The 72,089-nt window shown below is 30.6% G+C and overlaps 4 protein-coding genes and 1 long non-coding RNA gene across 5 annotated transcripts; 2 read left to right on the top strand and 3 right to left on the bottom strand.

Annotated features, from left to right (window-relative positions):
* Positions 1-29,788: 29,788 nt before the first annotated feature.
* On the top strand, positions 29,789-31,345 carry LOC131651672 (NAC transcription factor 29-like). The gene is made up of 3 exons (XM_058921342.1): positions 29,789-30,098; positions 30,340-30,620; positions 30,828-31,345. Exons 1-3 carry the CDS (start codon positions 29,930-29,932, stop codon positions 31,194-31,196), a joined length of 819 nt encoding a protein of 272 aa, XP_058777325.1. The 5' UTR covers positions 29,789-29,929; the 3' UTR covers positions 31,197-31,345.
* A 3,816-nt stretch (positions 31,346-35,161) lies between these two features.
* Positions 35,162-37,569, bottom strand: LOC131646491 (2-hydroxy-palmitic acid dioxygenase mpo1-like). The gene is made up of 4 exons (XM_058916518.1): positions 36,994-37,569; positions 35,775-35,837; positions 35,629-35,700; positions 35,162-35,431 (listed from the first exon to the last, which is right to left on the bottom strand). The coding sequence occupies exons 1-4, from the start codon at positions 37,348-37,350 to the stop codon at positions 35,315-35,317; spliced, it is 609 nt and encodes a 202-aa protein (XP_058772501.1). The 5' UTR covers positions 37,351-37,569; the 3' UTR covers positions 35,162-35,314.
* A 5,129-nt stretch (positions 37,570-42,698) lies between these two features.
* On the bottom strand, positions 42,699-44,068 carry LOC131646490 (uncharacterized). The gene is made up of 5 exons (XR_009297501.1): positions 43,690-44,068; positions 43,543-43,588; positions 43,334-43,448; positions 43,157-43,224; positions 42,699-42,929 (listed from the first exon to the last, which is right to left on the bottom strand). It is a non-coding gene; the product is annotated as an uncharacterized LOC131646490 (long non-coding RNA).
* A 21,205-nt stretch (positions 44,069-65,273) lies between these two features.
* On the top strand, positions 65,274-66,219 carry LOC131646488 (photosynthetic NDH subunit of lumenal location 2, chloroplastic-like). Its single transcript, XM_058916515.1, has 2 exons — positions 65,274-65,855; positions 65,981-66,219. Exons 1-2 carry the CDS (start codon positions 65,343-65,345, stop codon positions 66,077-66,079), a joined length of 612 nt encoding a protein of 203 aa, XP_058772498.1. The 5' UTR covers positions 65,274-65,342; the 3' UTR covers positions 66,080-66,219.
* Positions 66,220-66,372: 153 nt separating this feature from the next.
* On the bottom strand, positions 66,373-67,713 carry LOC131646489 (casparian strip membrane protein 1). Its single transcript, XM_058916516.1, has 3 exons — positions 67,308-67,713; positions 66,688-66,811; positions 66,373-66,596 (listed from the first exon to the last, which is right to left on the bottom strand). Exons 1-3 carry the CDS (start codon positions 67,526-67,528, stop codon positions 66,381-66,383), a joined length of 561 nt encoding a protein of 186 aa, XP_058772499.1. The 5' UTR covers positions 67,529-67,713; the 3' UTR covers positions 66,373-66,380.
* Between the last annotated feature and the right edge of the window lie 4,376 nt (positions 67,714-72,089).

The raw sequence follows: 72,089 nt of genomic DNA, 5'->3' as shown, positions 1-72,089 counted from the left end.
GATTCGCATCTTCCGTTTATTAATGTTTTAAAGAGTTGAAAAAGAAGAAAGAATGCAATAGGGAACTAGATCTAACATTCTAATCTATGTTATTCTAATCTACAAATGGCCCTAAGGTCGAGGATACCTATCCTATCTCAATTCCTCTTAACAAAGAAGGAAGAGTCTAAGGGAACATGGCAAGTAGCAAGAGATAAGCAACATCAAAGCAAGAAATGAGAGGCTAAGCATGGAAATGAGAGAGGGAAGCCCCAAGTCAGTAGCAAAACAAGGGATTGAGTGTCCCAAATCAAATACAAAAGCATCACGGTATCATACAAAAATATCCACAAGAAGTTACCAAAGTATCGCATGCGTCGTTACTTACCAATTAGCGGACAAACATCAATTAATCAAAACAAAAACAAGTGAACACATGAGCTAAGCTTGAAGTCAGTAGCAAACTCATTCATTTAGTTCTAATATCCTATGTTAATCTATATTAGTCAATTAGCATGAAGCAATACAAAACTCTAACCAAAACTAGACAACACTAGGTTAATACTAGCTAAACGGTTTCAAATTGTGAATGAAGTTAGAAACATGCAATCAAATGGTACAAGTCAGTAGCAAATAGCCTTTACTAGATGCCTAAACAATCACAAAATCATGCCAGGGAGTTTCACACAAAATTACGGGTCATTTGTACAAGTTACGCTGCGATCGTCAACCAAAAACAAGTTATTCACATGTGATAAAGAAAAATCGAGTAGAATGGGAAAACATGATCTAAAATTTCAATTCCAGGTCTTAAGACCTCTAAACATCACTAGTTATATGTACAAAAAGAACCCAAGGCTATTGCATAAATGCAAATCAATTTGAGAGCACAAACGTCACAATTGTCTATTAGAAACGCATATTAATCGAGTTAAACAAAGCTAACCAAATACCAATCAAAACAAAGAATTAGGAGTTCATTTTTTATACACAACATCATGGGTTAGTCTACAGCAATCATACAAAAATTAGTGATTAAATTCTGATCCTAAGGTGTTAAACGATATTAGTTTGTAAAATCTATCAAAACCAAAAGAAACACGAACATACCAAAGCAAATGATTTATTAAAAATAGTAAAACAATTTCTAAAAATATACCAAAAATTCTACAATTATTTAAACACATGAAATTATCTAAAACATATTTTTGCACATTTTTTACTGGAGTTAAAATTGATTAACCGAACAAAAGTCAGAAGAGAAACAAATTGCAAAAGGAGAAAAATCTAACAACACAGGGGGGTGCAGAAGCAAAATGAAATGCATTGGATTCACTAGGGCACGTTTTGGGCCTTGACAGGGGGTGGGGGTAGCATGGGCGCCAGGCCCAGGTTCATTGTGTTACATGTATGTTAGTAATTAGGGGGTGCGGTCCAGAAACGTGTAAAGCCCAAGGTGTGATTATGATCCAGTACAGATTTTTGATTTCCTAATCAGAATCTCTAATCTCTAATCTCAATTAAACCAGAAATTATGCTAATCAACTATCAATTAGCCTAATTAATTACATTAAAAATAATGAACATCATTGAAATATTCAAAAGAGGATTAGGGTTTAGTTCGTGTGACCTTTCAACTTTCGCGTTCCCATTTCCCTCTCCTCACTCATGCGAACAACGCCGTCGGCGGCCGGAGGTCTCTCCCTCAACCTCTCCGATCTCCGATTTCCTCTCCTCATTGAATGAACTCGACGGCGCGGCGGCGCTCCTTCTTCTCCGATCATGTTCGTCGCTGTGAACAACCGGTGGACAACAGCATCTCATCATCCTCTCATCTCATCTCTCACTATGAACTCAGTTAACTCGACATCGTCTCTCCGATCCAATTGATTTGTTTTGTTCTTGAATCGATTGCTGAATACACTCAATCCTTCTCTTCTTTTTACTTTTTCTTCTTCCTGATCTTCTTGCGTTTTGCGAATGAGATGCTGTTGTATGTGACTACATGAAGGTTTGCGATGGTGAGCGATGATGAAGATTGATTGGAGAGAGTTGAGAGGATTCAAAGTTGAGAAGATTGAAGAAGTTTGTTGATGCTGTGAAGGTCGCGTGATAGAAATGTCGGTGATTGAAGATCGAAAGAGAGAGTTCTTTGAAGATGATTGTGTTGTTACTTACAGTGATGAAGGTGTTGGAATCGGTTCAGAGGGAAGATTGAAGAGGTTCTCCATTGATGGATAGAGAGAGATTGAAAGTTTAGGTTGTGAAGAAAATTATCGTGGTTCCATGATGATGCGATGATGTAGACGATGAAGGAGATGAAGTTGTTGCAGGTTTCGTTACATCTTTTCTGTTGGATCTTCTTTTTCTGTTATGTGAATGATTGAAAAGAAGAGAGAATTTTCAGGTTTGAGGTGAATATAGAGATTGAAGAAGGTTGATGAAAGTGTGATGGAGATTGAGAAGTTGAAGATGGTGAAGGGGATCGGGAAGAGTTGAAGTGAAGAGGAGCAGAAAAATCGTGGTGAGGTTCTCAATTGGTGAGTTCTCTTCTCCTCTTTTTGTTAACTGTTAGTAGAAGTTTTTTGTTACCAACTGGTTAGTAGTCTCTGTTAGGAGTGTGAGGTAGTTAGTTTGAAATTCGGTTATGAGTTTGTTGCTGAGCTGGCTTGAGACTGTTAGGAGCAGCTAAGTAGTTATATTTCTGTTTTTTCTGTTATTGGCAAATGGTAGTTATAAGCTGGTAATTGAAGTTAGTTAGGATTTGAGTTTTGTTAGTTATGAGTGAAGCTGATTTCTGTTTTTGGTGGTTATGGTAGTTAGTCATAAGGGCAGTTGGTGAGGTTTAGAATGTTAGCTGGCTTTTACGTATGCTTTGGTTATTGTTTTTTACTTGGCTTTGATGTGCGTTGCTGTTCGATGGGTATGGACAGTTTTGTTAACTGGATGCAGGGTTTAAGCTTTGGACTTGGCTGGATGGTGAATTGAATGGTAAATTGTATTGATTGTTTGAATGCAGGTTATACTGTTTGTAGGAATGCGATGCCGAATTGACGTATTCACATTGTCATAATGAGCTGAACTGGAATTGGTTTGGATATTTTGTACAGGTTATGACATGATGCAGGTTGAGATATGATGTGAAGTGGTCTTCCTGCAAGTTCTGGTGAAGCAGATTGGTGGCGAACGAAACCGCGCTCAAGGCGTGTGAATCGACACCGCATAACTTGTTCTTTTTCCTTTTGATTAAACTGAGCTTTCTGAATTTCATGCGACTTGTAGATGGTGACTGTTAGTTTTTTCTTTTTGCTCGGTTAATCAAATGTTTGAATGTGAGTATGGTATTATGTGGTTTATTATGCAGGCTATTGGACAAGTATGACAAGCATGGAACAAAGCAACATCAAGACATGGTGAACATACTGATCATGCTTGCAAATGAATGGGATCCTTTTTTTCTTTGTTTTGACTTTTGTAATGAGTTTTTGATGTAATGCAAGGACTCAAATGTATGAATAATTGGTCTTTTTGTAATGAACATGATTTGGATAATGAGGGAAGTTTGTGTTCGGATTGTAACAACTTCACTTATTTGAATCATGAATTGTTTGAACGGTGTAATGTAATATACTTGAATTGGTAATGAACTTGTGATGGATCTGGTTGAATGGGAGTAATGAAAATGGCTCTTTTTTTTTGTAATGAATATTGGATAGAAATTTGGAAGGGCTTTGTAAAATGGATTGGACTTTGGAAATGTAATTTGACCTTTGAACCTTAGAATAGTGGAGTGTTGACTTTTGATTTGAATGTTGACCTTGTCAAATAAACCTTGACTTTTCCTTGTACTTGTAACGGATTTGAATACATGCCTTCACTCTTGTACTTTAAGTAGTATATGATTCTTGCACCTTCTCTCATACTCATTTGAATTTTAAATTCAAAACATATACTTAGATTTCCATCTTTGCAAACATAGTGAAGCAATCCAAGTGGAATAGTAACCAAAGATATGGATCAACATGACTTTAGTCAAAAGGTCAACTTTGCTTGATGTAGTCAACAACCTTGCAAATAATCTCCACATGTCTTTTTTCTCAATAAATCAATGACATCTTTAATTGACTTGCAAGACCTTCTTAAGCATGTTGAGACCACCAAATGCCTAGGGAAATAAACCCTAGGTCAAAACATTCCATGTGAATAGAATTCCTCTCATCAAGTGCCTTTCGAGATCTGAACTAATCATAGTCTCGATCATGTGCAAGACGCCATCCTTGAGGAGATAAATAACCTTGCAAAGACCTAATTGAAACCTCAACTTGCTTTATGACCTTTGATCCCATGCTTTTATATGCTTTATTTAATGAATGAATGCAAGGCCGTGCAGATGCCCTAATGAGGGTATGCATATGAAACAGGAAGCTTAAGCCAGTTAAAAGTAAAGGGGTAGGACAAATTTGGGGTATGACACTTGGTTATCAGAATTCCATTCTAAATTATATATTAATCCTTTGTCTCTATCTCGAATGATTCCCTTCATAATGGTGATGCCTCGTGCAACTTCTGTTGATGATGTATCAGATGGAGGATTTGTATCTGGAGCATCTCTATCTTGTGAGTTTTCTTGATTACTAGCCATTTGACCTGTATCAAACAAACTAAAGCACATTAGTACACTATTAATAAGTTAACAATCTATACAAGTCAAATGGAAGTCAAAGTAACCATGTACAAGTAAATCGGAATCGAAATCGGTGAAATCGGAATAAGTGTCAAAAAAAGAAAGTTGTCGGAATTGAACGAAATTTACATGGCTATGGTAAAACGTCATCACGGACTCAAAAATGAAGTCGGTTTTCCGAAATTCAGACCCTAAGCCCGAATTTTGATTATGGATAGAAGCAAAACCGATAAAAAACAGTCCCGAAATGCAAAGATAAGTGCATGAGCAGCTCCGGAATCGTCAAAATAGTATAGTTACATGTAAAGAAGTCGACAAACGGATACATGGTTCAAAATTTATGTACAAAACGAAAATATGCACCAAAATCGGATGACAAGTATTGTAACAATCGGAATACAAATTGAAAAAAACTATACAAATTGAATATATAACAATCGTTACAAATTGAATAAAGCACATTAGTACTTGTGTCAAAAAAAGAAAGTTGCCGGAATTGAATATATATACTATTACCTTTTTCACTAACGTCTCTTTCTTTTCTTGGTAGGAATATGTTCTACGCGTCTCTTAACAACGCGGACGGTAGGATTGATCCAAATACCCTCATTATGATCATTTCTAATACAAGATTCATTCTCATTTTGATCGTTTCTTGTACAAGATTCAATGCCAACACCAATGTCACCTTGATCTCCAATGTTTTCATCACTTATTTTGTTAGATAAAAGCACTATAGACCATTTCGTACTTGTTGGATCATTGGCATAGAACACTTGTTTAGCTTGAGAGGCTAGAATGAAAGGCTCATCTTTGTACCCCACCCTATTGAGATCCACTTGCAAAAATCCTGACTTATCCATTCGTATGCCATTATTATTTTCAACCCACTTGCAACCAAATACAGGAATCTGAAACTTCGCGTAATCAAACACCAAAATGCGCTCGATAACCCCAAAATATGACAAATTTGCAAATTTCGGATTTAAGTCATTCGCACTTGATATGTGCATTGCTTCAGCTACCAAGGTAACACCACTATTTTGCATAGTACTTTTATCATCTTGTTCTTTGGTATAAAATGTGTATCCATTAATTGCGTATGCGCTATAAGAAAACACAACTATACTTGGACCATATGCTAAACATCTCAATCTTTCTGTTACTGAAGCAGGATCTAACGATACTTTGAATAAATATGTTCCTTAAACCACGGTATGAAACTTCGATTGTGCTCTCGTACTATCCAATTCTCATTTCTATTCGGATATAAACCTCGGAGAACAACCTTGTGCATTTCAACATACGACTCAACCTCAATCTCATTGTGCAGAACATACAAATGCACTTGATCCCGTTCGACCATTGATATTATCACAACTTCATTTCCAATTAGCCTTTTTCCTTCTTTTTTTTCGACAATATGAGATTTGGGGAGTCCAATTGATTGAACATTTGACAGATATTCAGTACAAAACTCAACCGCTTCTTCAACAACGTATCGTTCGGCAATACAACCCTCCGGTCGACTTCTGTTTTTCACGTACCCTTTTAATATTTTCATATAACGTTCAGCAGGGTACATCCATCTCATATAAGCTAGTCTGTACAATTGTGTCTCTTTCACAAGATGAACGACTAGATGAACCATTATGTCAAAAAACGAGGGAGGAAAATACATTTCAAGATCACATAAAGTAACAACTATCTCTTTTTGCAATGTTGGTAAGATCGCGGGATCGATCATCTTACTGCAAATTGACCTGAAGAAAAAACAATTTAATTATTGCGTTTCTTACCTTTTCTGGCAGAATAGAACGTATACCTATTGGTAGAAAATGTTCCATTATAACATGACAATCATGTGTCTTTAAACTCTTTAACTTGAGGTCTTTCATAGACACAAGTCTTCTAATATCTGATGAGTAGCCTTCTGGAACTTTAACTTCACTGAGGAACTTACACAATGTTTTCTTCTCCTTTCTAGATAGAGTGTAAACAACAGGTGGCAGATATGTTCGTCTTCCTTTCGTCACGGGTCCCAATTCAGTTCTCATTCCCATGTTTACCATGTCATTCCTTATGTTAAGGCCATCCTTAGACTTTCCTTGTATATTGAGTAACGTACCTATAACACTGTCAAATACATTTTTTTCAATATGCATAACATCGAGGAAATGTCTTACGTACAGCGACTTCCAATATGGAAGTTCAAAAAAATTGACCTCTTCTTCCACCCACCCTTGACAAGTAAATGTGCAAAAGGCTTGCCAAACTGAGTGCTCACATCTTTCACCTTTTAAAAAATTTGATCACCTGTCAAAAAAGGCGGGGCTGTACGTTGTTTGGCCTTTCCATTGAATGCTTTTCTCCACCCACGGTAGTGATGATTAGAATTTAAGAATCTACGATGACCGAGAAAGACATTCTTCTGACAAACATCCAATCGTGTCGTATCAATTTCATCTTCACAAACAGGACACGCCTTTTGACCTTTATTGTTGTACCCTGATAGATTTCCGTATGCTGGAAAATCATTAATTGTTCCAAACAACATCACCCTCAAGTTGAAACTTTCTTTCCTATACCCATCATAAACCTCCACACCGTTCTCCCACAAAAACTTTAAATCTTCGATTAAGGGTTCCAAGTATACGTCTATGTCATTCCCTGGTTGTTTAGGCCCATAAATTAACATAAATAACATCATGTACTTACGCTTCATACATAGCCACGGAGGTAGGTTATAAATCATAAGAATCATAGGCCAGGTGCTATGCGAGATACTTTGAATACCATGCGGGTTCATTCCATCAGTAGACAATGACAAGCGAAGGTTTCTTGCTTCTTTTCCAAATTCAGGATAATCATAATCAACTTTCATCCACTGTGGTGAGTCTGCCGGATGTCGCAACTTTCCATCAATAATTCTTTCATCTGCATGCCAAGTCAAGTGTCTTGAATCAATTTTACTACGATACATGCGTCTAAATCTCAGAATTATAGGAAAATACCATAAGACTTTTGTCGGAGACAACTTTTTCTTATATCGTGGGGCACCGCATTTAGGACACTCATTCAACGCTGCATACTCGTTTTGAAACAACGCAATCGTTTGGACAGGCATGTATCTTATCATAGCTCATGCCAATAGAGGACAACATCTTTTTGGCCTCATACGTTCGATTGGGAAGAACATTATCCTCTGGTAGCATATCTTTCATAAGGGCTAATAACTCTGTGAAACTTTTATCCGACCATCCATTGTCCGCCTTTAAGTTGTACAACTTTAAGACTTGATCATAATCGTATGTGTCTGTGCAATCGTCGTTTGAAGCATACATCGTATTACACCTTGATTCAACATTCTCGTTACTTTTCTCACCATGCAAATTCCAACATGTATAACTTCTATCAATTCCAAACCGTAGTAAATGCGATGCCAACTGATCCCCGTCAACCTGACCCCCATAACAGCAACCCAAGCAAGGACACGTCATTCGAATCGGGTCTTCAGCATGCGCAACCGCAAACTTAAGGAATTCCCATACCCCTTTCTCGTACTCTTTTAACAATCGGTTTGAATTCATCCATGTCTTATCCATGTCTTAATTAAGTTAAACCAAAACAACTAATTATTAAGGCACAAAACGGTATAATGCGTTTCTGTCAAAACGCAAAGTATACACGGAATGAATCCGAAGCAATAAAATGCAACATATTACTTTGGCGAGAAAGAACAATTAGTTACCTATATAGAAGTAAGCAACTTCTAGACCCTCACAATGTAAGATTCTTGAAAACGATCAAACTTTCACTCTTCACAAGTAACCCCTATCTAGCAAAGATATTCCTGAAAAATGTAAAATAAAAAAGTTAATTAAAGAGTATAAAATGACATGGATAGACAAGCATACAGAATGAATCCGGAGCAATAAAACACAAAATATATATTCACGCAATTTCAGACAAATTCATCACAATACCAGTATAAATTAAATGCATAAACCAAACTCAATTATCAAACAAAATTATCCTCTAAGTTGGACACATTAATTAAAACTATACTTTGATCAGGAATAAATTCTATTCTTATCCTTAAATATATTTTTAGAAGATTAAAAAAAGTTATTTTTTTCTTTCTCTCTTTCTAATGTGTACTTTTTAAATGTTTTTGAATTCTGAAAAAAGTTGCTCCCTGATACAGTAATACTCATTACCCTCTAGTTTTGAGTTAATAACTTTGTTTAGTATCTGCTACCTTAAAAATATGGAACTTAAATCTCATTTGTTGTGCATGATTGATTAGCACAAATCATAAAGGGAGTATTTGGTTTAAATTCCCTTTCCCCAAACAGAGCTTTAATCAATTGGGAACATCATTGTTCATTGATCTTAACTAAACAAAATCATTCATTAAACACGTTGAATCTGCACTCACTATCATTTACTTGACCTTTCATGTGAATGCTCCCCCTGCTACCCAAGATTAGACTTATCTAGTGAATGTTAAAGCAAAGCAAAGCAAAGCAAAGATACAATGAGACGCTTTCATCTATGACAACATGAATCCATTCCATTTTTCTATTTCAACTATGGCAATTCGTGCAAATGGTAGAAATATGGAAACACAAGTTTTATCGATTGAAACCTATCTGAATTCTGGAAGATTACTAATACTATATCTTAATCTCAGAACCACTGGAGTAATGGCAACAACACTGAACTAGTTCAAATTATTTCAAATGAAAACTAGAAGGCGTGGCCATTGAAAAAAAGACAACAGAACCACAACAACAGTAATAACAACTAGAATCCTTAAGAACTAGACAAATAATAAAAAATAAAGCTATGTATGGATATTTTAAAACAAACAGAATGGAAAGGAGCGATGGAAACAAATTCACATAGTCTTAGAAACATACATCTAATGGTGGCTGAGATGGTGAGTCTTCTTCTCCGACGGCTGAGTTGGTATGGTGGCTCACGGTTTTCTCGCACGACGGTGGCAACGAAGAAAGTGAGTTTTCTGATTTGGAATGGTGGCTCACGGTCTTGGTCTTCTTCTCCGACGGATTTCTGAGTTCTATGGGCGCAGCGATGGCAAGAGAGAAAGAGGGAATTAGGGATTTGTGAGGGGAAAACGCGTTCTGTCTAATTTTGTTTTTAAAAATTTTAATTTTAAAACAGCTATGACAGCGCTTTTGAGAAATGCCTTCGTACCCATGCCTTTACCAGCGTTTTTTAGGGTAAAAGCGCTTTCGTAGCCTTACACCTATAGCAGCGCTTTTAAAAGCGCTTTCATAACCCCCTATAAGAGCGCTTTTGAAAAGCGCTTTCGTACCCATGCCTTTACCAGCGCTTTTTGAAAGCGCTTTCGTAACCCCCCCTATAAGAGCGCTTTTTTTTGCGTGTTTTTTAATTTTGTTTTTAGCGAAACCTATAGCAGCGCTCTTTCCTAAAAACGCTTTCGTAGGGGTGCTGCTAAAAGACAAATTTGGCATAGTGGATGTTGTTTATATATATATTTTTTAATTTTAAAAAAACATTGTTCTCTGTATAAATATATTGAACAGTGCATACGATAAAGGTATTAGTGTAATATATGGATGTCAAGATAGCATTGTTGTTTAAAAGACTTGTAACATTGCTTCCTTTTGTCAGGAAGCTGTCAAGTTGACTATGGAGAATATTGGGAGATTCAATATACAATATAGTAAGGGAAACCAAAACAAATTCCATAAATTGAAGATGTTCCATTTATTATTGACACGAACATCACTTTCATGATATTCTTATTTTTCTTAAAACTTGATAGAAATATGGCTAGACATATTTCTATGACAAGTTCTATTGATCTTAGTTTGAAGTAGCAACTGTGAATCTATGTGTTTGCGGGTATAGATCCAAAATGATAAAACTTATGGATAAAAAAGATGCAGGCCAACTAGTAGCTGCTTAGTTTTGATGATGACAACACTTAAACTCAAGCTGAAGGTAGAGAAAAGCACAAGAAAGGGGGGTTTGAATTGGGTTTTCTAAAAACTTTTTCTTTTGGAAACACTATTCACCATAATCAATAAGATAGATAACAAATGAATAGAGATTGACACATTCGGTTTATACAAGTTCACCTTAGAAAAGGTTAATCTTGTCCATCCGCCCAGGTGATTTCGCCTTAGAAAAGGACTTAATCCACTAATCTTGAAAGATTACATACAACTTCTAAGAGTCTAGAAAGACATCTTATCTCTCTCAAGTATATAGACTAACAACCTAGTTACTTGAGGAAAACAAATCTCAACAGATTTACATATGAATTTTCTTACAAGATAATGCTTCTTAACAAGAAGATTGAAACAACAACTTTGAGAGCAAATGATAGCACAATCTAACGAGCAACATCTCTTGTGTTTTTCAGGATTCTTAGAAATTGGATTTCTCACTATGGAGTGATTAGTACAATATCTCTAAGATATTTATTTCCCTTTTTCTCTTTGAAGTTTGTTTTTGCTGAGTTTGAAAATATAGCTTGACTAACGTTGTGATTCGACAGCTTCTTCAAATGAGAGTGTCTCATATATAGCCCCATAAAAAATGTGACAGTTGTGAAGGACAAGTTGAAAATTTCCTTGCAGCTTGATGTAACGGCTCCAAAAAGTCTTAGGGGACAAAGAGCACATCAAAGCCGAATCCGTATAATACGTCTTGCGGTAGTGGAAAAGGTGACGTACTGTTGTACCATATTACTTCTAGTGCAAGTTTTTTATCGTTCTTCATTTGAGATGTACATCTGTTGTGAAGTAGAGAAAGAATAAAAGTGATCAGGTGATGTAGAAGTTCCAAGAGAGTTAAGTCTTTAGAGTCAAAATGAAGTCTTAAAAGTTGTAGGAGAACCTTATCTGAACGACACATCTTGATTTGTGATCTAGAAGAGTAGCTTAGCTTAAGAAACATTTGTAAATCCTTTATCTGATGAGCTATTCAACATTCTTTATAAGTGCTGATGTCACTTCAGAATTGAGATGAATAGTTCTTCTAATGTCTGTTGAAGCTATTTCTAATGATCTTTTGGACAACAATCCTTAATCAATCATAATATTAAACCTGCACACTTAAGAAATTTTTAGAGTACAAAATTGTTACATAGAAAATATATGTGATGTTATCATCAAAACTTAAAGATTGAATGTAGAACTAATTCTTGTTCTAACACAAGCAACTACTGAAGATAGTTTAAGTGATCAAAGATGCATAAGATGATGATCAAGCTATCCTCATGAATAAAGTTAGACGTATGTTTAAAATTAAAAGTGTAGTTCAATGACTTTCTTGTGAAGACCCAAGATTCAAGGATAACTAGTGGTTTGACCCATCAACTCTCAGATGATGGTTATCAACATGGAGATATCTCAAACCTCATCAAGAAGACTTATGGTTGTGGTGTAATGGTTAAAGTCAAATATAATGATGCCAATACTTGAAGCTTTAGAGTATGAAAGAGAGGAATTGTGAAAGCTTTCATGATGTCCATTTGAGTGATCAATGTCTTGTAAAGACACAAGGACATTATGAAAATACTATGGCTAAATCATGTACACGCTAAAATCTTTGAGAAACCTTTCATTTTTTAATTAAAATCACCAAAAGAAAATATTTCTGGGGCATATCCAGTTGATTAGAGAATCGTTCAATTGATTAAGAGACTTTTTACAACTATCTAATCGATTAGATATCTGGCCTAATTGATTAAATGATGAATAATTGAATCTATAATTAATTATGACAGTCTCTTAATGAGAAGTTATAAATTTATATAAGAACCTCTCATTTTGGGCCACAACAATCAATTATTTACATTACCTAATCAATTACATCCCTAATTTGGCCCACAGATTGTTTCCAAATTTATACTATATTTTCATATAAATAGAGAGCTTATCTATCACTTTTAAACATCCAGAAAATATGAAAAACTTCACTTTTCATTTTACTCATCACCTATCTAAATCTCTCATATTTTCACACATATTTGAGCCATAATGCTTTGAGAGTGTTCTTGAGTTTAGTGAGAAATATTATTTTGGGCGAGGGAAAAATTGTAAATTTAACAAGAGTTTAGTGAATAAATAATCCATTCTTAGGAAGTTGTTATTTTGGTTACGAGTAAACCATTGAAAAAACTCTTATTTGTTTTGGGGAGATATGTACAAGTCTCCATTAGGTTCATGAGCTCCACCATTGAAAAAGCTCTCTTTTGGTTTGTGAAGATCAACCAATAAAAATCTCCACATTGTTTATTTAGCTCAACCTACTAAAAACTCTATCGGGTCGAGATCAACCTAGTGTAAAATCTCTTTTGGTTTCTGAGTTTATCCTGGTGTAAAAACTCAATAGGTCCAAGATCATCCTGGTGAAAATCTCGATTCGTTTATGGTTAGCTTGTATAAAATTCCAATTCAGTTTGGAGGATAGCCAACTCAAAATTTCATCTTGGTTTGAGATCAGCTTGTGCCAAATATCTGTTTAGTGTGAAGACTAACCATTTCAAGCCTTGTTCGTTGGGGACAAAATTAGGTCTTTTTAGCTGAACTTGTATAATTCTTGGTGATATTTCTTTTCCTTTATGTTCTTGAATTTCCTAAGGAGTGTGGTAGTTATTCAATCATCAATTATCGTAAATGACTCTTTCTTTATTTCTACTACCCTATGAAGCACATACATCTCTAGAAGTAGGCTTTTCGTGGTGTCTGACACATGTCGATATCCGACACTTGTATGACACTCATACGAAACGTGTCGAAAAAGTTAAATAAGTGTGAGAAATGTCAAACAAGTGTCCTCAAATATATGATTTTTTGCTTCGACACTCTTTAAATCTCTTTAAATTGGCGTCCAACACTCTTACGACACTCATACGACACGTGTCAGGAAATTTAGAGAATTGTTAAAAAAGAAAATTGTTTTTCTTTGCTTCAATGTACCTTATATATTTTTATACATTTTTTCAGAAAAATCTCACACACATAAAATAGTTAAACTTATGTTGAAGCCATGTTATCATTGAAATTTAAAGACAATCATTTTAATTAAGATATTTTTAACTATTTTAATAATAAACGGATCAATCAAGTTTAGATACTTTTTATATATAGAGGTCTATATTTTTTGACAATATCGATATTAAAATGTCTGTGTGTCGTGTCTCGGCGTCCGTATTGGAGTTTGTGGTTCATAGCTATTACCTTTTGATTATCAAATTGAATAAATTCATGATGTTTTAAATATTTGGAATAAACCTTCATTTGGAATAGATATATTTATAGTGGACGTAAACTGATGGTAGAATATTTAATTCTTTTGAATTATATGTTTAAAGGCCTTTGATTCATGACATATAGTATAATTGATGTAGGATGAAATTCATAGAACCGTGATTCAAATTGTTGCAAGTATAGAATTGTGTTAAGAGTCCGAGTGGAGCTGCGTACATATTTATTACTATAGAAAGATATAAGGGTTGTGAAAGCTGAAACTAAGGTTTTGTATGATGGATTCAAAGCTAAGTGAGGTTAGAGTATTACGACATGATGTTTTATAGTCCACATGCTAGTAACATAATTTTTCTCAAAATATTGACTACTAAAACATTTAAAATTTATTATACATATTTAATTTTAATGGATGGAGCAAATCTACTTTAATATATAAAAATCAATTACCACCAAATTCCCTTAATTACCCTAATCACAATCAATTAAACATGGTTTTACATACCCCTGAGAGTAATTACACCCCTAAACCTATTAAATTACAACAGCCTAATTATTTTAAATATTTTATTGGAATAATGCAGCTGCCTGAGAGTAATTACACCCCTAAACCTATTAAATTTTAAATATTTTATTGGAATAATGCAGCTGCCAATATAATTATTTCATTGAAATATGAAAAAAAACTTACAACACGCTTTACTCTGCAGAATGCATTTGAACATTGAGTTTTTCAAAACCCTTAACCCTTTCAATTTCCTCCATACATCTATAAAGTTGTACATTACCAGCAACATTTATTTTCTCTCTCATTTCCTCCACCTTCCTCATACTCTCTCTTTCTCCTCCGAAAAAAAATCCCAAATCTCTCATTTTTCCTCCATCATCATTCAACACTGCACCATCCTTCATTCTTTTTAATTTTATTTTTGAAACACTGTTTCTCTCTACAGTTTTCCTTCATCTTCATCCCTTTCATCTTTGTTGCTTTCATTTTCTTGATGCTTTAATTTATTCGTCTATGTTGCTTTTAACCAGATAATAAGTCGATAATTTTCCTCCGTTAGGGACATTAACGACACAAAGGAAATGGAGACTGTATCCGCAAGAGAAGAAGAAATCTGGGTATTGGGATATGGTCGGGAAAAGGATTCTGATTTGTTTGCTTTTGCTAATCCCTTTATTGTTTGGTTGTTTGTGTGATGCTTGATCATTCTGATTTTAGTTTACCTTCGAATTTGTGATTGCTAGGACTTTGTTACGCTGCTTGGATGATAGATCGAGAGAAAAAGAAGAGAGCTAAAAGGGTTTCAGTTTTCTCAATTTTTCTGCCATGTTGTTTGGACTATAGATCAAAGACAAAGATGAGAGAACGATGGAAGCGTTGATGAGAGAGAAGCATAGGCGGAGAGAGAAGACTATTATTTTCCTCTTTTAATGTTTTTTTTTGGAAAATTAAATGAAAGAATAGTGTGGTATTGAAAATTGTTAATTGTTAATTGGAGATTTTTTTTTGCCTTTCTGAAAAGGAATTCAAATTCAAATTTTGGTGTCTTTCTATTTTATTTATTTATTGATTTAATTTAATTCTGATTTATGTTTTTGCATGACTTTAAAATAAATGAGATTAAATGAAAAATTAATGAAAATTATTATGAACCAAATATAATAATATATATTTATTATCATTTCTTTTCATAAATGTTTAATTACTATTTTTTTTTTAATATTTGAAAACGGTAATAAGATCACATTTTTTGGGCAGCACGTGTTTAAAATAGGTTAATTTCTCCTATAAATAAATTAAAACAATTTTTTTTTAAATTTTATTTTATAAAATATATTGTTAAAATTTTAACCTTTTTGCTATAGCTTATAAATTAATATAAAAAACGTATGAATATAAAGATATTTTAAATAAATTTTTATATAAAACATTTTTTAAATATATCTTACGAAATATTTATGTTATTTTATCATATAATAAATCAAAATTAATCTTTTTATTTTAATTATTTTATTTTATCTTAAAGAATCATAAATCAAATTTGACTCTTCAGTTCATAAATTTCCATAGCAAATAAAAATACAAACGACATAAAAATATTATAAATGCATTAAATTTAGTTTCTTTTATTTTTATCATAATAAAAAATTAATAAAATTGTTTATTTTATGTCTACTGTAACCTTTGGATGAGAGAATTTTTGGAGAAATAACTATTGATACCTATATAGTTTGAAGAATTTTTATGTCTATTGTAACCCTTGGATGGGAGAATTTTTGGAGAAATAACAATTGATACCAATATAGTTTGAAGAATTTTTATTGAATGCTTTGTTATAATCTTATGTGACATATTCTAAAAGTGAGTTAAGATCCAAACGTTATCAAATATATAAAAGATCATTTGCACCTTGAAGAGGTTTTGATTTTGAGCTATTAAACTTTCAAACATGTATCTAAATTTTTTATACAATTAATAACCTTTTATAGGGAGATAAAAATAATAATAAAAAAAATAATAACTTTTTTATTACCATTATTATTACATTTTATGTGCCTAATTAATTCAATTAAACCACTATTTTTACAAATTATATTTTTAAAAGGTTAAGAAATTAAACGAATATAGTACTAATTTTATTGAAGATTTGTTGACAATTTTATTAGGAATCTACTTTAATATATAAAAACCAGTTTGAGAGATTTTTTCATACCCCTAAACATAATTACACACTTAAACTTATTCAATTGCCTTTAGCCCTAATTAATTATAATGTTTTTATTGGAATGAGTAGTCCATTTAACACGCTGCCTTTTAGTCATTCCATACTAATTATTAACCATTTTAAATACAATTTGTAGAAAATTTTAATAATATTAATTTGAAGAAAATGTCATTGGGAATATGTAGTTTTACGTGATAATAATTAGTTTTTTTTAACATTTGCAATTATTAATATTTTTTAAGAAATAATTGATCTACTATTATAATAACTACTATCATAATAAGAAAATCGATGTCTACCAAAAATAATTTCATGTCCAAGTTTAAACAAATATTTTAATCCGATTTTCATGCCTTCAATTGTCTTTTTTTCATCATCAACTCATATTAGCATGCCTTATGTCTTTAATATTTGACAATATCTAAAAACAATCATTATTTTTTTGCATGCTACAAATTTTCCAATCAATTCCAATATCTAAAAGTAATCATTACGGTTAATTAATCATAAAAAAGGTGGAATTCATATAACTCTCTACCTTCCATACAATATCAACAAATATATAGTACCTTGACATAATTCAAATTCAAATAGAGGAATCAGTATAAAATAATTGTAAATAAACATACAAAAAAGATTTTGTATAAAATAAAAAATTAAAAATTAAATGTATATAACACCTTTCAATACGCATTATTGTATCTTCCCCATTGAAAATAGTTGACATTAATTCTAATTTATATTCATTCCTTTAATATCTATAAAAAAAATATTTGACATTAATTCTAATTTATATTCATTTCATTAAATATATCAAATATAAAGAAAGAGTTGGTATATAAATCTTTTTTGCCAATGATTTTACATACCCCTGAAAGTAATTACACAACTAACCATAATTAATTCCAACAACTCATTTTGTCAAAAAAAAAAAATTCCAACAACTCATTTAATTGAAATCTTTTTTATTGGAATATGAAAATTTTGCACTACGTTCTATGTCACTCATCGAACATTCATTTTTTCCCACCCTAATCATTATTAATTCTAAATAATTGCATTTAGTAGATTTTATTTAATTATTTAAAAAGTTATTTAATTTTCATTGGCTCATGGTTTTCTCCATACAATCTTTCTCTTTCACGCTTTTGAATTTGATAAGCTAATATTAATTACAAATCATATTTTACTATATAATCTTTTTATCAACTGTCATTTACACCAATCACCTCTTTTACCGTAAAAGTATTCCAAGCATGTTTCATATCAATTTTCCACCCATGCTTTCTCTTCCAATGAGAATATTTTAACTTTTAAGGTGTTACTTTACATATATTTTTTTAAGTAAAAAATATAATAACTATAATAAAATATATTAATTAAGTAAATCATTTGAAATTACAATTTTATTATCGAAAAAATTATGTTTTTATTTTTAATGGTTTTTAGAGGTTTGCATAATAACTACATTACTTCTATTTTTAATGATTTTTTATTTCCAAAGCATTTTATACTAAAGGGAACTCTACTCAACTTTTTGTGTTGGATAAATAAAGAACTCACCTTTAAAATATATTTGTATTAAATTATGTAATAAAGGATAATAATGATTATTAACATCATTTTGAAATATTTGTATTTAAAAAATAACATCATAGTTATTCTTATCTTTATATAATAATAATAATAATAATAGTAATAATAATAATAATAATAACAATATACAACAACAATAATAAAAATACTTTCTATAAAAAAATAAAATAATAATATTATTATTATTAATAATAATAATAATAATAATAACTTATTAGTATTGTAAATGGTGAATATTTATAAAATTTATTTTATATATTTATTACATATTAAATATTATAAAAAATTCTTAATTTGGAGAAATTTGCATGTATTAAATTGATAAAAAAGATGGATAACACAATTTTCTTATGAAAAACTCAAATTTGTTATTATTTTTATTTAATTTATTTTATTATGTATTCAATATTTATAAAAAAGATGGATAAATTCAAACTATATTTTTGCATATATAAATTCATAATATATAAATTTTATATTCATATGAGTTTTATACTCATATGATATCTTTTACAATTTACTTATCACATTGCATTTTATAAAAACTTTTTCTTTTAAATTTTTCAACAATGATTATTTGTTTAAGATTTTTTAGAGATTCCTTATAAAATTTAACTGTGTTTAAATTTATTTTCTATTAGATGATAAAATTATATATTATCAATAGAATTAATAAATTTACAATACAGAAAATATAAAAATTATAGGCATGCCTGACGGGCATAACCTATTATTTTGACGGGCCGACAAAATATTTACTTAAATTGAACAAATATAGAGATCATATATTAATGAATTCTGAATGACTATAGCATATAACTTCTAAATTACTACACAAATTTAACAAACATAATCAAGTTGTGTTATCCATCTTTTTTTGGTGTATATTTTTTTATTTTACATTAAATCTAATCAAATTATTAAACCAATATATTTTTTTGTGGTATAATATATTTTATTTTATAATATTGATAGAAATTGTAAAATTAAAATTATAAACAATTATAAAAATTATTGGCATGCCCGACGGGCCAAACCTTTTTTTCCACCATATATTTGGTTTAATAGCAATTAAACAATCTATCTATATCCTAACAACTACTACAACTTAATAAATTAAATTAATATTTATATGACAATTAATATTGATTTTTTCTGTTAATTCGTATAAATTAAAATACATTTTTTAACCATAACTATATTATATTTATTTAATATTTATACCGATTTTACGTGACCCGTGCGGGCGCACGGGTCCTTTGCTAGTCACTTATAAATAGATAAACAAACAAGTCTAAGATCATATCATAATGTCCATATATTGTATAGTTCTTTGTGAGCCAAAAAAAGAGAATTTACCATAGCTATATCTTATTCATTTCTTTTAAAATGATCATCTTTTTTGGTAACGCAATAATATTTATTAGTACCATAAGCAAACATTAGAGTTGATAATATGTTTATGCCATGCCAGTGTGGTTAATGGATTTTAGTTTTTGTATGGATCTAGAATCATTGTCAATTGCTTAAGTTGTGTTTTTAACATTCTCTATAATCTTCAAAGATAAAAAAAGATCGATCACCATATATATATGGTTTAGTTTTTCTGGTTAATGTAATCATCCTGAATTAATTGAGCTTTGCATGATGAGAGTTGTTTTAGTGGAGAAGAGTATAAAATAGAGATATGCATAAGTTAAAATTGAGATATGCATAAGTTAAAACACATGTAAAATAGAGATATGCATAAGTTAAAATTGAGATATACATATACCATTACACACATGTACTATAAATGTATTTGAATATTCACAAACTGCATGAGCATATATGTTTTTCTTATGAATAAATTAAGTATTTTATCAATTATTTTTTTAATTGTTTTATTAAAAAAATAACTTTTGTGGCGATTGAAAAGGTCACTATCTTCAATAAAAACCTTCATTTTTACCTATGTTTAAAATGGTGGTTAAAATGACTTTTTCATACACATTATTTTCCTAGCGGCATCCAAATTTACAAGGTTTATAAACCATCGTTTTTGTTAGTTGTGGCGGCTTAAATTGCCACAACCCTCCTAATTTAACACTCGTAATTAACGCATGCTTTTTTTGATATTAGAAATTGAAAACATTTTAGCTTTTACTCAACTAATTCCTAACTTATTTTAAATGGATAAGGGCATGAAGACACACTCACCCCCAAGATAACTCAAGGATTTCCAAACTTTATCTTCCCAATGATATAATGGATAAGTTTCCCTTGCAAAATCGCACTACACTCCCTAGTGAGTATACTTGTATCTTCACCAATCATATTATTCTTTGACAAGATATACTTCATGAATTTGACATAAATAGACGGTTGAAGTATACCTTAAAACCTTTGTTTATGAAGTAAAAAGAAAACATGTTTTGAGATTGTTAAAAATCAGGAAGCTAAAAAGTATAAGAATGTCGGATTTGGTCGGTTCGCGGATATCAGTTTTAGTCGGATCGGTTTGCATACCTATTCATTGATGTTAGAATATTAGATATATTTTTTATATTAATTTAATAAATAATCTAAATTAATATAAAAGATATTTTTTTGAAGATATTTATAATATTTTATTCTAACAAATAATTGGTTTTGTTTTGAGCTTTGTTATGGATCTGTTGGGTTTCCACAATTAGAAATATATATTTCTTTTGTTATTTACAGTGTGACATTTTAGAGCTTTAGAGAAAAAGGGAGAAATGAGGGTTTAGGAAATTCTAAGGAAAACCTCATAAAGACAAGAGTTTTTGGGAAATCTTTGGAGTTATATAAGGGGATTGAAAAAGACTTCTAAAATCTTGGGTTTGAGTGATTCATATAAGTTGAAGAGGTTAGGAAACACTTGGGTGGAAATTAGGAATTTGTTCTTGGGAGTCTTCAGAGCTAGTTCTTGGGAACTCTGAAGGCGAATGTTATTTTCTTGTAACACATTTGTAATCTCTTGTAACGAATTTCTGAGTACAGTGAATTGGAGAGTTTCTCTCTCCCCCAGACGTAGATCTTTTGATCGTAATAGGTAAACAAATCTTTCACCTTTTCTTGCCTTATTTTGTTATATTTTCTGCTTATTATTGATTATTATTGTTAAAGACCATTTATTTTTGTTACTATTATTTTTTTCCTCACATATCAAAGTGTTGAACTGAATTGAACTTTGTCATTATCACAACAAGTGGTTGTCACCGTGGGGCAATTGTGTATTGTTTACAAGTGAGCACCACGGCTAAATGGGAGATCACAAAATTTTTCGGAGACAACAATTTTGGGTTATGGAAACTGAAGATATAAGCAATTTTAACTCAAGATAAGTGTATTAAATCTTTGAAGGGTGAAGCATCGATGCTTGCACACCTTAGTAAATTAAAGAAGACCGAGAAGGTGGATAACGCCGGGACTGCCATCATCTTGTGTCTCGGGGATAAAGTTCTAAGGAAATTTCCAGAGATCATACTGCTGCTTAGATGTGGGCAAACCTTAAATCATTGTATATGACCAAGTCTTTGGCTCATAAGTTGTGTGTGAAACAAAACTCTACTCATTCTAAATGGTGGAAAATAACTTCATAATGGAGAAGTTAACAGAATTTCACAAGATTATTGATTATCTTGAGAATATTGAAGTGAAGATTGATGATGTGGACAAGACTCTACTCTTGTTGAGTTCATTATCTATACCCTTTGAGTACTTTAAGGATGCACTTCTTTATGATAAGGAAGGTACTATTACTTTGGATGAAGTCCAGACAACAGTAAATCCAAAGAATTTTCAAAGGTGGAAGATTTTAAGATTGATGATAGTGGTGAAGGCTTAAGTGTCTCAAGAGGAGGAACTGAGTGCAGAGGAATGTCCAACTTGAAGAAGATTAACAAGTCAAAGGTAAAATGTTTTAATTTTCAGAAAAGAGGTCACTTCAAGAAGGATTGTCCTGAGAGAAAGGTCAATGATGATTATCTGCAAGTTGTGGTTGCCTTGGATGGGGATGGTTATGAGGATGTTGGTGCACTAGTGGTATCAAGTTTGGAGACTGGAGATAGTTGGGTCATAGACTCAGGTTTCTCTTATCACATGTGTCCAAGAATATAATACTTTGAGACTTTGATGTTGGTGCAAGGTGGAATAGTTCACTTGGTGATTATAAGGCTTGCAAGGTTCATGGTATTGGAACAGTCAGACTTAGAATGTTTGATGATCGTGAGTTTCTTATTCACAATATGAGATATGTTCCAGAACTTAAGCGAAATTTGTTATCTATAAACATGTTTGATGATCTAGGTTATTGCACTAGAGTTTAACGTGGAGTGTTGAAGATTTCGCATGATGAAGTAACTATTCCTAAATAGTATAAAATATGTGGTCTATATATTTTTGAAGGTTTAAATGTTGTTATTCATTTATCATTAACTAGTGGAGGCTTTCATGATAAGAAAGAGCTATGGAATTTGAGGTCAAGGCATTATGAATGTCTTGAGGCTGTTTAAGAAGTGTATAATGAATTTTTGCAGAAAACAAGGGATAAAAATGCATATGACCGTTGAGTTTTTGTAGAGAATTTCTTTAGAGGAAGAACAATAAAAACCAAAGATAAACCTGTTAGAAACTATAACGAAGAAAACTCAGTTTGAGGTAGATTTTCCTACTATGGATACTAGTAGTAGTGAGGGAATGATCACAGAGATATCTGATTATCATTTGACTCATGATAAGGTAAGGAGGGGGATTGTAGCATCTCAAAGGAATATTTATGCTATCCTTGAGTGTTATGCTTAGAATGTGGCTGAAGGGTTGTAAAAAACATAAACAGGGACCTTCAAGGATGCATTCGAAGGCATGTGGAGTCGACGATGGTTGGAGAATCATACTTGTAGGTTTTTTTAGATTACCTAGGAAGAAAAGGGTAATTGGAAAAAAGTTAATGCAAGTGGCAAGATCAAGATTCAAGGGTATCTTGAATTTGATCAAGATTATTAATTAGAGTTTCAACATGATATAGAGCAGCAAGGTGGTTGATAGTTAAATTGAAACCAACACGATTTAAAGTCAAGGTGAGGATTGTTGAAGTATGCCTTAAAACCTTTGTTGATGAAGAGAAAGAAAACATGTTTCGAGATTGTAAAAAATCAGGAAGCCAAAGAGCATAATAATGTCCAGTTCAGGCAGTTCGCGAAAATCGAGTTTGGTCGGTTCGCTTTGCAACTCTATTTATTGATGTTAGAGTATTGGATATATATTTTATATTAATTTAAGAAATATTCTAAATTAATATAAAAGATATTATAAGACATTTATAATATTTTATTCTAACAATTAATTGGGTTTTGTTTTGGGTTTTGTTATAGAGCTGTTGGGTTTTGACAATTATAAATATGTATCTCTTTTTTTTTTATGGAATAAATATGTATCTCTTTAGTTATTTATATTGTGACAATTTTAGAACTTTATAGCAAAAGGGGGAAATAAAGGTTTGGGAAAATCTTAGAAAGACAAGGGTTTTTGGAAAACCTTTGGAGTTATTTAAGGGGATTAGGAAATACTTCTAAAACCTTGAGTTTGAGTGATTCATATATTGAGAGCTGGAGAGGTTAGGAAACACTCGAAAGCTCTGAAGGGGAATGCTATTTTCTTATATATGCTCTCTCCCCAGACGTATATCTTTTGATTAAACTGGGTAAACAAACATTTCACTTTTTCTTGCCTTATTCTGTTATATTTTCTGCTAATTATTAATTATTGTTGTTGAATACCATTTATTTTGATTGCTATTGTTCTTTGTCTCACATATCAAAGTGTTGAATTGAATTGAACCTTGTCATTATTATAACATAGACAATTGTTCAAGTTTCTAGACAAAATAAATGTTGATTTACAACTTATTAAAAATATTAAATTGTTCACCAAAACTTTTCCCATCTTTCTCCTTACTAGCTTTTGAGAAAAATACAATTAGATCTTGGTTTTGGGCAAGGTTTCCTAATTTTCAAGCTTATGATACTCTTGTAATTAAAAAGATTTCTTTAACCTTTTCAACAAGGTAGCTTGATGAATGGTTTTTACCACTTGAATTTCTTTTTGACATTGGGGACCCTCTTGTTCTTTATACACTTCATTCTAAACATTTTCTAGTGATTTGACCATAAACAACTTTATCGTATTCGTCTATAATCACTTCCAACTTTTAAAATTCAGGTGGTTATGGTTCACTAAACTTTCCATTTCTTGTGGTCACGACATTCACATTTATATTGTGCCTTGGATTTATGACAATGTTGCTTGGAAGATTTCAAGAGACTCCGCTACAAGAGGTTTTGAAAATTTTGACCAACTTGAACTTCAAGAGTTTTTATTGAAGTTTTTGTATTGTTTTGAGACTCTTCCAGAAATACATTTGTATATGAGAGGTAATGAGAAATTTGACCAACTTGAAATTTAAGATTTTTTATTGAAGTTTTTGTATTCTTTTGAGAAGTCATGTACACAAATGCAATTGTATATGTCATAACTTTTTAATGGCTAACTTCCAATCAACTTTCTTTGGTGTAGTTGGAGGTTGTTTTGTCGAAACTCCTTAGTAACCCCTCGGTTGTATAGAAGTGCTTGTTGGTATTTTCATGAAAAATTTGAATAATTCCTCTACATAGGATTGTATGTGATTCAATAGGTTTTTTTATATGTTTCCATGGGTTATTGAGATAATTTACAACTTCTATTTGATCTTATTCTCTCAGTGATCTTTTACAATGCTTAGTAAAATGGATTGTTGAGATTGTAATTCCTTATGTCGAAGCAGCATGTTGCTCAACATAATAAGGGTGTGTCGAAATAGTTTAACTTGTGTCGAGTTGTATTAGATGTTGTAGTGTTGAAGCAAGTTGCTTCACACAAGGTTTCGACTTTGAACAAAATAGGTATTTTAGACTTTTGTAGTTTTGGGCTTTGCCTTAGTGAGAAAGCAACCTAAAACTATAAATAGGGAGTAAGCCCTGTATTGTAAACACTTGTATTCACATAATTTTGCAGTTGCAAAGTGAATAAGAATTTTCCATAGTTTGTGGGAAGAGAGAAACTGTTAGAATGTTAGAACCCTAAACCTAAAAAAAAAACTATGAAAAGCTGTAAAACTAAGAGAAGGATAAAACTAAGCTATTAAAATTAAACTTCATATATTTTCATTGATATCCAAAATGTGTTGAAGACACTATATTATATAATATCCCAAATGGATAATCAAATAAATTTAAACATTCAAAGACCAACTAAATAACATTAGAGAAAGCCCAATTAAAATTCAACTAATAATATTAACTCTCTATCACTACCTACCCCTTCAAAATAAACTTTGTCCTTGTAGTTTCTCTAAGATTGACATGCATTTTGGTAAAACCAACTCAGCAGAAACATGTTAAATATAATGTCCCAACTTATATATTTCAACATGTCGAACAAGATGTTCCAACAAGGAAGGTATGACATCGTGTTTGGAGAAGCTGACCTGTCAAGTGTATCAGCCGTTTTACTAGCTACAAAATATTTTGGAACATTCAGTTAGCTTATGTGCCATCCAAGATCGATTCAATCAAATATATATGTTGGTTTTCACACACTGTCTATAATTGAATACAATTTAGGAAAGTTTGGATTGAAGACCTATTTTCTTGGAGAACAAGTAGCAGACTTTGTGCAGCCTCTTTGTTGCGTTTTTTTAAGCCCAACCCAATCTATACTAATCCTATAAATAGACTGGCCTAAACTTAGTTTTAATTGGAACTGATATTTGTATTTTGTTAGGGTTCTAGGAATCCTTATTTGGTTGTGGTATAAGTTCCATAGTTGTTCATTCACAAACCTTTAGGTGTTGAATGTTTGATCTCCAAAGCTGTTAAGCAAGGAGTGTAATTGTCAGTTCTCATAAGCTTTTAAGCAATGAGAATTGCGTGTCTTTGAAGAGTGTCTTTTACAGTTGTTTAATTGTGTCGTTTATCACTGTTGTGATTGAAGGGATTTGAGGAGGGCCTCATACCTAGGTGAGTCTTAGGTAGAAGTCATAGGAAGGGTAGTGATTAAGTGAGAAGTTGTAAACGGGATAGTTTAACTTTGAATTGATACTATCATATATTGATTTCATCTCTGGCTTGGTAGCCCCCAGAGTAGGAAGGTTGTTTTGAATTGGGTAAACATATTCTTGTGTCTTTTATTCTTTTGCACTATTCTTACTACTGTCATCAACTTATTCCATAGCTGTTAGTTCTCAGATACTTGTGTCGTGACATCTTCTTCAACATCACATATCTGATACCAGAATTTCAATTGGTATTAGATCAGGCATCTTGCTCTAGTTCTGAGTGAGATTCAGGGAGTTACTTTCTAGTACAATGGACAAGGTTGAGAGAACATTGACAATGGCTTCTATTCTGAATAGAACCAACTACGAGTGTTGGAAGGTTCGCGTGGAAGCCTACCTCAAAGCCTTGGGTAACGATGTTTGGAGGAATGTTGTCAAAAGATGGGATCCTCCTAGAGTTGTCAGTACAGATGGTACTATTATTGATGTACTTAAGGCTGAAAAAGATTGGGATGATAAAGAGAAATCACCAGCTCAAGCAAACTTCAAGGCATTAGATGCTATATTCAGAAGGGTTGATGAGGACACCTTATCGATGATCAGTCGCCGTGTATAGGCCAAATCTGCATGGGAAATTATAAGGGAGATCTATGAAAAAAATTCCCAAGCAAGGATCATAAACTATCAACTTCTCAATGCCAAGTTTGAAAACTTAAGAATGAAGGAAGATGAAAGTCTCCAAAACTTTCACATGAATGTTCAAAACTTGGTGAGTGAGTTTGAAGACTCGGGAGAGAAGATATCAGAAGACAAGCTTGTCAAGAAAATACTCAGATCTCTTCCAAAAAGGTTTTCCAAGAGATTTCAAGACAAACTTGTATAAATCTTCCTGAATATCTGAAGTGTGGAATACGTCATTGTGAGAGAAGCGAAGCTGCATAATTTTCCATACACCAGCTGCACTATCGATCCAATGCACCGATTTAGCAATGGATTCTGAAATCGAGTAATGAATCCAGGTTAAAACCATGGTGTTGCAACGAATCCAAAGAGCGTATAAGGGATCGGAAATTGGAGTCTTCGTGAGAATTCCATCAACAAACCTTTCTTTGTTATTGAAAATCAAAGCAATGTGCATTTATCTTGCCCAGGTGTGATAGTTCTTGTCATCGATCAATGGTGTAACAAGAACAAAAGACATATTCTCATTCGAATGCAGGTAGTATGGATTCGTCGAATTTGTGGAGAATTCGTTGAAGCTCTGGTATGCAATTAATGGAGTAACACAAGCAAGAAGAAGGAGATGATTGTGTATTGAAGAGAAAAACAATTTTCAAAGATGAAATCGGGATAACACAATCAATTTTCAGCAAGCTTATGCATGGAGAAGAAGAATAAACTTCAACATAAACGAGAGTTTGTTACAAAACGATTATGAATTAACTATAATTTTCCATTGATTCAACTATTTCTTTACAAGCTGATATATATGTACATGATAAGATACAAGTATGTAAGGTCAAGAATAGATAAACTATCTATCTACATAGCTCTCTATTAGTGGTTAGTGAAGCTGCACATGTGACACTCTATTAGTGGCTAGAATAATATATGCTAACAGCCCACAACAACGGTACAAGTGTATGCGGATGAAAAAGCTTCCGTTTGAGGGGAGCATAGTGCATGAACTCACACTTGAAGAGAGATTATTGTGATAAAAGCGTGAGTTGGAAGCTCCACATTGCTTAAAAAAGTGAAAGTTGAATGTTTATAAGTGAGAGAACACATACGCCTATCAATTTACAATTTCAGATAAATACGTAATATCTGTTTCACTTGTGTTACTCTTAAACAAATATATTTATCAATAATTTTTTTCATATTTTAAACCAAGATAATGGAGTTTATAACAAAAAAAGTAGGTATGGAACTTAGGAAAAAAAAAAGTAGGTATAAAGACGATACATTCAAATGTTATAGTCAATGTTTTAAAAATGAGTTATAATAACGAAGACAATAGCTCACGATTTACTTATTTGATATATTGATTAAATGATATGGTTGAGGTGTTGAAAACATAAATTATAATTATCATACCTAACAATAATGACCACATAAACTAGATTTTTATACTAAATATCAATTTTTATATCCATTCCTATAATTTTCAATATATCGGGCTTATTATTAAATAAGTGGTGTCACTCTACCTACGTAATTAATATGGGATTAATTTTTTTTAATACATCTTTTTAAGTTTAATATTTATATTATTGAGTTTGATGTGTGGATATAAGTGATGGGTGATTTATAATTAGAGATGAGAATATAACAAGTTAATTAATAGGAACTTACGACTTATCCTACACATGCGGATCTGATTTTTTTTAAAGTAGAAAATACATAGATTTTTTTATAAATCTATTTAGTTAAATAAACTATGTCACATTTTATAAAATATTTTTTAGATCTATCAGACTGACCTATTTTAATAAATATGAATAAATTTATTACTTTTATATTATATATTTTATATTAAAATATAAAAGTAAAGTTTAGTTATCTTGAAGTAAAGATAAATTAAAAAAATCTTATAATAATGTCATAAGTTGTTTTAAGAAGTTTTCTCAAATAAATAGTCTCACAAAATTTATACTACTATGGAAGATCAAATCACTAAATGTAAATAAATATCTAGTTTCATTGTATTTTTTATTCTCTAATATATTTAAATATTGGTTGAATGACTTATTTACATATATTCAAATGATATAGCCTTTTTAGACAGACTAATAGACTAATCAGATATTCGAAAAAGTCAAACTCTAGCAAAAAAATAACGCTATGATAAACTATATGCCAAACTTAAACTTTGATTTTTTTAATAGGTATGCCAAAAAATTACGCTATAGGTCAAACTTAAATTTTAATTTTTTTTAATAGATCAAACTCAAGCTTGACAAAGTTTATTCTGCCTCGACATATTTTCATCGCTATTTATAATATGATTGACCTATTTTCATCGCTATTTATAATATGATTGATAAATTTAATCAAACATTTTTACAAAACCGACATTAAAATAAGTCGTGTCACTTATATAAAATTAATAAGCAATAACAATTTTAAAGGTTTATGGATTTTCAATCAAGAAAACTAGTTTTGCTGACATCAACTTAACAATTATGCGAAAGATTATTATTATTTGCAATATACCAATAATATTCCTCCAAACCATTGAATGCAACCTCTATATGGATAAAGACGCCCAAGTGTTATTATTTTTCAAAAAAGAAAAAAATAAAATAAAAAGCAAGTTAATAGATAGGTGAAGAATTTCTAGTCACTGATTGGAGCATGGCAAGAGTTTAGATTCCTCATATTCTAAGTTAACAAAAAAGTCATTCCATGAACCAATCAAATCCATGCAACACTACACTAAATGACAAAAAACTTCAAAGATAAAAAGGCCATTAATCTCTTTGCAAACATTTCAAACACCTTGATTTCTCTTCAACCCTCCTTTACAATCCTTCCTTTTTTTTTTTCTTTACAAGAAAACTATTAGTCTATGATGGATAGTAGAACATGCTCTGAACTTCCACCTGGCTTCAGGTTTCATCCAACTGATGAAGAGTTAATTGTGTACTATCTTTGTAATCAAGCAACTTCACAACCTTGTCCTGCTTCTATCATCCCAGAAGTTGATATCTACAAATTCGATCCATGGCAATTACCAGGTACATATATAGATATTTTCATCGAATCATATCAGACTCTATTTTGTCACAGGCTAATCATAACAAAAACATTAGCTACATACTTTTGCAGTTTATTTATGCAAAATGAACTGCAGCACACGGCTAATGTTTTTGCTGTGATTAATCTGTAATAAAATAGAGTCTGATACGGTTAGATCCTTTATGATATAATAGTATTAATTTATTGTATTTATTAACATTTTTTTATGATGAAATGCAGATAAATCGGATTTTGGAGAAAATGAATGGTATTTTTTTAGTCCAAGAGAAAGAAAGTATCCAAATGGGGTGAGGCCTAATAGAGCAACAGTTTCAGGTTATTGGAAAGCTACTGGAACAGACAAATCAATCTTTAGTGGATCTAAGCATATTGGGGTTAAGAAAGCTTTGGTTTTTTACAAGGGTAGGCCACCAAAAGGAATCAAAACAGATTGGATTATGCATGAATATAGGTTAATTGGATCAAGAAGACAAACCAATAGACAACTTGGATCCATGAGGGTAAGCTCTTTTTCATATTCTTTTGTCAGAACCGTCTTAACTTTTTGAGGTTCTGCGTAGGTTAATCATGACAGAGATTTTGTGTAAGTTAACCATGACAGATAAATTATAGATCTGTATTGTAGTTCACCTGGCTATAGATTTTTTTTAATTATTTTTTACTTAAATTAATTGACCTTGAACTTGTGTTTGTATGTCTTATCACAGCTAGATGATTGGGTGTTATGTAGAATCTACAAGAAGAAGAACAGCACAAAAGCATTGGACACAAACCATGACTACTCATCAAACCAAATCAACATGACACAAAGAAAAGATGAAAATGAACAAGAATTGTTGAAATTTCCAAGGACATGTTCCCTCACTAATCTCTTGGAAATGGATTACTTGGGACCAATATCACAAATATTATCAGATGGAGCATATAATTCAACTTTTGAGTATCAAATTAATACTGCAAATGATGGAATAATTGACCCCTTTGTAAAGCCACAAATGGTTGAAATGAATACTACTACTAACAACCCTTATGGAGGTGATTCAGGGAAGTACCGTGGGAACCAAGTATGTGATTAGAAAGAATAATAACAAAAGAATAGATAATGACATTAATGGATTTTTAGGTATGACGATAAGGATTACCAATATAAATAGTCATGAAGATTCTTTATAGAAATGTTTATATATTACATCACCCCATGAATGAATTTTTAGTTATATTCAAACTTATAGGTCCCTCAGAATATCAGTGATCCATTTTTTTTCTTTTTTTTTGTCAAGATATTTTTTAAATGTTAAAGTTTGTTCAGAACTCATCTCATAAAACAAAAATTCATAAAAAAAAATTCAAATGTAAAATGATATTTCTTATTCTAATACTTCAACCATTTTGTGGTGAACGTTAATACACATGATTATTTAATGTGAGGAACGAAACAATTGACATTTGACCAAAAAGAAAGAAAACAATTGCAAGTATTATTAGTCAAATAATTGAAGCAAGAAAGGGTTAGAAAAAAATACTACTTAAATTTTATATTGGTACTTTGTTGTTGCTTATCCAAAATGATGACGGCTTATATAAAAATAATAGTAATAAGTATGAATAAAACAAAATATAAATTGTGACTATTAGGGAGTGACGTGTTGAGGAGGTTGGTATATGCGCATGCGTTGTTGTGTATTGCGGCTGAGCATTACACATCTAAGACTAAAAGGAATCCTAGTTTTTGTTTTCACAACCAAGTTTTACTTAATATTAATTAATTTATTTTGAGTAGAAGCTAAGCAAATCAATTATTTAAATAAATCATAATGTGATAGTATTATTTAATTATTATTGGTGGTTTGTACCGATTAATGTGCGGATATGAGAGACGATGATTTTTAATAAATTTGCATCAAAGTTCAATTTTTTTTTTTGGCTTTATACCACCGGTTTAGTCCGGTTCGGGGCGAGTTCTGATTTAGATGTATTCATAAAAGACATTCAAGAGTTACTATTAAGATGCATATTTTTCTGCAGATGATATAGTTATGAATTTTACAAATGATACAATCATACTTAGTGACGATTTTTTATAAATATATGATATTTTGCACTATCTATTCATTAATAATAGATTGACCAAATTGCCTAAATTACCCTTTCACCAAAATTTATTTGCACTAATAAAAGGTCATTTTTGTAATTAACAAATTAAGTATTCACTCCTTCAACTTTATTGAATGGATGCCCCAAGTGTTAGCTTTTCATTGGTCCGAATTAAATAACATTTTTCCTACAACTTTATTGAATGAATGATGACATCACATGTAAGCCATGGATGATGAAAGTCATATTTAAATTTCTTTTACATTTCATTTTCCCACACTTTCTTACTTTCATTTTAATTTTTCTTAATTTATTTATTATCACAAAAAATATTAATAATCTATTTTTAAATTTTAATCTTACTAAAAATTTCAAATTTCTTTCGCATTTCATTTTTCCATACTTTCATTTTAATTTTTCAACATTTATCTATTATCGCAAAAAATATTAATAATCGATCATTTAATTATTATTCCCAAAAAAATTTAATTATTTCACAGGCCATTATCAACTCAATATTTAATTTTTTTTAATCGATCATTACACATTTTCTCTATCTTAATTAAAATTTCAAATTTCTCTCACATTTTTTCACACTTTCTCACTTTCATTTTAATTTTTTTCTCTATTTATTTATTTATTATCTCACGGGTCACTATCAACATAATGTCTATTTTATTTTAATCAATCATTGTCTTTATTTGAGAGATAATATCTTAATTTTTATTTTTTTCTCCATCTCACGATTTTTTATCATTATTTAATACAATTAAATTTCCATGATTATTGTTTATTTTACATTTGTTTTTAAATATATTTTATATCGCATCAAATTATTTTTTTATTTCACGGGTCATTATCAACATAGTAGCTATTTTATTTTAATCAACAATTACTATTAATTGAGAGATAATTTTTATTTTTAAATGTTAATATTTCATTTTTATTATCTCCATCTTATAGTATTTTTTTATATGATTATTTAATATAATTGAATTTATATGATCATTTTTCATTTAGTTGGACCGTCAATTATTAAATTACCTGACCCAATTTTGCTATTGTGTTCTTAACCTATCTTAAACATTTTTTTTGGATCATTATTTTCTATATAATTATTGTTAAATTTACAATTAAGTAAATTATTTCATATTTTTCATTTATATTTAAAATTTTACATTTGCATTTGTTAAAATTTTATTTTTTCTCCAACTCACATGTCCTTTTTTATATGGTTCTTTATTACACACAAAATTAGCACATGAATAAGATAATAATGTTTAATCTTAAGGGCCAATTTCAATATAATGCCTATTTTATTTTAAACAATAATCACTTTTATTTGAAAACTAAAGTATTTATTTTCAAATTTCAAAACGATTCCTATGGATATTAGATTTTCAAAGAATTGGGAGTATAATAGAGCAATCAATAAAACTCTAACTCTATTCAAATAAAACAATTCCTTTTAATTATGGATATTGCTTATAATTCCTTTTATTTATATTATTCATATCATTACAAAAATACTACACCAGGAAAAAAATCACCCGTGCGAAAGCACGGGTCTCTGACTAGTCTAAGACTAAAAGGAATCCTTGATTTTGTTTTCTCAACCAAGTTTTACTTAATATTAATTAATTTATTTTGAGTAGAAGCTAAGCAAATCAATTATTTAAATAAATCATAATGTGATAGTATTATTTAATTATTATTGGTGGTTTGTACCGATTAATGTGCGGATATGAGAGACGATGATTTTTAATAAATTTGCATCAAAGTTCAATTTTTTTTTTGCCTTTATACCACCGGTTTAGTCTGGTTCGGGGCGAGTTCTGATTTAGATGTATTCATAAAAGACATTCAAGAGTTACTATTAAGATACATATTTTTCTGTAGATGATATAGTTATGAATTTTACAAATGATACAATCATACTTAGTGACGATTTTTATAAATATATGATATTTACAGAAATAAAATGAAATATGCGAAATGTAAGTTTGATAAAAAAAGAAACTCATATCATCATCCCACAAAATAATGAAGAATGAGATGGAAACCATCAAAATCAAGCGATATGACTCACATAGAGGAGGACATGAGAGATTTGTGACACAAAAGTATCACAAGTATCACTCAATATTAAAAATTAAAGATGAAGATATTTCAAAGAGTGCTAGGAAGATAGTATAAAAGATGGTAGAAAATAAACTTGAGTGATTTGGCATGTAAAAAGGTCCGTAGATTTTTTGGTATGAAAAATAGAGCAAACAAAGAAGAAAAAAGCAAATACAGGGCGGATGAAGACCTAGAATTAGGTGAAAAGAATAAAAAAAATTGAGTAAAAAAATTTTAGAGGATTTGATTTTATTCATAACATCAAAAATCTCCATAAAATAAAGGACTCAAAAATTGTATTGAATAAGAGATTTGAAAAGTTTTGGAGGATTTACATAAATTTTTCAAATATCTTTTATATACTATTCTGAAAATTAAAAATTTAATAATGACTCTTTTATCATTCTAACCAAAATCATTTTTTTTTAAAATGTCACATATTTTTCTATATTTTTTTAAAATTTTGTGTTCAGAAATTCTCCCCTCCCCTCCAAGCTCACAAACATGCAAACATAGCCTAAAAGTTATTAAAAAAATCTCAAGTCAAGATTAACAATTCGGATTTAAGCATAGTCTCGAATAGATCATTATGACAAAAATTGATCCATAGTGCCGACTCCACTTAATGAGATAAGACTGTTGTTATTGTTGTTGTAGTATTGGTGTTCTGGTGTTGCTGTTTTCTTTTCTTCACAAAGATGTATGTCTAACACTATTATAATTTGGAAAACGCTACTCTTTAAGTGATTAAAGTAGTATATTTTTTTAAAAAATGCGTGTATTCAATGTATTAAAAATGCATTGGAAATTAAAATATTAACTTTTATAAAGAATATAACTCTTATAATTTATATGAAGAGACCGGAGAAATTATCTAGAAAAGCATCTAATGCCATTTTAATATATATACAAGATCTGTAGCTTTTTATTCTTCTTTTTTGTTGGTGTAAAAATCGTTTAACATCAAACCAAGCAGAACCTATGAAATTAGTCTCTGCTTACTTTCTTGCCATTCCTCAATATTAGCTTCAATTTTTGCTTGCACAGTTGAATGAAATCCTGGATATGGTTCATAACCAAATACAGTCTGCAGAATCTACATCAAACAAATGGCCTCACATTCAGACATAGTTATAAAACACTGACGCAGACACAACATTGACATGTATCTGTATGACTGTATCGGACACCGACATGTGTTGGATGTCATACACGTCTTGAAGTGTCAGTAATGAACATATTCAGGCAATAAAACTATATTAAGGAAAGATATGAAAATTTGATGTATAATACCTCGAGCAATACAAAGAAAGGAGCCATTACTAAAGCCTGAGTGAGGTTATCCAAAAGAGCAGGTGCCCGTTTCTGCGGATAAAAAAATCTCCGGTTTATATACGAAAGGGTAAATCAGGAATTGAGTTATTTTAGCAGAAGCTTACCTCAAATACCCCATGACCAATGAACTGTCCTATCCAACATACCAGCTGAACCACCAGAACAACCTATACATGAGATTGTTTGATAATTAAGATCAAAGAGCAAAAACTGTCAAATGTTTTGTTGATATTGTGCATCTTCAGCATGATATAACATAATGATATCGTGAGTTTTGTATTTTTCACTCCCTTTTTCCTTCATCTGAATTTAGAGAAACCAAAATTTCCAAAAACTATGCCATAATTTTCTTAACATCGAGAATGTGAATGGTGGAAAAGCATCCGAAATTGAAAAGATGAAAGAAAGTGAGTTAAGTAATAGAGATCAAAAGTATGACCGACAAACAAGCAGACATGAAAATTATATAACTGCGATACTTTGTATAGATTAGAAGTTCTACTTTTACTTTATAGACACGGCCATTAGTGAAAAAGACCAAATATTATTCCATTATAATAGCAAACTGTAAGGATATAAAGTTCCAAAGACTACATTTCTTTATTGCAACATTAGGGTGTTATTGCAGTGTAACGGCCTAGCGGAGCAGAACGGCCACCGGCCACTACAGAACAAGTGTGTAGCAATCATAATATCCACTAGAGAAGCAAAAAAAGAGTATGATGTGACACTATAACCCCATACCGCTATACCTCAGAAATGAGTTAAATTAAAAAGACGGTAAAATTCAAAGGTTATGCCTTTATTCTTGGAGTGTTTTAGTAATTTTACCATTAGAAAAAAAGACTAGCACAACTAAAACTTCTCCTCTCTCACTCTATCTTGCAGTCATTTTCTACTCCCTCGCTACAAAACTGACTTGTAAAATGAGAATTACCCTTCCTTATAAACATATGTTAAGGTCAATGTCGATGTGGAACTCTTAACAGGCTCAAACAAATTCGATGAAGCAGTAAATACTAACATAACAATTATAGGAATGCTCACACCACCCACTCTTACCTGACTTAACAACTCATATACTATCATTTACCTATCAGAAAAGAAAATAGTTATTTCAATTTCAAAAAGTTACTTGCACATGTACTATGGTGATATATAAGAGAATTGCATATGTACAACACCTCTAAAAAAAAAGAATCAGTGTAGTCAATTTGTGATTACCAGTGTCACGTATTAGTGTCAGTGTCGTATTCCGGTGTGCTTCATAGGTGTCAAGTCAATGAAAAAAAACTTATGCACAAAAGTAACAACATTATTTACCTTCCAAGCTAGAGACCATCCAAGTTGATAACCAACATAACTGCCACCAACCCAACAAACAACACAAAGCAAAGCAGCCAAAGAACCAGCTTTCAGATCCAAACTAGCATAAAAAACCGAGTACACTAAAGTAAACAAGAACCCTAAATTCCAAACCAACACGAATCTGTTCCCAAATAGTAAAAACTCAAAATTCGGCAGATTAAAAAAGGGAGGAGCAAAGTAGAGAAAAACAAGGGCTGAGAACAAAATTGGCCAAACGAATAACACATGAATCGCTATATTAATCGGATTACTGTGATAAGCTCCATAGAAAGCGAAATGCTTTTCAAGATCAAATAATCCAGTTCTTCCCATAAAGAAAATAGAAGAAAGGTTTGTTTTTTTTGTTAATTTTATGGGTAGTTATATGAAAATTGAAGGGTTTTGGGGGAGAATATAGTTAGGGATTCGGAATCAGGGAGAAGAAGAAGGTGAAGGTGGAATTCAGAGAAGGGAAGAACAAGAACGTTACGAAAAACGAAACGATCATGAGTATTATATACTATACGAAAAATGAAACAAGGTTTGTAAACTCACTTTACCTTGTTTTTCTCTTTTCTTTTATGGAATTTATTTTTAATTAGAACTAGAGTCTTACCCGTGCGTTCGCACGGGTACCCGTCGTTTTCGCGCATTGTGGGTGAGGAAAATAAAAGATGATAGGGAAAATGTTATTTTGTTCAATATAGATATTATTGTAGAAGTAAATGTTCTAAAAACAAATGTGTAAAATATAGAAATTTCTTTTCAATAGGTTGGGCCAAAGTTTGAGATATATTGATTAATAAACATTATTTTCTCCTTAATATTCAATATTTCAATCAGTAACTTCATGTTCTCGTTAATATTTAATATTTTATTCGGTAACTTCATGTTCTCTTTAATATTTAATATTTTGATCAGTAACTTCATGTTCTCTTTAATATTTAATATTTTGATCAGTAACTTCATGTTCTCGCTAATATTCATTATTTTGATCAGTAATTGCGTATTCCTGTTAATATTCCAAATTTATTTCCGTTAATATTCAATATTTTGACCAGTAACTTCATGTTCCCGTTAATATTTATTATTTTCATTAGTAACTACTTGTTCCCGTTAATATTCATTATTTTGATCAATAACTTCGGGTTCTCGTTAATATTCCAAATTTGTTCTCGTTAATGTTCAAAAAATTTATCAGTAACTTAATATTTATGCTAATATTTAAAAAAATTATCAGTAACTTCGTGTTCTCTTTAATATTCAATATTTTGTCAATAACTCCATGTTCCCATTAATATATTTATTATTATTATCTTGATCAATAACTTCGTGTTCCGTTAATATTCAAAATTTGTTCCCGTTAATAATCAATATTTCAATCAGTAACTTCATGTTCCCGTTAATATTTAATATTTTGATCAGTAATTCATGTTTTCATTAATATTCAATATTTTGTTCGGTAACTTCATGTTCCCGTTAATATTTAATGTTTTGATCAGTAAATTCATGTTCCCGCTAATATTCATTATTTTGATCAGTAATTGCGTATTGCTGTTAATATTCCAAATTTGTTCCCGTTAATATTCAATATTTTGATCAGTAATTTCATGTTCCTATTAATATTTATCATTTTCATCAGTAACTCCTTGTTCCTGTTAATATTCATTATTTTGATTAATAACTTCGTGTTGTCGTTAATATTCCAAATTTGTTCTCGTTAATGTTCATAAAATTTATCAGTAACTTAATGCTTCTGCTAATATTTAAAAAAATTATCAGTAACTTTGTGTTCTCTTTAATATTCAATATTTTGTCAATAACTCTATGTTCCCGTTAATATATTTATTATCTTGATCAGTAACTTCGTGTTCCCGTTAATATTCAAAATTTGTTCCCGTTAATAATCAATATTTCATTCAGTAACTTCATGTTCCCGTTAATATTCAATATTTTGATCAGTAATTCATGTTCTCATTAATAATCAATATTTTATTCGGTAACTTCATGTTCCCGTTAATATTTATTATTTTGATCACTAACTCCTTGTTCCCGTCAATATTCATTATTTTGATCAGTAATTGCGTATTGTTGTTAATATTCTAAATTTGTTCCCGTTAATATTCAATATTTTGATCAGTAATTTCATGTTCCCATTAATATTTATCATTTCAATATTTTGTCAATAACTTCGTATTCTCGTTAATATTTCAAATTTGTTCTTGTTAATGTTCAAAAAACTTATCAGTAACTTAATATTTCTGTTAATATTTAAAAAAATTATCAGTAACTTCGTGTTCTCTTTAATATTCAATATTTTATCGATAACTCTGTGTTTCCGCTAATAATTATTATCTAATAAAATATAGACAATAAGAGTTATGTGATGCATGTTAAAAATAAAAAAGTTATTTAAAGTTATTAAATAAATTATTAATTTTAATATTTTTATTAAAAAAAACTATTATTTTAAAATAAAAATTACTTTAAATACATCAATTAATTTATTTTACATAATTTAAAAAAAGTAAGTATCAATAAATAAATTTATTATATTTATATTATTTATTGATATTTTAAAACATAAATAGTTTGTTAAAATGTATCTATTAAAATTTTTATATTTTAAGAATAAAGTAATAATATTAAGAATATAAAGTTGAGAATTTGTTTGTACTCTTATGTCATAAAGTATCATCAGTTATATTTAAATTAATTTTTTAATCAATGTTCCAAATTACACTATTGTAATGTTATTTCATGGTTCAACCATTCCATCGCATAAAATATAAGACCCATATGCGATCAAATCAATCCAATATAAATTTAACCCAATCGTCAACTTGAATATTTTTAATCAATTTCAATATAATATTTTTTTTATTTTATAAATATACTATAAATTATTCTGTTACAAAAATTATAAAATTTCCTATTCAATTTTTTATTATTATTTAGATTGACCATTCAAGAACCATTTAAATATATTTAAATTAAATATTGTAATTATTTGATGATTCATAATTAACAATGATGTAAAAATCTTTACAATGAATGTTTACATAAAATGTTTCCAAAATTAAAATCTCTTAAAAATATATAAAGTTATCTTAATATTTCATTATTTTGGTCTAATTTTTTTTAAACTTAAAATATTATTTAAATTTAATGTTATTTGAATTTTTTTATAAAAGATTATTTTTAAATATATCGTTTTAGAGAAATAATGTGATTTTTATTATATGAAAATTTTTAATAATAAATATTTAAACAATTATATCTTATTATTCATTTAATTTATAAAAATTAATTAAAAATGCAAGTTGGAAAATAATGTCAAATAGAATCAAACTCATGCAACTAAAAAATGCAAGTTCTACCATGATCTACAAAAAAATGCAACTAATTCTCTATTGGTAATAATATTATAAAATAAATTATTACTTTTAATATTTTTATTAAAAAAACTATTATTTTAAAATAAAGATTACTTTAAATACATCAATTAATTTATTTTACATAATTGAAAAAAAGTAAGTATCAATAAATAAATTTATTATATTTATATTATTTATTGATATTTTAAAATATAAATAGTTTATTAAAATGTATCTATTAAATTTTTTATATTTTAAGAATAAATTAATAATATTAAGAATCTAAAGTTGAGAATTTATTTCTATTGTTATGTCATAAAGTAACATAAGTTATATTTAAATTAATTTTTTAATCAATGTTCCTAATTACACTGTTGTAATGTTATTTCATGGTTCAACCATTCTATCGCATAAAATATAAGACCCAAATGCGATCAAATTAATCCCATATAAATTTAATTCAATAGTCAATTATTTTAAATCAATTTCAATATAATATTTTTTATTTTATAAATATACTATAAATTATTCTGTTACAAAAATTATAAAGTTTTCTATTCAATTTTTTATTATTATTTAAATTGACCATTCAAGAACCATTTAAATATATTTAAATTAAATATTATAATTATTTGATGATTCATAATTAACAATGATGTAAAAATCTTTACATTGAATGTTTACATAAACTGTTTCCAAAATTAAAATCTCCTAAAAATATATAAAATTATCTTAATTTAATAATTATTAAAATAATAAGAGCCCATAAATCACTTGCCTTTTAGATGAATCAAAATTGATCATATCACAATTTTGATCTTCACCTGTAACATTTTCAATACAACCAATGCTTAATAGTCAAATCTTATTCCTATGTCATACTCACGTAGACTGTAGAAATGTTATAAAGCTACTTCTTGCAAAAAGTCTACAACAGATTTCCTAGCAGGACATATAAAAGCTCTCTGGTCCTCAATTCCAACAGCCTAAGCATTATTAAGCCACAGAAACCAACTAATGTGTTAACAGACATTCTATTCATAAACGAAAAACAGGAAAAAAGAAATAGATTTTGCACTCTTTCTCAAGATTTCAAAATACAATTCCTGCTATTCAAATCTGCCACTAAGAACGCACGACCTTCCAGATGGAGTCGAAGATCTTGAAGTAACTGGAGATGGACCTCGTGACGATGAAATTCTCTTACTGCTATTAGTGGAAGAACCTAGTCCGGTCATTGCTGCATGATTGTTAGAAACTACATTGCTTCTTGAAGTAGGTTCTATTAGGATATTTGATACCTGCAACACATGATACATCATAATGTGTTGAAAACCAAATCAACCAAAAATCACATAAAATGAGATGGAGCGTGTATAGTTCTAAGTTCTTACCCTTACCCTTGGTTTTAAAGCAGTTGGAAAAGAATTACGTGTCTCCGTTTCACTCTTTACTGAAATTTTTTATTCCTTGTCCCACATAATGAAAGTGTCCACCAAGTCTGAAAGTGTCCACCATAGCTGAAAACATGCAAACCAAAACACTCAAGCAATAGAAAAGAGACATCAACAATAAACAAAAACGGGAACAAAATTGCATCAGTAGAGAAAGAAGCAATCGCAACAGCATCAGTAGCACAACTTATAAAAAATTCAGAAAGGGCGGCAAATCTGCTGCCACTGGCTGTTTGATACAAAAGATAAACTTCCTTAAAACTACTCCTGTGAACAGGCATCATAATATCCTTTAAAGCAATAACATTCTTATGATGAAGATATCGAAGCAATTTAAGCTCCCGCAAAGTTCTAAGTGCATCAACACGATTCTCAAACGCGTTCTGTATCTCCTTTACTGTTAGTTTGTTGTACTATCATATGCAAATCTGGCACATGCGGCAGGTAATCAGGAACCAACTCACCTATATATTTGAATATTGGTAAATGAATGAGTATGTTAAACTCATCAATTACTGTAACTGTTGTTAAAATCTGGAACCAATGGATTGATGTTTAAAAATCCTGAAAACAATTGAAAACAAAAAAACGTACTACAGTTAGATTTGAATCACAGCCCCATGATTGACATTTGAAAAGCCTGAAAATTAAGACAGATCTGCTTGAGAATATCATTTGGAATTGAAGTTGAATTAGCAACAAAAACATCCTCATCTGGAATTATAGTGTGACCATCAAAAGCATTTGGCAATACTGATAATTTAGGGAACTCATTCACCTTAAGTAAAGAATTTTAGTAAAGAATGTGTATACCTTAAGTATTTATATTTACCTTTGAGAACCCTTATAATTGAAAACTGGGAGATTAGAAATCAAAATGAGCCTTGATGTGGATTGATCCATGAAAGAAAAGAAACAATAAACAACAAAAACTTTAACCAAAAGAGCTTACATCAAGTATAAAAGAAGAGCCATAATTGGAGGAACTGCACATCCAAGTCCTTCGGGTGTTGCACATGGAATAATAATGATTCCCTTCCGCTCTTATCCTGTTTGGAAGCTCAACTGGAGTCGCCATTTCCTACCAATCATCAACGACAACAACATCATCAACAAATAACAATCGTGATTATAAACAATTAAATACAGAGTGAAAAGAATTAGTTTGGTAAATAGTTAATATCAATTATTATTACTAAAAACCCAAATCCTTCTAGAGTTGCAACACAGAGCACAGCTTGAATGAAAATTAAACAGAAGCTAAACCAAAAACTAATATCAAATTAGTATTACACACATATCTATTACCTGTTGAATTCTGTCAGCAACATCTTCTTGAAGACACTTTTTCCCATTTTGATCGGTAACATGAAAAACTGAAAATCATCAACAGAAAAAAAAAACACATTTTTAATAAAAAAATCAATGGTGATTAACCAATTAATTGATGAGAAATCAAGAATTATTGTAAAGATTATATTATACCATCTATAAACCATTCTCCATCAGATGAAATATACGCTCTTCTAACAATGAGATTCTTATCAGTAAGAACTTGAACAACTTCCAACAAACTTCCACGCTTATTAGTACTATCAACCTACCACACAATTCACATCAAAATAATCGGTAAACCAAAATGACCCTTCTGAAATTAACAAAGATTAAGACCTTATAATGTTTAAATTTCAAACCTTTATCAAATTGGTTGTTCTACTGGAAGAATTATCCACAGTTACTCTGCAAAAAAAAAAAGGATAGCACCATAACAAAAACACAAACACAATCAAATAAGAAAAACAATAAATCAACGAACCAATTCATACCTAAATTAATCTCACCTTCAAAATTCCAACATTGTTTCCCTCTATTTTCCCATTCAAGCAAAACCGATCAGCAATCAGTGTGCGAATGGAAGCTTGTTGATGGATCCGCAAATTGTTGTTCGTGAATCTGATGTCGCAACCGTGCTCCATGGTTTGTTTTTCACCTTATGCAATTGAATGGAATATGGAGAGAAAAGATTCGAGTGAGAAACAGAAACAGAAACAAATTATGGATTAGGGTTTATGAAGCGATGCGATTGATAATGGGAAAAGGGAGAGAATAGCATTTGAAAGAGAAACGGTTTTTGCGAAACCGCTGTAGAAGAAGAAGATTGGAAGTCGTTGCTGAATGATAAATCAGTTTCGTAACCGTGGAGACAATGAGGGGACGTAACCGCTGGAAGTTTAACGTGAAAGAATTGAAGAATAAATTGAAGAAAGAATTGAAGAATAAAATTGAGAAAAGTGACGTGGAAAATTGAGAGAAGAGTTGCTGATGTGGATAGCCTAAGAAAGTCCCAAATGGTAGACTTTTCTTATATGATAGATTTATATAAAAAATATTTTAAATATTAGTAATGTTTAGTTTTCTTTATCATACTTCTTTTTATGGATTATTACTTGCTTCTTCTAATTCTTTGAAGATTTAAATATATAATTGGTATCTGTAAATATATTTATTTTTTGTTTTAATCTTGCAATTTTTCATTTTGACAAATATTTTTTATTTTATTTTTGGTCTTGTTCATTTATTTTAGTCTCACAAAATTTGTCTATAGTAAATTTTTTCATATAATATTTTATTTTAGTTCTTATATTACTAATATTGGACGAATTAAACTAAAAAATATTTGTAAAGATTATAATTATATAAATTAATTACATAAAGACATTAATTATATGATTTGGAATTAAAGGACTATTACATTGGGAAATTTTTTTCCAAACATATAATTATTATTGTTTGAGTTGTGGGAATAAACGGTTAACTAAGTCATATAAAATCTTTACCTAATTAAATGGTTAATGAAGAAGAGGGAGGAGAGAGAGAGTCAAATCAATACGGGTGTTTTTAGCTTGTTTTATTCTCACTCACATGTTTTTCAAAAAAAAAATCAGAAGATCACTCATCTCAATACTACTACAAATCAAGTCTCCTTAACTATAAAATTCTTATTTGTTAGGCTACCAAAAAGAAGATGCATCTTATTGGTATAGGTAGTACGAATCAATCCTTATAAGTCTTCTTTTAACCATACAATTTTTTCTCTCCACAACCTCAAGATCTCTCTTATTCCGATGTAAATTCAGCGACCACTCCTCGCCCCCGTTGGCCTCGGATGTTACACCCATTATTTTCCACGAGTTTAACATGTATAATAGAGTTTTTATTGCGCAATCGTGGTACGGTGATGTGCAATCGCATCGCAATCATTCATTAATCTGACGTGACAAGGTGAGTGATTTTGCAAATCGCGCCACGATCCAATATATCTATGACGTCATATTTCCATGTTGTTGTTTTCTCCATAGAATGCACCATCATCCATACAACTGCACGGAGGTTAAATAAGATATTCATTTTTCTTCTTTTCTTTAGCTTATGTGTAATATTCTCGCTTTTATTCTTATCGTTGTAACTTCCACCATGTAAAAAATTATAACTTTCAAGCCTAATGCTTCTTACCATAATACTTTCATGATCACGCTCATATTTTACTTCCATTCTTAAACTTCAAGATGAATAAGTTCAAATAAATCTTTTTAAATTTTAGTTCTACTAAAATTTTCTCTTTCTCAATAATTCGCGCATATGAAAATCAGGGTGTTCACTCAACTAATATACAAATAGTATTTCCCCATAAGCGTGAAAAGTTTCTAGATAGTTAATCAATTCAAGGCTATAACATACACTTTTTAGCTCCTTAGAGTTGTAACATGTGTGGATATATGTGCTTGCAGGTATAAAGATGAATAACCCGTAGAAGATCCATCTGAAGTTTTGATGACGACGACGTAAATAGTTGTGATGTTGAAGTCGGTGGCGAATAACTCAACGCTATGATGATGGTGAACCAACTAGTAAAACATCTCAAAACTTCATATGAAAGGAGACTAAAGATTAAAGTGCTTATATGATGGGAGCATTTAACAAAGAATATCGAAGCCTCAGATAAAGTAAGAAAGCTCGCCAGGTCATGTCTGTCTGCTGAGTGACCTGAGTTTTGTGAAAGTAAGGAAGTAATTTCTAAGTACAAAGTCATCTCTCTCTCTCTCTTTCACACACACATAGACTTAGTCTCCTTGACTTGATCGTTTCCTTCACGAGTCATCTGAAAGAGTCAAATATAGACTTAAATTAGTCTCTATTTGTGATCTTCTCATATTCAGTATAAGAAATAGCATTCAGCAAGATGGTTATTGCTTTATAATGATTCTTATAATCATTTTTCTGTTAATTAGTCACAACTCTTATTTCAAGCTTCTTTCCAGCAACATCTGTGGGAAGATTGTAGCCATAAACTACCATATCCCAAAGATCAATATTATTACTAAGAAAAAAATTTCTAGGTTGTCTTTCCAATATTCAAACTTTTCACCATCAAATATGGGAGGTTTAGTATTGTAGTTATCATTTGAAATTGGAGCAGGAGGTGGTGGTGTAGGATCAACCATAGAGTTTTTGAAACTCGTGTGGATCTTTATCTAACACAGTTAAGTGTTTGATAATAATAAATACCAGAACTGTACCTCTGATGCCAATTGAAGGTGAGAGAAACACAAGATATGAACAAAAGCTCCTTGCTAAGAATATAAAACTATACAAAAAATATCAGAGTTTGTGCAGCGCTCTGGTGTAGTTTTGTAGAACTGATTCGTTGTATTCAAATTCTTCCAAGTCCTTATTTTATAGCTGAAGAAGAGATCTGTTGAGGGGTAGAGTAGGAAACATAAAACCAACTGTGTTGTCTCCAACGATCATGTTGGGAATGATAGACAACAAGTACAAATAGGATTGTCCGTAAGCCACCCTATTATAGTAGAGGTCATAATGTACTTTGTACTTTTATACTCACCATCTCATGCAAGCTAGTCTTGATCTTTATCTTCTATTTCTTTAGAGGCTTCTAATGTATGTTGATTGAACCATGTTGTAGAAGGATTAATATTTGAGTCTTCTTAACCTAAGTCTTTGGAGTATTAAGAAATTATTCATCAAAACCTTGTTTTCGGAGTCTTCAGCACTTGGTTTTCAGAAGTGATATCTTCAGATCTTCAGAACTTGTTCAGTAGAATCTTGTCTTTAGCATCTTTATAACTTGGGACACCAGAAGCAAAGCTTTAGATGGCCTCTAAAGCTTCCTTGCAAAGTCACGATTAAAAGCTCTTATACTAACATTTCTTAGAACCGTTGCATAAGAAGCATTCCAAAATTTTGACTTAACTTTGTAACACATCAAAGGTATTCTTCCAGAGTGTTGTGTTCATAACATGATGACGTCTTATGCCTTCTTACCAGAGTCAGAACCTATTTAGTAAAAGCTACACACTAGGAAGAAATAACTAGAGTACACAATTGGTCTCTAAGATAACATGTAAAGTTATCATCAAAACCCAAGGCCAGATGCAAAACCAATCCTGTTCTTACATAAACTAGTCATAAAATCTCTATTTTTGGTTTCTAGAAATACGACAAAAAAGTTATGTTTTGGTTATTGAGATCGGTATGGAAGTCTCTAAGAAGGATTGTTAGCTTAGCCTATGGTAAAAGGTATCTTTTGTTGGGGATAAGCCTATAAAAATCTCATGATCCGATTGTATAATGGTTTGCGGGCATAGCCTTCAAAGGCTCAAAGTTTATAGTCAAACTCTCAAGAAGATATCTTTGGGACAGAACTAGGTCAACATTCAGCCAAACATGTAGAACTCTATATTGTAATGTCTCTAACCATATCCTCTTTAATTTCTGCTATTTAATTTGAGTGTCTTATTTCCTTTGCTGCTTACTCCTTCCTTAACAAACTACTAACACAATTTTAAGCATAACTAAGAAAATCACTAAAGAAGTCGTGAATTTTTAATACCATAATCCTCCCTCATGTACGTGAATTCACTTGTCCAACAAGTGTCATCATAGTCTAACCCGTGTTAATGATTAATTGTCTCAGGAGGGAAAAATAATTTCAAGCTATTCACTAAACAAACCCCCATTCTTTAACGGAGAAGGGTATAATTTTTTGAAATATAAAATGATTTTTTTTCATATAAAGAATGGACCGTGCTATTTGGAAGGTTATGAATGAAATTCCATTTGTTCCTACACACAAAGTTAATGGTGTTGTAGAAACCAAACCTGAAAAGTTTTCATTTGTTCTACACACAAAGTTAATGGTGTTAAGTATTAGTTATTGTCATCATCAAAATCAAAAAGTGGTTACAACTTTGGTATCAACAAATCTGCCACTTTGGATCACCTTAACAATACATATAAGCACATAGATTTATAAATCTTCCATTCGTTCACAACAAGCACGGTGGGCGGAAGAATTCCTCGTTGCATATTCTATTCGTGTGGATTGGGTAGAGATGATGTCGTTTATGATGTGCCGAGAAATGAATGAATCCTTATCGGTGATAAAAGGTTATTAAATATAAGAGGATATAAATTGACCCAGGCTCATGACCATTTGTAATAATCCATTGCAAGGGAAATTTTGCATTTTATCTGGCGACTTTATCATGATTTCCCTTCAATACGTAACTCTGAATTTGGGTTGGGTCTAACTCATCCCTACAAAACTAGCTTGTAACGTGAGGATTTCCCCCCAATTATAAATACAACACATGACATATCTCTAAGAAATATGGGACTGAATCCACCCCTTAAAACCCAACACAATAATGGTGTTGGAGGCTGCAACAAAGGCAAGCCAAATGCCACAATTAAGGCGGCTAGGGGCTGCAATTAGGGCGGAAATTCCAACAATTTACATACCCAAATTTAAGATTAACATCATTGTATGGATCATTGTTGGGTTACCTCTAAGGTTATCCATGGCAAAAATACCAGGCTAGTAGTTAAAAAGAGCAAATGATACCTATTGATTTGGAACCAACTAAACTTGGAAAAGAACTGTCATTGAATTGATAATATGACTTTGAGTAAAATGATATTTATGACCTTAACTCCCTTAAACTCCTTTTATGGTAGACATGACAAAAATGTAATCATAATTGGCTCATTGGGTTTATAACTCCATGACTTCTTAGACGTAGTTGTGAAACACGAGTCTTAAAATGTTAGTAAGTTGTTAAGAGACCTGATACATGATATCATGTATCCTCATGCACATTTTTTATATTAAAAGACCTAGTTGTTACCACTCTTATGTCAATCAACTAACTCAACTCCAAAAGTAGTGAAATGAGGCCCATATGTTCACTTCCAATGTTTGTGGTCCATTAGGTATGTGGTTTCATTGGAGGAGCATCCCCTTCACGTACCTTCATGTGCACTGTCTTAAATCCCTTTTAAGGCTTAATAAGGCTACCACTGTGATGCTTGTATGGGATCTTCTAACAAGTAAGGAATCTTGGGCCATCATTCTGAAAGCTAGAGTTTTAAAGCATTATGGAATAATCAAATATCATGTTTTCTCATCTTTGTGGTTCACCATCAAAACAGATTGAAGCAACCTCAGAAACCATTGTACTTGGGTTTTAGGCAAAGGTTCTGATATTAGTTTCTAGATTGACAGCCGGTGTAGCCCTCATTTGGTTTTGGAAACTTCTATTGAAGCCTTTCTGCACCATGGTATTTCTACTAGTACTAAATTGAAGGATCTCATCTTTAATGGTGCTTTGTTGATTCCTACCACTTAGAGATCTTTGTTTCCTTTCCTGGATCAAAGGTTAAACCAAAACCCTCTAATAAATTTTGACTTTAATGACATTATGGTTTGACCTTTCTGTCACTTGGGTGTTCTCACCCTTAAAGATGCATACAAATTCTTCGGCACTCCTTTGTATCAAAAAAAAAAAAAGATGCACACAAATTCAAAGAACCATCAATTCCTAAACATTGGGCAAAAACTATTCGGAGTCCGAACATTTCCCTCTCCAATACAACTTTCATATAGAAGCTTATGCAAGATAAAGTTCCAATTGATGAAAATCTCTACCTCAGAGGATGCAACATATTTCCTTTTTCAGTCTTTGCAAGAGTGGCACTGAATCCTCTCGACATAATTTCTTTAACTGATCTTTCTCAAGGAAGATCTGGGATTTGTTTCATAATATTGCATTGGTTTCATAATATTGAATATAAATATTATGAATATATAAAATTTTGAAACTTTTCCATTTGAATTTTCGCTTATATTTAAAAATAGAGAAAGTATAATATTTACAGATTTGTCTAATATAGACTTTTCGAAAAAAGTCCAGATCTTACTAGTATTATTTTACAGATTTGTCTAATATAGAATTTTCAAAAAATGTCCAGATCTTATTATTTTTAGTAAAGAATACATATTATAATAGTTAAGAAAAATATTTTTTTTAAATAATAAATTTATATTTTATTAAAACTTACTAAAAATAGTAGAATTTACTTTTGTTATAGTCCCTATTACTATTAGACCCCTCTTAGTCCAATTAAATTGTCCTAGTTTCGCTTTTAAAAAATATATATTTGTATTCTTCTCTTTAAAAGATGAATCTTGACAATATAGCGAATTGATTTTAAAAAGATTTTTAAGATTGTATGTCTTAAATAACCTTATTAAGATTATAAAAATAGACTTGTATATGGCAGTTGAAATAACAAATCCATATATGATATTATATATTTAATTTGCTCACAAACTAAATCCAATCAATGATTAAAATTAATAAAATATCAAAGAAAAAATCACGCTCAAGTAATTATTTGAGCCAGTGATAAAGAAATCCACTTCGATTTCATAACTCCATATTGGAGTTAATTGATTTCAAAAAGATTAAATAGGAAAGAATTGAACATAATTAAGGTTAAAAAAAATTAAAATCTTAGAATCAAAATCTGTAATAAATAAATAAATTATTATTTTACATAAAAAAAAAAAAACAGGGTTTATACTTTACACTATAAATAAGAAGTTTACAAAAAATAATATCCATTCCATAGTTTGATTCACAACTCACAACACAATGGCTTTTGATCCTGTGGTGGTGTTGCTTCCGATCTTCATTTTCTTATTCTTTATATTTTTTGGTGAATATTTTATTTATATAGCTTTTGTATTACTTATTATGACGTTAATATTCTTCTATTATAAAAACAAGTAGGTTCATATGTTCTAGGGTTTTCCTTTTACTTCTAAGGAAATTTGAAATTTGTTTAGTGTTGCAATTTTATATTATTATTCACATGATTTGGTGAATAAACTTTTGTATTGCTTTTTGTTATTTATTCAATTTATTTTAATTTTTGTTTTTAGTCTTTTCAGCAAACTTGTTTGTATTTATTCATTATATTTGTAATCTTCCTGCGAAGAACGCATAAAAACAGAGCAATCATACTAGGTGGTGGTAGATCGAAAAGTCAATAGTGATATTAGAAATTTTTTTGTTTGGGAAAATATTTACAAGAATTATTGAATTATAAGATCAGGATGGCTAATTTTTTATTACGATATGATGTAATTATGGTATGATGTATGACAAAATATAAAAAGAAAAACATCTATGATTATTTTTTATAAATCAAATATATAAATAAATATGGCTCATATTTATGATTAGACATGTAAAGTTTTATCAATGTCAAATAGTGGTAGCCCATCACGAAGTTTTTCTAATTCATAAATTTTAAACAAATATAAACTCTAGTTTTTAGATGGATGAATTTGAACATAATATGAATATTTTAAGAGAAAAGGAGAGATGCACAACCAATCACCAACTATTTTAGATTGTCGGTGCACTATTTTTTAACTCATATTTTAAACAAATAAAAAAAAAAGAATGAAGAGATTGATAGAGAGTAATAAATTAATAGGTCTAATTATTCTAAGAAAATTTCTTTATCCACCTTTTATTGAAAAAAAAAGGTGTTTTCGGAAATGCACTTCCGAAAATACAAAAAAAAAGAGGTGTTTTCGGAGATGCATTTCCGAAAACACCCCCTTTTTTGAAGGTAAATCAATTTAAGTTGAATCAATAAAGTTGAATCAATAAAATTAAGTTGAATCAAAATTTCCTAAATAATTTTAAAGTTAAAAATTATTTTACTAACTTATATAAATCAAAAACATCTTAATTTCATAAGTAAATTTTGAATTATATAAAATTAAGTATAAAATTTATTCATTAAATAAAATTAAGACAAAATCTTTTTTTAAATTTTTTAAACTAAATAAAAAATTATAACTCATTTTTAATTATGAATCAGAATAGAAATATATAAATATATAATCATAATTATTAATTTTGTAAGTGAAATATATTAATATATAATATATAAATATATAATAATTATTATATAAATATATAAATATATAATAATTATTATAAATTAAAACACTCATTTTTTTAAATTTTATAATTAGTATATAAATATATAATATATAATAAATTTTATAAATATAGAATAATTATTATAATTATTATATAAATATATAAATTAAAACACTCATTTTTTAATTTTTTTTATAAATATATAACAATTATTATAAATATATAAATAAAAAATTATAACTTATTTTGTAAGTGAAATTATTTTAGTTTTTTAATTAAAATTATTTTAAATTTTAAAATATGAATCAAGAGAGAAATATATAATAACTATTATTCATAACTCATAAATTATATCAAAATATATAATTATTATTATTCATTAATCGTAAATTATATCAAATTTATGATATGTGAATTAATTAATATCCTAAAATTAATTTTTGGAATTTTTTTAGATTTTTTTTTGTTGTTTCGGAGATGTATCTCCGAATTAGTCAAAATCCTAATTTTTGGGATTTTTTCGGAAATGCACTTCCGAAGTCTGAAAAAATTTTGAAAAAAAAAATATTTCGGAAATGCATTTCCGAAGCGGGGTAAAATGGGTTTTTCGCTGGGGGTGACCCCCATAGGGAGGTGGGTAAAGAAAAAATCTTATTCTAATTCGAGAAGGAATATGTTTCCATAGAAAGAAGGAAAGACTAGAATTCTTTTATGAATAATTTTCTTTATTTTTATTTACATAAAGAATACTAATATATATAGATAAATATACAAACACAAGTACACAACTACTTCCTAATAGTTAAGAAATTGAGTATTTTGTTAACCAATTTCTTAACTCCCTAAAACTACTAATAACTACCTATATATCTAAATACATAACAATAATTTATATTATATATCACATATAAAATACATATTTAATAATTTATGTATACATGTATCAGAGATTTAATTAAAGGGTTTGTGGAATTTCAAAATCTGGATTCTATCCTATTATCACAAAAACAGAAATAATTTGAGATAAAAGATAGAAGAATAACATAACTTAATATAAATTATCACAAATATAAAATATATAATATAATATCTTTGTTAATCAAGCTCTAATATGACATTTCATCATCAATAATTGATGAAATTTTACATTTTTAGAATATCGTTGGTCGATCTTTTAAGTGTCGCATCCACTTCGATTGGACCATTGGTTGCGAATAGTGAAATGTACTTCACATAATTCTTACATGTACTCCATAGAGAAATGTACTCCACATAATGTTTTTCATCTCAAATGTACTGAAATTTGTCTTCTTGTCATTATCATCTGTTGGTGAACGATACTGGATCCTAACCACTCTCTGATTCTTAGCGTAGTGCAAGAGATTCTCCTCTTTAGATTTTAGGTCTATAAGATCAAGGGGTGTCCTTAGTGACCCTAAATTTAATAGGAGGTCTCACGCCGTTGAAATAAACAAATGCAATACACCAATGTTGATCCATTTTGGTGTGTTTTTGTTAATAACATATGAGACATATTTATATAAGATTTAAATCATTATGGACCATACAAAAGAAATCATGCCTCAGGGGTTAGTCTGAGATTGAAATTCAGACTCAATCCTCTATACACAAGGGTTTGTCTGGATTTTGAAATTCAAATTCACCCTATTATGTACGAAATAACAAAAAAAGTTTCTCTGAATATTGAAATCCAGATTCACCCCATTTTTAGAACACCGCATTTCTAGAACACATATGGGATTTCTCCGAATTTTGAAAATTGAATTCACCTTTATAGTGGCGAACATACAGAACCTGTCAATTTAACAAACATAACTAGTTTTTTGACATACACAATGTTAAGTCCAATATTTATACAAGTACTATTAGATATATTCTAAAACACATCAAAATATATTTGAATTACATCACTGAAAATTAAAATACATCTTAATAGAATATTAAAATGCATCGAATTATGTGTTACCACCTAAATCTATATATCTATGTGTGGTTTTAACTTTGAATATTATTGATTTGACTGTCTTACAACATCGCTGAACTTGGTAAAGTCTTCCATTCCATCCAATAAATCATCTGCCAAAGATTCAGATTTTTTTGTGGAATGAGATGCCCACTCACAGAGTGTTCGTGATATACGACATCTCGGTTTCAAATAAACTTAATGTTGTGATTTTGAAAGTCACTCAATACACATAATGTGTCCTGCTAGATTTTGAGGTGGACCACTTGGAAGTGGAAAATAAGTTTCCGAGAAACCATATCTTGTAAGATCGATACACACCCTGTTATATGCACTTGCTATAAGATGACCCATTTCAGGGAAACACGTCCATTTTTCCTCTGGTGCTGCACCGCTAACACAAGGAATAAGAGATTCATGAATTTATCGTATTAATATTTTTCTTGGACAACTATGTTTATGATTCCTCATGGGTCACGGTGGGAATAGGCTGGGCCGAGCTAGGCTTTGCCAAGCCTGAGCCTGGCCTGCTATAATATTCAAAGCCTAAGCCTGGCCTGTAGCCTATCATAGGCTTATTTTTTTGGCCTGGGCCTGGCCTTTTTGAAGGCCTGATTGGCCTATTAGCCTACTTAAAAGCCTATTTCATTTGAACATTTGTAAATAAGTCATTCAACTCGTCTTTATATAGACTAACAAATTAAAAGATCAGTGAGATTAAATGTTTGTTTGCATTAGTTTATTTGAGTTTACCTAGTAGCATAAATTTTGTGATATTATTTGTTTGAGAAAACTTATCGAAACAACTTATGACATTGTTCATAAGATTCTTTTCATCTTATTTTCATAATTTCTTCAAGATAACTAAAATTTATTTTTATATTTTTAATTCAAAGTAAAAAATATAATATAATAATAATAAAATTATTCATATTTATTTAAATAGGCCGGCCTCTTAGGCTTAAAAGGCTTTTTATGTGGCCTGTGGCCTAGCCTTTTTAGCTAAATAGGCTTATATAAAAGCCTAGGCCTTTTCTATTTATCTAAAAAGCCTGGCCTGACTAAGGCCTATGTAGGCTGGGCCGTAGGCCCCTGTTAGTCGGCCTGGCCTATTCCCACCCCTACTCATGGGCCTTCATCTCTTTGATAAGATGTTGCTGGGAAAATGTATAACTCGCCCTACCTAACAAAGTTAAGATAACACAATAACCGCAACTACTGTCACCTTTAACATCTACAATATGGTCAATGTGTACGTGCATAAAAATTAACATATCTTCAATGTGTATCATTTTTTTGTAAAGGTGGCGAAGGTGACGGTTTGCTGATGCGAGCACCTTCAATAGAACTTTTTTATACTGTGAAATCAAAGAGTTCGTAAAAAATGAGCCGACGTGCTCAAGATAGGATAGAGAACACTTGGTTGAATTTTCACTCGATGTTTGTTTGACCTTTTTAGGACCCCCCCTTTGGTTTTACAGATTCTACGTGTAGTTTCATATATGTGGTTTATGGACAGGCTATCTTTGGCAGCTGCTCCTTTGATGTGTAGTTTCATGTTATAATCAACTTTCAAAAATCTCTCTTGAATCACCTCTGATTTTTTCATAATAGATATATCTGATGGACCCTCCTTAATCACACCATCATCAATAAACCATAGCCTTTTCTAGTGGGTATGTACCTCATCTAGGTCAATCAAGTTTCATCTTCTTCAAAATTAAACAAACACATAGAAGGTCGTATGTTCTTCTAAGTGTGCAACTACACTTGGAGCTATATGGACATGTTTTCTCTGCTTGCAAAACTTCGTGATAATAAAGCTCAATCTCGATCAATATATATTACCGACCAACTGTGAATATAGTATTTTGAATCATTTGGTTAACAAATTCACAACCCTTGCACAAATCCCCTTTACTATTTCCCAACTAGTTCTTCAAAATAACATGAGCAGATTTAACTCTATTAGTTGTAGTATTTCTAAAATGTCAAACCTGATTGATTCAAGCACAAATAATCTTCTCCTTTACATGGTCTAAAATTGTGCTTTCAACACATTTCAAGAAATCGAGATATTTCTCGCACACCCTTTTGAACTATATGACATATTTGAAAAATTAGGATATTTCTCGCACACCCTATTCTCTCAACTTTCAAAAGAGTTTTAAATCTTATTTTGAGTTTTTCAAACAAAATATTTCATCTTCAACCTCTTTCTTCATCTATTTTTGTTTAGATCTATCTCTCATCTTAGGGTGTGAAATCTGTGAAGGGGATTGTTATTGTGATTAAAATTTTCTTTGAAGATTTCTTGAGGATTTTAGGGGTTTGAAAATTGTGTGTGTATGTGTGGTTATGGTTAGGGTTATCAAATATAGCGGAAATGAATGAGGTTTATCTCTCAAAAATTAGTTTGGTAGAGCTTTGTGGAAGCTTACAAACAAAGCGGGAGTTCTTTTCAATATTTAGATAGACCAAGGCTCAATATACCGGTAGGATCGAGAAAAGATTGTTGCACAACAGAGACTTGGAGCAACATTCTTAGAGTTTGAAGATTTAAGTCAATTTTAATTAAAGATTTTACAAGGATTCAGTGTTAGATAAAGTATACAAGTCAATAAGTATTCGACCGAAGATTTTATATTTTCAAAACTATTCGAATTTTGGTTTTATGTTTGTTGGGAGTATAAATATTAAAAGGTCTAGAAGGAGGGGGGGTGAATAGATTGATTCCCTTTAAAAAAATTCAAAAGCTTTTAACACAAAATCAGAGTTTTATAAAGCGGAAACAAAATAAGATGAAAGCTTAGTAGTTCATCAATATGATTTCTAACCAATATATATTTCATTGGTATCACTAAAAACATGATCCTTTCAAGGACATAAGCAAACTAGCATAATTCAAGTTGCTTGATCCAAGCAATTTAATATCCCAACATAGACATGATTTTTATCACAATTGACTTAATTATGATTCAATAGGTTCAAAATAACGCCGACCTATGCTTACGCAATAAACCACTATAAGCATGATCTAACCTAAATGACATATAATCTATGCTATGATGTAACATTTAAACAACGAATGCATAAAATTAATGAGATAAGGGAGAATGAGAGTGTATGTATATATATATATATATATATATATATATATATATATATATATATATATATATATATATATATATATATATATATATATATATATATATATATATATATATATATATATATATATATATATATATATATATATATATATATATATATATATGAGGAGGGATCAAATTACACCAATATGTTACATTTATAGTTACACTCATTAATAACCTTTGATTTTAATTTAATCCAATGGCTAGAAATATTTAATTAGTGACTCATGATTCTTACTTAAAATAGTTTTATTCTATTTTTGGTAATTAATAATTTTGATTTTAACAAATTATAATTTATTCTTTTTCTCATAAAATAAATAAAATCTCTCCTAATTTTGTAACAATTAAATCACACTTCAATTTTATAAAAAAAATATTTCATAAAAAAAGTCAAGATTAAGAAAAAACCTTATCTTGTTTTACAATATATCAATTATATATAGAATTTTAAGCAAATAAAATATAAATTTATTTACATAAAAAATAGAAAAATTTGTTTAAAGTTAAAAAAAATATAAAATAAGTTTGATATTAATAAATGTTAAAAATCATAAATTTTTAAGAAATATTAATAAGAATAAGTGAATAGAATATAGTTTTCTTTTATTATAAAAATTATGATTTGTTTATTAGATGAAAAATAATATTTGTTACCAAGAAATCTTAAAAATTCACGTATTTTTAAAACTTATTAATAAAAATCAAGTGAGTTTTACTAATATTTTTTAAAATATGTTATTTATATCGTTTCGTAATAAAACTATAAATCTTGTTAATTAAAAAAGCGTGTATTCTTAATTTTAAAAAATTGCACTACTTTTTAAAATAAAATTTTATTTGATCCACAAATAAATTATTATGTTCTAATTATTTATTATTTAGTTTTTTTGTATTTTTTATAGATATTTTGAGAATTATTTTGTATTGTATTCAAAAATAAAATAGTTTTATTAGTTACATTAAGCGAATATAATATTATTTTTTCTTTAAAATAAATCACAAATTTTATACCAATTTTTTCTTAGTAACAAACATTATTTTCATCAAATAATGCTTACCAACAATTTTAAACAAATCACAAATTTTATAATAATATAAAACTATATTCTATTCACTTATTATTATTATTAATTATATTTTTAAAAATTTATTATTTTTAATATTTATTAATATAAAAATTGAATTTGATTTAATTGTTACAAAATTAGTAGAGATTTTATTAATTTTTTGAGAAAAAGAATAAATTATAATTTGATAAAATCAAAATTATTAATTACCAAAAATAGAATAAAACTATTTTAAGTAAGAATCATGAGTCACTAATTAAACATTTCTAATCATTGGATTAAAATAAAATCAAAGGTTATTAATGAGTGTAACTATAAGTGTAACATATTGGTGTAATTTGATCCCTCCTCATATATATATATATATATATATATATATAGAGGAGGGATCAAATTACACCCGAAGAGTTACACCACGAGTTACACTCGTTCAATAACTACATCTCGAAATAATATTTTTTAAATTCAACCGTTGGATTGAAACATAATATCATATAGATCATTCCTATAAAGTTTGAGCTTAATCTATAATGATTTACTATGTCATTGGATAACATCAAAATTAACGTTATATGAAAGCTCATTTTGACGTTAATCTTTGGATATCTTGATGATATAGTAAATCATTATAGATTAAGCTCAAACTTTATAGGTATGATCTATATGATATTATGTTTCAATCCAACGGTTGAATTTAAAAAATATTATTTTGAGATGTAGTTATTGAACGAGTGTAACTCGTGGTGTAACTCTTCGGGTGTAATTTGATCCCTCCTCATATATATATATATATATATATATATATATATATATATATATATATATATATATATATATATATATATATATATATATATATATATATATATATATATATATATATATATATATATATATATATACACACACACACACACACACACATACTAGTTTGGTGCAATCGTCCTCACATGAACCTACTCCAATTTTAAATGGTCTAAATCCATTGGGAGCATAATCATGTCTTCCTCTATTTTCAAGAGTTAATGTGCAAGTATTTTAATACAACGAACTATCATCAATTCGAACACTAATAGCCACGCTGAATTAGCCTACACACATATCAAATGACAATTCCTTTTGTTTATGTAGATACTCAACTGTTATATCCAAGATCATTAATATTGATCCCATAATCTTGTTATCCATAATAACCTACTCCAATATTCATCTATACATCATTCTTTCCTCGAATAGGACAAATACTTATCAGAGTGATTGCCGTTAGCCTTGAATAATTGGATAACCCCTAACTTTGTTCTCAGACAACCTTCACATGGTTTCACCAAAGTATTCAATAGATTATAGAGAAACTCTTCTCTCTTTATGGATAATTCACAGTTGAAATCCATATCCAAAAAATGATTCTTCCACCAGATACACAAAAACGCGACTTCAAAGAAAAAATATTTGATTCCTTAATGTACCTTTAGTCTACCTCTCACACTCAATCTTTAGAGTTTTATATCCACTATAATGATTCTTGACAAAGGTTGAAGATGATGAATAATATATGAAGAATCACACACACACACACACACACACATCTAATTCTAACAAGATCCACATTCTACGAGGTTAATAACAACGTATCTCAAAGAGATAGGTGTTGGTGAATGAAGAAAACACATTTGGTTTTATCAAGGTTCTTGGTGAAAATGGGTTTCTAGGTTCTTGGTGATTTTTTAAAGATTGATCAATTTACTCAATTGATTGATCAAACTCTCTCCCTCTCTCTCTCTCTCTCTCTCTCTCTCTCTCTCTTTATTTTTTGTTCTACTACAAAAACATACAATGATCTTAAAAGCGATTATGCTACCACACACTTTCTGGAGATTCACTCACTCACTCTTGTGTTCATGGTCACACACTCAAAGACAAAATAATAGAAAAAAACAAAGAGATTCGAGAGATTTGATTAGAGAGAATGACACACTCTAAAAAACAATGAGTTTTTATCAAATCATAAAGTGATGATTAAAATAAAGAAACACCAACTTGCATCAGAGGTTGGAAATAAATGAGTAAGGCCATGATTCGAGTAAAGTGTATCTCATGATTAAAGTCAAAAAGAGTTGTGATTCAAATCACAATCTCCTATGATTTAACTCAAATGAGACAAAGTCAATTCCCATTTTCAGAAAGCTTTATGATTCAAGTCCCACTGTGCATGATTCAAATGATACATCATTATAGCGCTGTTTCAAGCATTCTTACTTGTGATTCAAGCAATAAATCAATGAATGGATGTGCCCATAACCTCCAACGTATTGATAAAGCACCTTTTTCTCTTGGATAGGCAGGCCTGCTAAATGACAAACCTCCTCTTCAAAGCTTATTTCTCCCAAAAGGATATCGAGTCTTCCTTTGGCGTTTCAACCTCTGGGGTCATAGAGTCAGACGAGAAAGTAGAGGTCCTTGATCCCCGATTAAATTGCTCTGGACGCATTATTTAAATATTTTCTCCTTGCACTTCACCTGTTTCGACTCTGATGTGTTAGAAAAGGGAACATCACCTCTAGGGACCTTACAGAAGAAGGAATGAAACAATGGGGTAACCAAACAAATTAATAGTCCTTGAAATTTTTCCAAAAAATAATGGTCCTTCAAATTCTTCCAACTTTCAAGGTACACACATCAAACACTTTGGCTGGCTAGAGAAGCAAGAGTAGCCTCTATTATGTTAGAACAAGATTTGTTCTGATCAATATTCTTAGTTTTGATGATAACAAGCATATGAATTTTGTATGAGATAATGTGGTACTCTAATACTATGCAATTTCCATTTCAGGAATTATATAAAGAGTATGCACAAAATTAGCGCAAGAAGCGCTGACTCAGAAGGTTCAGCATGCAACATCAGAACATGGTCTGGCAAGACATCAGAAGATGGTCAAGCAGAATCAGAACATGGGTCTATGGAAGCATCAGAAGAACTTGAGACCAGAAGCAGAAGCACTGAAGTTCTCATGGTATCACGCTCAAAAGCTCTTCAAGGTCAGAAGACAAGAAGATGCTCTGCACCAAGCTGTTTGACTCTGATGATATTCAAACGTTGTTTACACAAACATCAGATCAGAAGCAAGTACTAGACTGGCAGGCTACGCTGACTGACAAAAGGAACGTTAGAAGCTATTAAAGGCAACGTCAGTAGACACGGCGGAAACAAGGCTCGAGGTAGTTGACAAAAGAGTGAAACATTAAATGCAATGCTGTACGGAATACGCAAAGCATTAAATGCTCCCAACGGTCATCTTCTCAAACGCCTATAAATATGAAGTTCTGATGAGAAGCAAAGGTTAACGAATTACAGACTCTGAACCAACTTGCAGAAATGCTGTTCAAATCAAAAGCTCTCAAACTTCATCATCAACCTCACTTATTGCTGTTGTAATATTATAGTGAGATTAAGCTTAAACTTTAAGAGAAATATCACAGTTGTGATTATAGCTTTTCAGAAGCATTGTAATACTCTTAGAATTTGTTTACATTAAGTTGTAAGAACTAGAGTGATCAGGTAGATCAGAATACTCTAGGAAGTCTTAGCTTGTTTCTAAGCTGTTGTAATTAGAGTGATCACGTGGTGATCAGGATACTCTAAGAAAGTCTTAGCTTGTGTCTAAGCATTTGTTCCTGGAATTGCTATGAATATGTACTTAACCCCTAGGTACATGGTTCGATTCCTGCGGGAGGCAAAAACAATATTTCCTGGGCAGCCGGTAAGCGGACCTAGGGGGATTATTGATTAAGCTGGTGACATGCTTGGTAGGCCGGAAGCCCTGCGGGGTAAGCGGAAATCCAGGGTGTTACATAGATTCTCTTGGAACCGTCAACATAGGAGACCAACCAGTTGGAGGACGACCACATATATGTGTGGGTGTAACATCCTATATTATCTTATTCAAATCAATAAATGTGTTATTTTTTATAATAAACTGGGAACTTAACCCCGACGTATGAAGTGTGTTAAGAACCATGGATGCATTGAAAACTTTATAATTATAAGACAACATGTTAAAGTGGTCATTTTACCCTAAAGGGAAGTTTAGTCATTTCAAGACATTCCATGATTTATCAAGATCAATTAAGATTTATGGGAGTTGAGGAAAAGCAATTAAGTCACGATGCCATAGTTATAATGAATAGGTCATTGGGTATTTAGTTTAAGAATGATGGTAATTTAGGAATTTCAAAATTATTAATGAAAGGGGTAATATGGTCATTGGATGTGCAAGGTATATAAGACCCTAACTTAGAAGGAAAAAAATAGAATTTCATCTCTTCTTCCTCCTTCACATAAGAATGGAGAGATTTGGATTGTCTTGGAAGTCATTTTTACTTTCCTACAATCTTCAACCCGCCCACCTTATCATCACTGAAGGGGAGAAAAAAATATCATCATTCATGGGGAAATATAGAGCGTCATTCAACCCCTTGATGAAGAATATGGAAAGAGCATTCTTCAAATGCAATAAAAGATCCAAGTTAGGGAACATTGGAGCATCAAAAAGAAAAAATGAAGCTAAAACTACCATAAACAAGAAGAGGGAAAGATTCTACATTTGGTCAATTTTGCATGCAAGTGAGGGATGATAATTGTCTTCTTCCTAAATGAGGTAGGTTTTCTTTAAGCATCGATCCTAGTTATGAGTATGTAAAATTGTATGACATGCATTAGATTAGTTTAAGAATTCAAGTATTTGATGGTTTAGGATTTGTGTGTGAAATGATGGATGATGCATGTTAGTAGTTAGGGTTTTAAGTTGAATTGTTGGGTAATTGTTTTGTTTTCTGAGTTGTACGATGATCAAAATTGAAATAAATGAAATTTGGTGTTAGGAAGGATTAATGTGTGTTTGAGCATGAGTTTATGGTGTTACAATGCTATTTTATGGGTTGCAGGTTATTTGAATCAATTTAGAAAGTTCTTTGAATCAACGCAGAAGGTGATGAATATAGTCAAAATGGGAAAATCAGGCTTTTAATCAGATCACTGAGCCTCTGAATCAATTCAAATTAGTTGGGTTCTAGTTCATTTTGCAGGAATCGATTAAGGGAGTTTCTTGAATTGATTCATGACCTCCATATTGACCTTAACCCACATATTCTAAACCCCAATTTGAGGAGGTAATTGTTAAGCACGGTGAGATTCACAATCAGTTGGTTAACTTCTGGAGGGTCAATATCTGGCATTCCTAGATTCACTATCCTAGTAGAAGAAGAGGAATTATCGATATTGGTTATTTTTATTACATTCGTAGGTACATTTCCTCTGTGGGCCATATCTAGAGCAATAAAGGAGAGCAGTTAACTGTAAGCAGAAAAGAGAAAGATGATATCTGAGAAAATCGAAAAACAAAGATAACAATTAAAGGAGATAACCCAAAAGGCGAGTTGGACCAAGAAATGTATAAACCATACAAGGAAAAGATTGACAAAATGGGTGTCGACAAAGTTCAAAGAAGATAATCGAAGTGTATAGAAGAAAGGGAACTTGCAGTTTGTGTAAATTGAAAAAAATTGAAGTCCCGAGTGACCCTTATATAAAGAAGCGAGGCAAATCCATAAATGACTCATAATGAAAGGAAATGGAGAGGTAAGAAATAAACAGTTAGACTTCGCCTCAGGAACACTGAATTTGAGTGCCCGTGAGTATCCTAAGAAGAAGCGCCACTTATAGGACTAGAAACTTAGGGCCACATGTCAAACAAATCCTACAAAACGTCTCAACATAAGACTCAAATGCACCATTTTCCTAAGAGAAACGAAAAACTAAGATAACAATTAAAGGAGATAATCCACAAGGTGCGATGGACCAGGAAATGTATAACCCATAGAAGAAAAAAGATTGATGAAATGGTTATTGGCAAAGTTCAAAGAAGAAAATCGAAGTGTGTAGAAGAAAGGGAACTTACAGTTTTTGTAAAATGAGAAAAGCGTTTTGAAATCCCTAGTGCACCTTATATAGAGAAACGAGGCAAATCATTATAGGACTCAAAATGAAAGAAAATAGAGCGACAATAAATCAACATTTATATTTCGCCTCAGACACACAACGACTCTTAAATTCACTTGAGTATCCTAGAAAGAAGAGTCACTCCCTGGTCTAGAAACTTGGGGCCACATGTCAAACGAATCCTGCGAAATTTCTCAATATGAGACTCATATTTAATGCATCGATTTCATTGGTTATTCACACCAGATGGTAAACTTCTTCCACTTCTCCAAGCAACGTCCCCTAGAGCAAGGAACCAAACTAAGTTCTCAAAAAGGCTTATCGCTACAACGCCACAAGAAGTCCAGAGGACAATGTTCTGGGCCGACCAAAAGCCTAATAAAAGGAAACCCACATTTGATCTAGATCTAAAACACTTCAACTAACTCTCATACATAAAGGATCTCACGTGAAAAAAAATGTATGATTCAAATTCATTATTTCTCACACATTATTTTTTATTATCTTACTAATCTGAGCATTGAAGTACTAACCTTGCAATACTATAAACTCACTCCACTAAATCAAGATTCTATTTCACCATTCACTGAATAATTCCACTATTTTTAAAATAGAAAATAATTTAATAATCACAATTAGGTTTTTAATGAATCTATAGATAATTAAAATTTTAATTTATAAACAAGACTAGTATTTTTCATTTTTTAAACAAAAAGAAAATACTTTTTTTCTTGTTTTTCTACCTTTAAAAAGAAAATACTTCAATTTGCAGCAAACTTATACTTTTCTCACCTCAAAATGGATAACAAAGGTTCCACGTGGCATAATCTCAAGGTCCAATTCTCTATAAACCGGGCAGTACGGTCAGCCAATAAGAACCTGCCCAAAATCCACCAAAATTCCAAACACCATTCAAAACTCACACCACACCCAAATCTTAATACACCACACACCAAAAAACCATGTCTAGCTTCACTCATGCCACTACACTCCTCCATGCTCACATCAAAACCAAACACAAAATCACTCCAAACAACAACATTAACAACAACCTTAACAACAACAACAACAACAACAACAACAACCTTTCATCTTCCAAACAAAATGCAACCAATAGAAGAAACTTAATTTCCACATTTCTATCAACATCAATGGTTGTTGGAGTTTCCATTGCCACAACAGCACCATTGGCATTAGCACAGAATTGGGGTACTCGTTCTTTTATAAGAGAGCATTATTTCGAGCCCGGGCTTTCGCCTGAAGACGCTGTTTTAAGGATAAAACAAACAGCTGAAGGGTTACATAACCTTAGGGAAATGTTGGAACATTTGTCTTGGAGGTATGTTTTGTTTTATATAAGATTGAAACAGAATTATCTTGATCAGGATTTGAAAAACGCTATGACTACTTTGCCGGAAAATCGGCGCAAGGAGTATGTCAAAACTGCTAATGAATTGGTTGATTACTTGACTGAGGTATGTATATTGTATATTTGTATGCTTAGCTTTTGTTACTTTGATTAATGAATTCAGTTATATGTTTTTTTTTAAACTATAGGTATAAAATTGTGTGTTTTGGTATTGTTTTGTCTTTTTTTCAGATGGATCGTCATGTTCGATCGCCAAAGGTATATGAATCCTACTTATACTACGAGAAGACATTGAAATCCATAGATGAACTTGTAGCTATGTTAGCATAGTGCAAAGATGAAGATGCAGGGTATTGGTATTTTGAATTCTAATTGTATAAAACACATATTGTCTTTTTTTTTTTACCAGTACTTCTGAGTTTAAACGTGATTTTTATATATAAAGTATAGACGTTTATAATGAAAAGAAATTTCGCAATGTTGATAAAAAATATCAAACACAAGCATAAACAAGATAGAGAAACACGCCTTGATACAAATGCGCGCACACGCTATAGAGGAATACACACAAATTTTACATGAAGAGAAATGCATGAGCAATTGGGGCTAGTTAGTTAGCTAGCATATGTGATTAGTTTCGAGAGATTGCAATTTGTGATAGGATGATTATGATTACGAACAGAGCAACAGCAATGTAAGAACCGATCAGAGAACCAGAAATTCGTTCGCAGAAACTGTTGTATTGTTGGCAAATAGGAAACCAATTGGCTTGTGTGTTTCCATAGTGTGCTATGTACACAATTGATGCTGCTGCTGAGGCTGCTGCTGTTAGTATACCCATCATTACCTTCACAAGAATATTAACTCAGTTTATTAACAAATCTTGATTAGCATAAGCAAATTATGAAATTAAGATAATCATTTATGAGTATATTTACCATGTCAAGAACAATGAGGAGAATTCTAGTTTTTACTGCAGTGCTCCTCACTATATGGAATATTGACAGGATTAGTGAAAGCACAAGATATCCACAAACAACTGAGTTTCCCATCACAAAAAACCTGAAATATTCATACTAATATATTAGAAAAATATTTATATTTCTTTCATAGAAATCGTGTAGCCTCTTTGTGCGCAACTACGTAGAATAATCTTTTGAGCTGAGGAAAATCACAATATACGATAAAACTCTTTTTCAAAGAAATTTAGTACTGCTGCATACTAAGAACTGAGTTCAAATCTAAAATCTCTGATTAAATTGAAAGAGATCATTTATCATTTCATATAAGTATTTTTTTTTATTGAAAAGTCCAAATATTGATTAAACCAAGAAAACAAAACCAAAACACAAAAAAAAACCATCCTACAAAACAGGCAGTTAGTTACTTCGTAAGTAACTTATTAATTTTCCGAACAGTACATTTTTGAGTGCGTGTAAGACGGACTTCTAACATTTAAGACGACTCTGATATGCTCGTGAGTACAAAAAAAAATATTTAATCCACTATAAATTTAATTTCTCATGCCAACATTTAATAAGAAGAAAGTAACACTTACACAAATGAGGGAAGATCATCATATTCAGCTCTGAATTGTATAAAAGCTGTAGCAAATGGAAGCCTCTCATTAGTTGTAGCCATAGCAACAGCACTAGCTAGTGTTGCAACACCTGCAACTATTCTCAAAATAAAATCCATTATTGATAACCCTCTTTTCACTCCTTTGCTCTTAGAAGCATTTTTAGACACTTCACCAAGTTCAATTGAACCTCCTTTCATTTTTTTCTTCTAACTTAATTAAAAACAAACTCTTACTTAGAAACTTTAGGATACAGTTATGTATACAAATCCTTGTGCTTGTTAACTATCTAAAACAGACACTTATATAGTTGTAAATCTTTTGTTGTCAAATTTAGTATTTCCGAGAATGATGTAAGGAAGAACAAAAATGGCCATTATACAAAGGATTAGGTTTTGCCAACCACAAAGTGGCTTTGTTTGTGTTCTATAGAGACACGTGTATGTTACAAAGATTTTGCTTGCATACATATGTGGAGTGATGATTTTATCAACTAAACATCCACTATAGTGTTTCTTAAAAGATTATAAAATTAATATTGAACTAAACTATGTACCTGCTCGTACTTGTTCAACTATGTAAAGTACAAGGGACCGTATTCTAGCTGCTCCAATATAAGCATTCATTGACTGTTAGATGTGATGAAAGGGCAGATTGAGAAAATCACTTTGAGCAAAGTAATTTTTTGCAAAAGCTACGAAGTGTAGCTTCACAATATCAAAAGTTAGTTTATAGTAATTTTTCAATCTCATTACTTATCCAAACATTAGGTAGTTGTTTTTATTGATTATACTACTTATATTTAGATATCCGTGGTGTGGCGCGAGTAAATTATTTGTGGTGTAGTGTTTTTTTTAAACGATATAAAAAATATAAAGTAAAAAAATTTGACCAAATTGCATATATAAAATGAAAATTAACTATCTAAAAAAATTACCAATAAGATATTAGTGGTATCCATGAAATAAATTAACAGTTAATTTTATTAAAATTTATTTTGATAAACATATAAAAAAACATATGAACATTATGTATACGAATACATAAGACTCTTGCGTCCGCGTGATAATATAAGTTTTATGATGTTGATGACAAATGTTAAAAAAATAAGTTATTTAGCCATAGTGTAGGTTAAATCAATTAATGTAAAAATGAATTTGGAAGGCAAATGAGGACCAATATGAGTGTAACACTTGGTACAAAAATTCAGATAAGTGGCTATTTTGGAAGGGTTAATTTCTGTTTTGTCCATATTGTAGTGTAAATTAATTTGAAGGGAAAGACATTTTGGGTAGTTTGGCCTATTGAATAGTAATGACTTTATTATCTATACAGAAATGCTACATATACACTATATGCTACATATACACCGTAGCTTTATACTTTAAAGTCTACTTTTTTTTTTATTATATTTACTTGCATTGGGGTTTGTGCCACAGTTGAAATAAAATTGAATACATACGGTGTAACTGATACGGTGTTGTAATTGTGGTGTAAATATAGCACATCTCTTATCTATATTGTAGTGTAAATTAATTTGAAGGGAAAGATATTTTGAGTAGTTTGACCAATTGAATAGTAATGACTTTATAGTAGATAAGTCTTATACTTCAGATAGTTGTTTGAATTAGTGGAAAATTTTCAATTTTTAAGTCGAAATTATGTATGAATCACATACATTAATTATTCAATATTTTTTTCCGTATAATAATATTCAATTTTTAAAGTTGATAATCTACCAATAAATATTTGACATGGTGAATTGAGAAAAAACCAAAAACTAACATATATGAAAAAAGAAAAAACTTGGCTTGAAAGAAAGAATTTTAGCAGAGGATCACATTGAAGTTGTGAGAAATGTTTAGAAGACATGGTGGTTGATTCTAATGGAGGAACAAAGGAGGCTGCTAGAAATGACATAGCCATAACTTATTTATATCTATGATGTTAAAATTGTATTGGCGGACACTAATAATCAGGCCTAACAAATAAATGAATGTTATAAGTTGGCATTATCGGTGTCTGGGTAAATTCTAATATAACATACCTCATCTAAAACTATAAGTTGGGTGTATTATTCTTGTATGAGATAATAAGTAATGCTAATAAAATTGATGGGTTGCGTCATATTTTGGGTTTTGACCGTTGTTTTATTGTTGTTCGGGAAGGTTGGGGAGGTGGTGTGGAAATATTGTGGTAAAATTCTATGCATTGTGTTATTCAAAGATAATAGGCAGGGATATTGGAGACTTACATGCTTTTATGGCTACCCTGGGGAACTCATAGGAGAATTTTGTGAGATAACAAAGTGCGGTTTCTAGAATTTTGTAAGAATTTTCCGTAGTGACATCATCAGTTTCTAGAATCAACACACTTTGACTCTGAAGAGATAACAAAGTGTGGTTTACAAAGAAAAGTCAAGATCTATAATGCTCTTTGACAAATGCTTCTGATAGAATGCTCATCAAATAGCTCATGAATCTGGCTCTAATAAAGGGCTTCTGAAGATTCTCAAGCTCTAACATTTGACATAAGTTCTGAAGAACAAGTTCTAAAGACTCTGAAGACAAAGTTCTTAAGACTTTTATTCAAGGTTTTGATATTTTTAAACATGCTTTATCAACATGCATTCTGAAGCCTCGGAAGATTAAAAAATAAGATCCAAAAGGTTTTACGTGAGTGAATAATACATGGTACAAGATCAAATATTCCTTCCACTACGATGTTTTTATGGCATAAGGATTGAACTATGGTATGATTTTGTCTACCACTCTCACTGACTGTTATGTAAGAATACAAGTAATAAATGTGCAATTCCATCTTTACCCTTTAAAGGATCTTTTCATGCCTATATAAAGAAGACTTGGAAGAACGGAAAGCAAGAATTTACAAGACTCTTAGAACAAGAACTTTTGAATATGGTGAAACTCTGTTTGATTGAAAATCTATAAAGCAAGGAAATTGTATTCATATCTTGCTCTTAACACTATTGTGTTATTTTATTGTATTTCCATTTGTGTTATCTTCTTATCAAGAAGCATCCTTGTATACACACCTTTGTATATCAACTTGTGAGTTGATATTGTTCCTTGAGAGACTATGGTATAGCCAAAAGTCTCAAGAAGACATTGACAGTAGGCCTTTGTGTGTAATCAATTTGGTTATAGTGGATTAAGTCCATGTGAGAAAGCAAAATCACCTTGGTGAGTGGACTGAAGGTAGCTTCGTTAATAGCGAACTAGGATAAAAAAAATGGTGTCATTATTTTTATTTGTTGCTCTTTGTTTGTTTATCTTGGTTGAAGAAAATTTTTTTATTTTTGAAATCTAATTCAAACCCCTTTCTTGTGTTTCCTTTACCTTCAGTTTTGATGGCAAGGAATGAAGAAGGAAGTTGTCGAGTTCATTTATGCTTGTTTGACCTCTCAAATGTCAAAGGTAGAGCATTAGAAACCATTGGGTTTGATGTAGATGTTGTCTATTCCTGAGTGGAAACGAGATACCATTTCTATGGATTTTGTGACTCTTGATGCTCTGTTCTGCATTATTGTCTGATTGGCATCTATGTTTGGCTAAAACGTATAATAGCAGCAAAAGGTATTCAATGTATAATCTTGCAAATATAAAAGAACAAAACAGGTACAAGAAAGATGTTATATGGAATTTCATGACATCAACTCATGACACCGCGCCTACAGAACTGAAAGGAAGATTTAGTTTGATACTCAAGATATGCAGAATATTCAGTGAATATTATGTAATCCTACCTGTTATGGCAATACTTAATTACTTTCATTATGAAGACTTCACTTCGTGAATATGACTATGAAGACAAAAGTTCTATGATCTGATCATCACAGCTGAGGATAAAGGAGAATCCTTCCGAGTCAAGAAGCATGTTAATCAATGTGTTAGATTGAGGAACATCATATCAAGAAGGATGTCAAATTTTCTTAAGAAGACCATGATCTGATCCAAACATGGTAAGGTTATGCTCAACAAAGTACAAGAAGTGGCAGTTCCTTATGTTGAGATTGTGGCAACCTCTGCGTGTGTGTTTCTTATGTCAAGAGGTCATCAATTGATCATTTATGGAGGAGATAAGTTAGTAGACAAGGGTCTGTTACAAAAAGAGATGAACCTTGTGGAATATACTAGTAATACAAATGTCAGACACAATGTTATAACATCTTATTTCTGGTGTGAGTATTTAATGTAAAGGAGCATTTTTGCAATAGTGAGTGTGTTCAGCAGGATAGTTGAACAGAGGGTGAGGCTCTTGAAGATATGAAGATGCGTCTTATATTTTCCATTCATCATTTCAAGTTTATTCCTTGAAGAAGCTCAGTCTATCTTAGATAGAGGGAGTGACTTCTTATGTCAAGAAAAGTATCTTGGTCAAGAATAATTTTACATCATGAAGAAAATGTGACATTATAGTTAGTTATTTGTAAATGATTGAATCTAACCATGTGCAACTGGAATCCACGATTCTTTCTCTACACTAATGAGGTAGTTGTATGTCTAACAGTCTCAAGGTGTTCAGAACAACAGAAGTCTATGTCTATGACTAGTGAGTTAGAAGAGTAAGTGGGGAGTCTGTTACTTGGTCCATAGGATGCTTTGTCTTAATCTTTTGAAGAATCTTGATCTATGTGCTTAAAGGGAAGAAAAGTGACAATGTCCGACAGGATGTCATGACATGTTTAAAGACATTGAATCGTCTAAGTCAAACAAGGAAATCTTTCTTGAAGTTTATCTA

This window comes from Vicia villosa, linkage group LG2 (genome assembly GCF_029867415.1).
Source record: "Vicia villosa cultivar HV-30 ecotype Madison, WI linkage group LG2, Vvil1.0, whole genome shotgun sequence".
Lineage (NCBI taxonomy): Eukaryota > Viridiplantae > Streptophyta > Magnoliopsida > Fabales > Fabaceae > Vicia > Vicia villosa.
The sequence above is the reverse complement of the archived record's forward strand: the minus strand, read 5'-3'. Positions and strand labels throughout refer to the sequence as shown.

Bases quoted from the DNA above. Each gene is read 5' to 3' on its own strand.
- LOC131646491 (XM_058916518.1), bottom strand. From the start codon at position 37,350: ATGGGAAGAACTGGATTATTTGATCTTGAAAAGCATTTCGCTTTCTAT. The intron at 35,838-36,993 runs GTAAATAATGTT...TCTCATGTATAG, and splicing joins GATGGTCTCTAGCTTGGAAG to GTTGTTCTGGTGGTTCAGCT. The intron at 35,701-35,774 runs GTAAGCTTCTGC...TTTTATCCGCAG, and splicing joins TTGGTCATGGGGTATTTGAG to AAACGGGCACCTGCTCTTTT.
- LOC131651672 (XM_058921342.1), top strand. From the start codon at position 29,930: ATGATGGATAGTAGAACATGCTCTGAACTTCCACCTGGCTTCAGGTTT. The intron at 30,099-30,339 runs GTACATATATAG...GATGAAATGCAG, and splicing joins CGATCCATGGCAATTACCAG to ATAAATCGGATTTTGGAGAA. The intron at 30,621-30,827 runs GTAAGCTCTTTT...GTCTTATCACAG, and splicing joins GACAACTTGGATCCATGAGG to CTAGATGATTGGGTGTTATG.
- LOC131646488 (XM_058916515.1), top strand. From the start codon at position 65,343: ATGTCTAGCTTCACTCATGCCACTACACTCCTCCATGCTCACATCAAA. The intron at 65,856-65,980 runs GTATGTATATTG...TCTTTTTTTCAG, and splicing joins TGGTTGATTACTTGACTGAG to ATGGATCGTCATGTTCGATC.
- LOC131646489 (XM_058916516.1), bottom strand. From the start codon at position 67,528: ATGAAAGGAGGTTCAATTGAACTTGGTGAAGTGTCTAAAAATGCTTCT. The intron at 66,812-67,307 runs GTAAGTGTTACT...TGAATATTTCAG, and splicing joins GATGATCTTCCCTCATTTGT to GTTTTTTGTGATGGGAAACT. The intron at 66,597-66,687 runs GTAAATATACTC...ATTCTTGTGAAG, and splicing joins TCCTCATTGTTCTTGACATG to GTAATGATGGGTATACTAAC.